Genomic DNA, 50,957 nt, shown 5'->3' with positions numbered 1-50,957 from the left:
CTGATGCAGTTAAGGCTCAGAGGTAGAGGGCTATGTGACCCCAGGTAACACCCCATTTTGGTCACACTACCACCAGCAGCTGTATGCAGGACATTCCTCCAACTGTCCTTTTCTACCTTTGTCTTGTCCTTAAGCGTGTTCTACTTCACATCAGCACCCTCTAAACCAGTTGGATCCTACCCAGTGAAGCCTTTTTTTTTTTTTTAATCATCTACATTCTAGGGCTGGGGGCATGACTCAAGTGGTAGAGGGGCCTTGGGATGGGACTCTAGTACAGCCAAAAAAAAAAAAAAACCATATAGGACAAAACTACTTTTCACAAAATAAAAGCAACCAAAAATGATTGGCTCCTTGTACCATTTTTCCATCCCAAAGCACTACACCTCCCCCTCAGTACCAGACTCAGCCTCATCCACTGCCCCCCCTTTTTAAACAGTTTTGTGGTTCAAAACCAAACACCCTACCACCTACCTACATCACCAACTCCATTATCTACTTCTCAGTTTTTCCTTGTCTCTGGGGGAATTACTAGATCTTGATACTGCTTCTAACTAATAATTATAACTTTTTTTTGTAAGTACTGGAGTTTGAACTCAGGACCTCTGCTTATTTGGCAGTTGCTTTGCCACTTGAGCCACTCCACGAGTCCTTTTTTATGTTGGGTAGTTTCAAGTAGGGTCTCTCAACCTCTTTGCCCAGGGCTGGCTTTGATCCTTCATCTTCCTGATACCTGTCCTGAGTAGCTAGTGTTACAGGTGTAAGCCACCAGCACTCAGCAATAATTGTAAAGTTTATTATACCTTTCATTGTGTATTGCAATATCTGTGGGGGTCTCTTCTCTACCTTGGTTATGAACACCTGAAGAGAAATAGTGTGTTTTGTCTTCCTTCTGCTACCTAGCACACACCTACTGTAGTGGTACTCAAATTTATGTGGAATTAATAATGATTAAATTAATATATTATTTTCATAAGGATGCTTTAATAAATCATAAAAACATATAGATATTTATTGATTGGGGTCCTCTTGGTTCACTAATGACAATCAGGAATGAGGTTATTGAGCCTTGTTGGACACAGGGGAGGAAGTATAAAAAGGCATTTATTTTTGGGACTCTGGTCAGTTTTATTAGTAAATGGAAAGAGAAGAAATTAACATAAAGTAGAAGCAAGACACTGATTTAGTGAAGAATCTCCAAGTCCTGGAATAGCTCCTCAATGGGCCAGCACATTCTTTCATCCCAACTGACAGCCTGTCATCCAGTAGGAGAGTGTCCGTCCTAAACAGTGCAACTTCCATTTTGCCCTGTGGAGAAAAAACACATGGTTCTTGCTTTCAACTCAGCAGTTTTTTCTCCAGCCACCAGACCAGTTCCTGGGAAGTCTTCTCTGTAGAACAATGCCAAGAATCCCCTTCATCACTAGCTCTCTGGCCTGTCCTCTAGGTCCCTCTGGTTCTTTGTTTAAATTTTCCTCATTGCCACATTTTAAAATCCTTATCTCCCTCTGACAGTGGACAGCACTGTTTTACAGGAGTGAAAGTAATTTTTAAAAAATCCCAGGGGCAACCACTGACTCTTCAGAAAAGATCAGCCCTGATAACCACCTTGTCACTTCCCAGATGGTGTTTTGAGTCTACAAGGCATCCAGCTCCTTCCACACTCACAGCTGCCTGTAGAGGCAGTCATATTGTTCTGATTTGAAGCACAGAAAAGGTAAGTGGCCATCCGAGCGTCCACTGGTGAGAAGCTGAAAGCTTTCACGGTGTCTGCCCAGGGAATCTGCACCACACTTGAAATTATGAGAGAGCCCCTGGGGCAGCCATGAGTTCATTGCTTCACTTCTACCACACCTACAGCTGATTGGATAGGGGAAACATGGTCCAAGCTGGACCTATCAGATTCTCTAGCTCAGGATCTTGGACTAGGACTGAGCCTCCTCATTCTCTATGGTTGCTGAGGACTTTAGCTCATAAATTTGGGGGCATGTATTCTGTTCTCTGAACTGGGGAGCAGAGGAAGCTGGTTTGCAGAGACCAGAGTGGCACGAATGCACCATGGAACCTGCCATGGAAGGCTTTTGAGAAATTCTAGCCTGATTCCATGCTTATGCTGAGGCCCAGCTGCATCCCTTCAGTGGACTGAGTGAAATGCCTCTTCCTCCACTAAAATAAATTTTCCTCAGCTAGCTCAACTTGTTTTCTGTTACTGCAATCAAGAGATTTTGTTCAATACAATTTCAGAGAAAGAACCAAAGCCAGGCCTTCTAACTCAAGCTTTTCCACTATCCCACATTTTTCTAGACTGCTACAATGATGTATCCATGAGGCCATGTCTACTGCCCCTTTCTCTGTCACAGTTTCCTTAGTCCCACTGTGTCCTCCTCACCAGTTCTTCATTCCCCCTAATCCAGTAACAATCTTCTTTGCACATTTGATGGCTGAGATAAGCCTGGGGTCCAGTATATCTGAAAGGGAGGAAGGAGAGCACCTGTGACATATAGAGGATGATGCCAAAGACAAGGAAGATCCTGCCTCTACCTGCACAAGAGCTGTGACCCAGGGCCTGAGCACTTCCACATAAACAAGGCCTCCCTCTCAGGAGACCATTTAGACACTCTGACAATGGTTCCTGGACACTGGGGGTGGCCAGGGTGGAGGCAGGACCACTGAGATTTGGGCCTGCCCACTACTATTCTTCCAGGCCAGCATAGATGGTGGTTCACCCAAAGTTTGCAGGGCTTCTAGGGAGAGGAAATGCCAAAACAGCTAGCCCAGAAACCAAGGTAGGGTCCTGCCTAATGAGGGGAGCTCTTTAGATGAGAAACCAGGTACATTAGTCAGAGTAGGAAAGAGGAGCTAAAGGGCAGAGTCACAGGTCCTGTCAAACCTCTGGATCAGCTCTGTGGTCAAGAATTCGCACTTAGCCTTAGGCCAGACCATTAGCCTGTGTACTACTGAATAGTTAGATCTGAGCTTTTAAGGCAACAAGTTACATTTGGTTCTCTCTCTCTCTCTCTCTCTTCCCTTCCCTCCACAACTATTTCTCTCTCTTTGGTACTGGGTCTTCCTGTGGTGTTTCCAGTGCTGGCCTTGAACTACTGGACTCAGGCAATCCTCCTACTTCGGCCTCAGAAGTGTATGGTACTACAGACATCAACACCATGCCTGGCTCAGTTCTCTTTGAACCTCAGTTTGCTCATCTTCTCAAAATATCTGCAGTAACTCCTGACTTGAATGGACATTAGAGCCACTAGGTCAAATGTCCGTTCAGTCAAGGGAATCCCTGACTCTTTGAACAGCTCCAGGAGGGAATGCCCAGGATGTGGGTTGGAAGTGACATCATGTGAGAAGAGCCTGGTGTCCTCTCCCACCTCTCCCACCCTAGCCAAACCTCGACAGTCCATGTGGCAGAAGTTTTCCGAGTGACTCTGGTAGTCGTTACACCAGTAATGACTGTTGATCTGGAAGATGCCATAATCAAAGCTGCCATCTGCGTTTTCATGTACCTTTGATATGTTGAAGTTGCTTTCCACGAAAGCCAGGCACAGCCCTTAGAGCAGAAGTAGAGGGTCAAGATTTAGGGAGGACCAAGTTGAGTGAGAAATGAGATGGCAGAGAAAGGGAGGGAAGGAATATGAAGGGAGGAATAGGCTCAAGAGGCTTGATAGGGCTACAGGGCTAGAAACACCCATGGGCTTCACCTGAAGCCCACTCACAACTTCCATCTGTTCATGCTTGCTTTCTGCACTTATTGAGCAGGACCTATACAAAGCCCCAATAAGTGACTTTCAACTGGGTCAAATACAGCTGTCACTTCAAAGTCTATAGGACAAGAACGAGGATATGTATGTTGAAAATTGAAAGGCAGGATAAAAGGAGAAGGTGTCATAAGACAGGTGTGCATGAATTCCAGGCCAAAGGGAGAGCTCCTTTGCATACAGGAGGATGAAGGCTGTGAATATTCTTCCTCCAGACCTTTGGGTGACCAGGTTGGTCATTTCATTCAGCACTTCTCAATGTAACTGCCTTAAGAGTTCTTCCCTGACTTCCCCATCTAGAACAGTGTCACCTGTCACTACCCCTCATTCCTTCTTCTTCATGCATTGTTCCCACCAGGAAGTACTTTATATTTTTGTGTGGTTGTGTATGTGTGTGTGTGGTGTTGTTGGTGTTGCGGCCCCCTCCCCTTGATATGAACACTATTACAAAGGAACTATATTCTCAGAGGCTAAAACAATTCTTGGTGCATAATAGTGCTCAGTTAGTGATTGTTGGATGACTACTGAGTGTTGGAAAGGTTTCTTGGGGGTAGGTATCCTTTTAAACTTGGCTTTGAAAGAGGAATGGTGAGAAAGAAGGAGGGGCCTGGGCATGAGTAGGAAAGGAGGAGAAAGGAGAGGGGCGGAGGAGATGGCACTCACAGTCATTCAGGGAGTAGCCTTCAAACCCATCCAAATCTTCCTGGTGGAGTATCTTGGCCAATTCACAGCGACTGATGGTCATGTCTCCATTAGAAACAAGGAGGCAGCTGGCCACAAAGAACAGCAACACTGTGTTCATACTCGGAGGGGAGAGGGTGCCCAGCAGGGCCTGCGGGTTCTGTCTCACAGATTTTCTGCTGGTCTTCTCTGAAAGCCTGGGGGGTCTGTAGAGAGAAGCCAAATGTCCTTTCTCACTCACCACCTGAGGAGTCCTGTGTCTTTCCTCTCATTTATTATTTTACTAATACTTCTGATCACAAAAGATTAACATTTACAAATAGAAGAAAGTACTCTCATGAACTTCCATATACCCGTTTCCCAGCTTCAACAGTTAAAAACCAAGGCTAATCTGGTTCCCTTGTGGGTTCTCTTGTAATTGGCCCAGATACAGGTAGCACTGGGGTACTCGGTTGGGGAGTAAGGTTGGCAGACAGATTAGTGACAACTGCCTCAACGACATTTGTACATATATATTTGAACAAGTGTTTTTAGATGGGCTAGACACTGGGTATTGATCACCCCCAGTCTCATCCCAGACTCATAGTTGACCTTCCCTGTGGTCACATACCCTGCCTTAGTTGGCTGGTTGTAGGTTCTCTCATTTTTTTCCATTCAAAAGGGCATATCAGAAAGCAAGTAAGAGTGACCCAGACGTAGAAATAACCTTCACTGTCACTGTCACACTGTGTGTGCATGCATGTGTATGTGAAGATCTATGGCTCCAGATTCAACTGCTTGCTGTCAAAGGCTGGACTATGATGTAACCATGGAGAGCGTACTTAAACTTTCTGGGCTTTGTCTATACAATGAAGATATGGTAATAAATTCCTAATGGTGTGATGCAAAGATTAAAAGAAATCACAAGGCACAAATCTTGGTTTCACATTCCCTCCAAAATGGAACCAGGACTCCTGGGAATATGAATGATTGCTGGGCAAGAGGAGGAAAAGGTATAAAATTATTCTGGGTTATCTTCTTGTAGCAGAAATTGAGGAAGTGCTCAAAGTATGGATCAGGCCAAGTCATATTGACATAAGAGCTGCTCAAGAGAGCATTCAACGGCTAAATGTGGAAAAACATTTTTCCTATGAGATGTATTGAGATCTAGTGCACAATATATAATTCACATTAATTAACTTATTCAAAGTGTCCAGTTCAATAGTTTTTAGTTTATTTGAAGAGTTGTGCAGCAAGTCAATTTTAGAACATTCTCTGCAACCCAAAATAAACCCCACACCCATTAACATTGTGTAAGCATCCTAAACTGGTGTGAGTGAGAATCCTCACTGGGGCAGTCGAGCTGGTGGATGAAGAACTGGATGTGTACTTGGTCTTAGAGTCTCCTACAATTGCTTAGTTATTCCCTGAGGAAAACGGTAGCTATACTGTGGAAAAAACAGACTGTGTTTTGATCTTGCAATTAGAAATAACATTGTCAGTGAGGGACAAAGGGACACTGTGTGGCTGTAGACATGATACCCTGAGAAGGGCAACAGCATTCCTTATGTGTGACATTAGCCTGTGCCTAATCCAGAAGAAACAGCCAAACAGAAGGAACATCTATAAAATAACAGTCTGTGCTCTTTAAAGTGGTCAATGGCATGAAAACAGAGACTGGGACTGTTTCTGTCACAGGGTATGTGTCTTTCCCCTTAAACCAGGTGTGTGGTACTGAGGGATAAGGCCTGGGTTTCCGTGCCAGCCCCTAGGTGTCTGTCCAGCAGCTTCTGTGGGGACAAGATGGCCTCACAGGTGGGCATGCTTACTTGTGGTCTCTTGTCTTCTCAACTGGGGAACATTCTTTTGTTGCTCTCTGCCTCCCACCTAAGATATGACAGATTTAGCAAATAAAATGATAGGATTCCCAGTTTAATTAGAATTTCAGGCAAACAGCAAATAGCTGTTTAGTGTGTAGATGCCTCTGGCAACCTCCCCATCCTCACTCTGGAGGCTCTCTGAGCCTCCGGAAGCAGGCAGTTCTGGCTCTGCCCACAGATCCCCCCCTTGGTCCTCCTCAGATAAGACAGTGACCCCAGCATGTGATCCCACCTTCTTCTGAGGCTTATCTCTTTCCTATCCCTCTCTGGGCTCAGCTGGCCCTGGCCTTCTATGAGGATCTGTAGAGCCAGGTGTCCTATTCCTCAACAGTCACACTCCAACTCTGCTTAAGTAACCCCTTTCCTTTATCTGAAGAAGGCAGAAGTGTGGGCCACCAAAGCCTTCTGGAACCTCTGTTCTGTGACATCATCACTCTCCTAGAAATACACTGGTTTGAACTACGCAAATTGGATCAAGCTTCAGGCAGAAAGGACAAATGGGCCTGGAAGGTGAGGTGACAAGTGTAGAAGAGAACACTTGGCAGAATGAGGCCTGCCAACTCCCTTCCTTCTGGAAACAAGACCAACTTAGGGAAACTCCTTCCCCCACAGGAAGGAGTGGGAGCTGTAAGTCACAGGGCCCTGCCTCAGATGACAGGGGATGTGTGTGTCCCATCCTCATGGGCAATGTACACAGGAGAGGGCTGCTCCATGAAGAGTGAACAGAATCTTGCCTGGGTTCCAGTCCCAGTCCACCCTCTCAAGGACCCCCACACCTTTCCCTTCCTGCAGACTCACTAAATGTCCCTTCTGGCATAAAATTTGAGTTCAGTTTCTGTCACATGTCACCAAACAAGACCTGCCCATTAGTCAGCACTGGGTTAACAATCTGCAGAATGATGACGTGACAACCTGTCACCTGCCCATGAAGGTGAAAATGTCTCTATGTCATTGGTCACAAAGTATGAGAAATTTCTGTAGCAAAAACGAAGTGAGAAAAAAAAAGTTTTGTCACAGAGGGTCACTCTACCTTGGAAACAGAATGGGTGACTGAGTTACAAGGGTCTCTCAGCAGCAGTGCTTGTGCCTGCCTCTCAACATCTCTTGACTTCTCTGTCCAGCAGGGCAACAGCACACAGCATCCTGGGTGGACCAAGCAGGAGCAGGGATGGAGGCAGACACTGGAAGGAAGGTATCCTTGAGGTACTCTTCTATGAGGTACCATTTCTACAGGTGCCTCAGATGACCGGAAAAACTCATCTCTATAGGGTTAGAGCCTCGTGCAGGAGGGGTGGCTTGCGTAGCTCAGGATTGCTGCTAACCTATCCACTGGAAACCCTCAAGGGAATGATGTCCGTACTAGGAGGGGAACCACAAGGCCATCCAGCTGCAGGCCCACAGTCATGACAAACCCGAGCTCTGGAAGGATTCCAATCCATTCAAAGAACTGGAAAACCCAAGCTGGGGCCCATGGATAAAGTCTGGATGTGTGACTTGGCAAACAGGGCAAACGGAGGCCCCAGGTCATCTTTCTAAATACCAAAAAGATTTAAATCAAACTAATGAGTTCTTAAATAAAATACCTTCTATTCTTAATCCCTCTAAAAGGTTAATGTGTTTAAATGTTCAACAAGCTATGTTTGTATACGACAGAATGCCAGCAAAATGTCAAAGATGACTGAATTTAATTCTTTTTTTTTTTCTGAGACAGGGTTCACTATGTAGTCCAGGCTGGCCTCGAATTCGTTATCCTCCTGTCTCAGCTCCCTGAGCTTTGGAATTACAGGCATGTACCACCAGGCCCACCTTGAATTTAATTATTATTGTTTATGTCTGAGTTATTTGTCAATGAGCTGTCCATGTTGGGAGGATTAATCAAATAAAGATATACATTCAGAGTATCCCGTGAAATTTATTTTCTCTTCTTTTCAGCAAAATCATTATGTTGTTATTATCAAGATTTTAGCACTGGGGAATTTTAACCAGTAGAGCACGTGCCTAGCATACAAGAGACCATTAGTTCCATCTCCAGCACCATCAGAAAAAGTAAAAAAAAAAAAAGACAAAAATTACATTGAAGGATTATAACAATCATATTCAGAATATTAAAAATTTAATGTATTTTCATCAAAATATGTTTATGTAAATATTTTACTAACTTTTTCAGAGATGTTTTCCCAAAAGCTCATTTTCTTTTTAAAATTTAAAAAGTATCTGTGAGTGCTGGCTCAAGTGGTGAAGCACCCAGGTGGAAGGCCCTGAGTTCAACAGCCAGTGCCATGCACCCACACAGACAGATACATAGGAAATTAATGGATATAAACTTTTAAAAAAAATTTTATTTTATTCATATGTGCATACAATGTTTGGGTCATTTCTCCCCCCTTCTCCCACTCCCTCCCTTACTCCCCTGCCCCCTCCCTATCCCCTCCACCCCCTCACTACCAGGCAGAAACTATTTTGCCCTTATCTCTAACTTTGTTGAAGAGAGAGTATAAGCAATAATAGGAAGGACCAAGGGTTTTTGCTAGTTGAGATAAGGATAGCTATACAGGGAGTTGACTCTCATTGCTTTCCTGTGCATGTGTGTTACCTTCTAAGTTAATTCTTCTTGAACTAACCTTTTCTCTAGTTCCTGGTCCCCTTCTCCTATAAGCCTCAGTTGCTTTAAACTATTTGCTTTAGTTTCTCTGTGTTGAGGGCAACAAATGTTATCTAGTTTTTTAGGTGTCTTACCTATCCTCACACCTCCCTTGTGTGCTCTCGCTCTATCATGTGATCAAAGTCCAATCCCCTTGTTGTGTTTGCCCTTGATCTAATGTCCACATATGACGGAGAACATACGATTTTTGGTCTTTTGGGCCAGGCTAACCTCACTCAGCATAATGTTTTCCAATTCCATCTATTTACCAGCAAATGATAACATTTCGTTCTTCTTCATGGCTGCATAAAATTCCATTGTGTATAAATACCATATTTTCTTAATCCATTTGTCAGTAGTGGGGCATCTTGGCTGTTTCCATAACTTGGCTATTGTGAATAGTGCTGCAATAAACATGGGTGTGCAGGTGCCTCTGGAGTAACCTGTGTCACAGTCTTTTGGGTATATCCCCAAGAGTGGTATTGCTGGATCATATGGTAGATCAATGTTTAGATTTTTAAGTAGCCTCCAAATTTTTTTCTGGAGTGGTTGTACTAGTTTACATTCCCACCAGCAGTTTAAGAGGGTTCCTTTTTCCCCGCATCCTCGCCAACACCTGTTGTTAGTGGTGTTGCTAATGATGGCTATTCTAACAGGGGTGAGGTGGCATCTTAGTGTGGTTTCAATTTGCATTTCCTTTATTGCTAGAGATGGTGAGCATTTTTTCATGTGTTTTTTGGCCATTTAAATTTCTTCTTTTGAGAAAGTTCTGTTTAGTTCACTTGCCCATTTCTTTATTGGTTCATTAATTTTGGGAGAATTTAGTTTTTTAAGTTCCCTATATATTCTGGTTATCAGTCCTTTGTCTGATGTGTAGCTGGCAAATATTTTCTCCCACTCTGTGGGTGGTCTCTTCAGTTTAGAGACCATTTCTTTTTTTGAGCAGAAGCTTTTTAGTTTTATGAAGTCCCATTTATCTATGCTATCTCTTAGTTGCTGTGCTTCTGGGGTTCCATTGAGAAAGTTCTTGCCTATACCTATTAATTCCAGAGTATTTCCTACTCTTTCCTGTACCAACTTTAGAGTTTGTGGTCTGATATTAAGATCCTTGATCCATTTTGAGTTAATATTGGTATAGGGTGATATACATGGATCTAGTTTCACTGTTTTGCAGACTGCTAACCAGTTTTCCCAGCAGTTTTTGTTGAAGAGGCTGTCTTTTCTCCATCGTATATTTTTAGTGCCTTTGTCAAAGACAAGTTGGTTATAATTGTGTGGCTTCATATCTGGGTCCTCTGTTCTGTTCCACTGGTCTTCATGTCTGTTTTTGTGCCAGTACCATGCTGTTTTTATTGTTATTGCTTTGTAATATAGTTTGAAGTCAGTATCGTGATACCTCCAGCATTGTTCTTTTGACTGAGTATTGCCTTGGCTATTCGTGGCCTCTTGTGTTTCCATATAAATTTAACAGTAGATTTTCAATCTCTTTAATGAATGTCATTGGAATTTTGATGGGAATTGCATTAAACATGTAGATTACTTTTGGGAGTATCGACATTTTTACTATGTTGATTCTACCAATCCATGAGCATGGGAGATCTCTCCACTTTCTATAGTCTTCCTCAATCTCTTTCTTCAGAAGTTTATAGTTTTCCTTGTAGAGGTCATTCACATCCTTTGTTAGGGATATAAACTTTTTATCAAAGTTATTTTAATAAATCCAAACACTTCATTTTAATTTTTTGGAAACATAACTAAAAATTGTTTGCTTTTATTTTCAAGTTAAAACTCATAATCTAACATTCAATGGCCACCTCCTTGCCAGGATGAAGAATCAGTATTGTGGTGTATCTGGTGTGCAATGTTGCAAACTTTCCCTCAGCTTCCATGTACTCCTAGGGCTAATACTGTACTAGTTTGTGATTCCCTCCAGAACCATGAGTAGATACACAAGAGCAGGAAGAAACTGCACCCTCAGTGCTATTAGAAAATAAGTCTTCATTGTGCTTGAATCTATGGCATTCATGCTGAGAGGAAAGAGCTGATGAGCAAATTAATTGGTCTTTTATCTTAAGTATTTTTCTGCTTACAGCCTCCATGTCTGTGCTCTGAATTCGTGCCTAGCAGGGCTTCCATTAAACCTTTTGGGCTGTGTGTGTGTTTTCTCATGGACATAGGATAAGATGTGTAGAAGCCTCTTGCTACAGTCTGGGTCTTAACTGTCCTCCCAAAGACCCATGTCTTATAGGCTTGGTTCCCAGCTTGGTGATGTTGGGAGGTGGTAGAAACTTTAAGGGATACAGACTAGTGGGAGGTCTTTAGGTCATTGGAGATTCTATCTTTCTTCTTTCTTTCTTTCTTTCTTTCTTTCTTTCTTTCTTTCTTTCTTTCTTTCTTTCTTTCTTTCTTTTTTGCTCCCTGGCCATGAGGTGAGCAGGTTTGCTCCACCATACTTTCCTACTGTGATGTGTTGCCTCACCACAGGCTCAAAAGCAACAGGGCCAACTAACTGACTGTGGACTGGAACCTTCAAAACTGTGAGCCAAAAGAACCTTCTGCTGGGCACAGTGGCTTATGCTTGTAATCCTGGCACTCAGCAGAGTGAAGCGAGAGGATTGTGAGTTTCAGGCCATCCTGGGCTACATAGCAAGACACTGTCTCAAAAAGAAGATATATAAATAAACCTTTTCTCTTTATAAACTAATCATTTCAGATATGTATTACAGTAATGGAAAGCTTTATGATTCAATTTATAGAAAAGTAGAAAATGCAAATAGATCTATAATGACAGAGAGCAGATTAGTAGTTCCTTGAGAATGGAGAAGTAGGAAAAGATAAAAATAGGAGGAGGGGTCCCCAAGAGGCACAAGAAAACTTGAGGGGAGGTGATAGTCATATTTACTATCTTCTTTGTACTCTATGACTGTGTGCAGTTTCTTGTGTGTCAATACCAAGAAAAGAGAGGTGCATAAATATTAATAATTACTATATTACACAAAACATATTTTGTGAAAAGGGAGGTGGGGGTCAGGCATAGTTGAGAGCCAGCAGCATCGATTTAATCTGTAGGAAAAAAGCTCCTCCCATTTCCCCATCTTCAGACCAAGAAGATACTTGCTGTGCAATTCACCCAGCAGCCACTAGAGGGAAGAAGAGGCCCATGTACAGGAAGTGGGGGTGGAGGGTGGGGTTTGCAGGACTTCAACACAGTATTCCTTCCTCTATGGTCCCTAGCCTGGGAGGTGGTCGTTAACACTCCCTTTATGACCCACAGAGCTGGGATTTGGCACATGGTGTCTTTGGGCCTTATTCCGCTGTGCTGGTCCCTCAGTACCAGGAGATCCTGTGCTTCCAGGTCTTTTAAAAGGGGGTCCTGACTCCAGCAAGGCGACAGTCACAGTCCAGATCTGTCATCCAAGGGCTGAAATAGAGTAGTTGGAGGTGGCATGAGATGGTCGTGACTCTCTAAGAAGAGAGTCTTTGGAAGACCCCCCACTGTTACGTACAGGTGTGGAGGGTCCTGGCCTGCACAGGTCAGAGGACTGACTCATGAGGCAGCTGAATGATGATTCAAAGCCGGTGTATAAAGTAGGATTTATTAGAGAGAAAGGAAAGGCTACAGCTAAGGTACTGCAGTGGAGCCCAGAAGCCGGTGGCTCGCTGCACAGGTGAAGGCTGGGGTCTTTATGGACGTTTTAACTCTGGGTTGGGGGGTTTTTCTCATTGGCCATGGATCGCGGGCTTTCTCAGTTGAACTGGTTTGGTTTGCACCTTTATTGGCGGAGGGGAGCAATCTTGAGAGCATTTTGCTCATCAGCCCTGTGGCAGATCTGTATCTCTCCTTTAGGATGCAGGAATGCAGACCCCCATCTCCTCAGGATGTAGGAATGATATTGCTATCCATGGGGGATGGGATACTCACTCATCTGCCTTAGTTCTCCAGACCCAACAAATCCCCCCTCTGAGATAAGCACCCAACTGCTTTTGGGGAGAGGGGTGATGATGACTGGTGCTGACAATGGGGTGATGGGGGGATAGGAGAGAGGGCACTTGTCTCAGGGGTTGACCTGTGTTGTTTCCAGGGGCTCCCCCCCCCCCATAGAACGGGGATGGAGGGCTCATGCCTAGGCAGAGGTGAGTATTCCTTGACTAAAAGTTGGAGTTTGATCCGTTGGACCTGTTGAGATATAAATCTGGAGAGAGCATTTATTATACAAGGCCCAAATAGGAATATTAGTAGGAGCATAAAAAGGTGTCTGCTAAGGGCTGTATATCTAGGGATCTAGATTTTACAAAATCCTGTAACTCCCAAGAAAGCTCTAAGATGCTTTATGGTATGGGGGAGAGGGAAACAGAGGATTGGGTTGATTTCCTCGTGACTCAGGGAGTGAGTCTGTCCCTTTAAGAACACACCTAGGTAGGTGACCTGTGGGAGACAAGGGGCTGTCAGGATTTAGGTTAAGTGTAACACTTTTGGATAAAAGAGAGCTTTATCTCATTATTTTATATAAATTGACACTTTTAACTTTGTAAATGTATCATATTTAGATAAAATATAGACACAACACTGTAACAAGGTGGTCATTTAAGACACATGAGCAAATATGTAAATGAACTGTGATTCAGTAATACCTAAAGCTTGACAAGATCAACAGAAAACACAATTTTGATAAAATCTTTCCCTGTAACAGTTTTTTTCTGTAGATGTTACTTAGAGCAGAACAATATTAAGATAACCTTATTATTTTATAGACATAGAGAATTTGATTTTATTTGACATGACCCTAAAAATCTTTTAGGCAACTCTTAGATTATAGTCAACTTTAACTTTATCACACACTGTAGCTTTTTAGTATACATTTTTAAGATTTACTCAGATCTTTATATAATATTTTGAACCCTTTTATGGTTTTTCAGTATCCCTCCTCTCCATATTTGAAATAATCTTTAGGACAAACCCTTCTTTACAAAATCCTTTCTCATCCAAAAAATTCCTTTTTTCCTTTAACTTCTCAAAAAATACACTCAATACCTATCTATATCCTTTCCACTTGTTTACTTTGTAACTTGTATTTTAAGATTAACTAAAAATTTTTAATTTATCATAGGGGCTGGAGCAACTAATTAGTAGCCCTTGTTTTTTTAAGGAATTTATGATAGGCATAAAGCCTCGTTGTCCCTCAACTTGAGGGGATGTTTTTGGGTGTGGAAACAGAGGGATCTTTGAGTTTTATTTGAATAGGGAGGGCCATCCAGGCTCGCCCTACAGTCATCCAATTGGTCCACACTGTGGGATCTATTTGTTCCTGAAGGAGGGGGCAGTAGAGATAGCTGCCTGGGGGAAGGAGAATTTGAGCTTTTAGTTGAGATAGTAAATCCTGTCCCAGCAGGAACACTGGAGTTTTAGGTACTATGAGGAAAGAGTGACAGAAGAGGAGGTCTCCCCAAGAGCAGGCCACAGGCCAGGTAAAAATAGTGCTCTAGGGGCTGGCCAGATTTGCCCCCAATGATAACCTTGTCATTGGACCGGGGACCAGGGGAGAAAGGTAAAACAGAGAAACAAGCTCCACTGTCTAGCCAGAAAATGATCTTTTGCTTTTCTGCCATTATGGCTCCTCAACATGGATGCCAAGAAGTGGAGCATGGACAGGAGGCCAGGACCCACCAATCCATAGGAGGTGGCACCTCACCTTCCATCTGGAGACAGGGGCACTTAGACCTCCAGTGGTTACCTTTGCAGAGAGGGCTGGGTCCTGGTTGGGGGCGGGGCTGTCTCCTGGGTTGTTGCCCTTGAGCATTCTCTGTGGAAGTGACCCTCCTGTCCACCATGGTAGCAAGTTCAAGATGCAGGCCCCAGTCAGGTGGGGCCTTTTTTGAGAGCTGCAATGAGGTCATGGTGTTTTTTGTCTTTTTCTCTCCTTTTAGTAATATCCCGGTTATAATATACAGACATGGCTAGCTGTATTAATTGGTCCAATGACTTTTCTCCTTCAGCCACAGACTTTTGGAGTTTTCTATGGATATCTGGGGGCTGAAATTTATCTTTGAGGAGAACCTCTTCCGGCTGTGACTCTGGATCCCCTATGGTAAGCTTTCTGATAGCATCCTTAAGATGCTGCTGAAAGGTAAGGGGGGTTTTCTTAAGAACCTTGCTGTACTACACTCACCTGGGAATAATTTAGAGGTTTGACTTTGGCCCTTTTTAGCCCTTCCACTATGAGATGGATTAAGTGACATTAATGCCATTTATCCTCCTCACCATTATTTTTTGATTTAGCAATGCTGGGGAATTGAACCCAGGACCTTGCATATGCTGGGCAGACATTCTCCCACTAAGCTACTTCCTCAGCCCCAAATATCTTTTTTGTCTTTGACTGTATTGAGATTTGAACTCAGTACTTTGTGCCTGCAAAGCAGCACTTTACTGCTTGAGCCATCACCAGCCCCTTTACCATTCTGATTTTCAGTGTGGATCTGTCAAGGGGATTGCCTGTGCCCCTGAGTACAGGTTCCCAGGCTACAGGTGGGAGGACAAAGTAAAAGGAAGCCAGAGTTAAACAGGCCCTCACAGGCCCTGTGGCCTCAGCTTTACTTCATAGACAGAAAGCTAAGTATTATCCTCTTAGGGTGCGAAGAGGGAACTGGCTGAGGTGCTCTCCACTCAGCCCATACAATGATGCCCATCCCGCCCCAGAAACTGGCAAATTTTTGTTTTCTCATACGGCACTGCTTGTCAAATACTATTGTCATTAAAATGTATAATGAAAGTCCCTACTTTTCCTTATTCTCATGTTAGCTAGGAATCTTAAATCACCCCTCAGTCATTCACCCTGCATCTTTATTGAAAATCTCATCATCATCAGAAGAGTCCTTGTCATGTAGCTTCTGGGCCATATATTTCAAGCATGTGGCATTGAGAGATCTGTACATATCCCTAAACCAAAGTGGCTGCCTTAACTGGAAAAAGCCCTCCTAGAAAAGAGAAGGGGAGATATTAATTCTGCTTTCCCCTCCCTTTTCTGGCCATAGAACCAAGTCTTCTTCAAACTTGCCTGACTCTCACTTTCTGTTGGGTATCTCCTGCGCAGAAATGCGAAAAAGCCCCTTGGATGAAAACGCATGCACAAGACAGTTAGTGATTCATGCTGTTTTACAAGTCTCTTATGATGTACATCTCAGGTCTTACTAAGACAAAAACTTGTGCTTTGGTCCATAATCATAATGAGCAAAGTCACCCCAGACCTGGAGACTTGAAAACAATTTCATTCATGCAGGGCTTCCAGCAGCTGTCCATGCCTGTCCGAAAGAGCCCCACAGTGTCTGGGGAGACCTTGTGTGTGGCTTGCATGCAGCATAGGCAGGATCGTCAGCCCCACTTATCCCCTCTGCTAAGTAACCTTGTGCAGTGTACAGACTGCACAACCATACTGGGAAGAAGCATTTCACCCTCTCCCGAGTCTTTCATATCAGTCCCCTGCAAACTTGGTCTCTCATACATCATTCACTCACTGGGGGTGGGGGGATGTGTGAGGGAGAAGATGCTTGTTTTCCTAGTTGCTTTACCCATAAGTTGAATCACACCGAGCCCAAGCAAATGTCTGAATCCAACTAATGAAGTTGTCTGTATCATAGATTTTTCTACTGCAGGCTGTCACTAATAAATGTAGCATGAAATCAGTTTAAAGGCTTTGACTAGCCCTAACACACGACGTATCTTTTCTGAATACAAACAGAATAGGAAAAGTCAGATGTATCATTCCAGAGACTATGGTTGTCTTCATGGCATGTGAGTACTGTTTCATGATGTAAAATGTAATCACAGCCCAACCACAGTGTAATCAATGGCAAAGTGTCAGGCTTGAAAGGAGCCACCTTCCTGATACTAGCAGTGTGACCTCAGGGCAAGATCTTGCCCGTCTCCTTCTCCATGTCCTTATTATAAAAGGAAGAGACAAACTATTGTCTAAGGTCTCTCCCAGCTAATACTCTATGAGGTTTGGATAAAAGAGAGAGTAGAGATGAGAAGGTAACCTGGAGGACTGATAAGGTAAGTTTTCCCACCCCTTTACAGGAAGGACTCAGACACTCCATCTTTCACCAGCCCTGTAGTCTAACATCCTGGGGCTTCCCGACCCAGTCCCCAAAGCCTCCAAGAAGGCCTCTGCCTGGACCTGATGCCCACCACCAGCAGGAGCAGGCACAGCCAAAACCTCTTACTCTTCACCCTCTTTGCTTGAGGGACTGGTGATGGCAAAGTCCTGGCTACCTCCACCTTGACTAGGGAACTATTTTTGCTGGAGCCAGTCAAAACCCTATGGGAAATGAGTATACTTCACACCTCTGACAGTTTCCTCACTGTTAAACCAGTGAGTTCTAAGTTCTCCCCTAGAGTTGAGAGATGAGTTCTAAGTTCTGCCCTAGTTCTCAGATCCTCATTAAAAGACTGCCAGACCTATATTTACCTTGAGGAGCCTTCTCTATCATCCTTTTTTGGTGTTCTCTGGTAATAAATCTGTTTTGGAAGAAAGCACAATCATGATTATCCACCACAATGACTATCTTCAGATCTTTATCCGTTCCTTCTATTTATTTTAAGTCTTATCTACCCAGTGAGATACGTTTTCTGAACACAGGAATTCTACTCTGTTACTAGTTCTTTTTCTCTTCCATAGTACCTAACTTAGGATCTTGCATGCAGCTGGTAGCCCACACACCTCAATAGCTTTGCTATGTACCACCAATAGAAAACTGGAAGAAAGATCCCATTTACACTAGCAATAAAGATGAACAAAGTCCCTCAGAATAAATTTAACCAAAGATGTATAAGATTTATGTGACAAAAACTCTGAAACTCAGGGCAGCACATGGTGATTCATGCCTGTAATCCCAGAGGGATTGGAGGACCATGGTCCCAGGCTGGCCTGGGCAAAAACTTGAGACCCTATCTCAAAAATTGGGCATTTGCCTAGCAAGTGTGAGACTCTGAATTCAAACCCCAGTACAAAAACAAATGAATAAATAACAACAAAACAAAAACAAAAACAACCCAAAAAACCCTCCCCTGGAGAATGAATTCACAGTAATAAGCAGTACAGGCTTTATGGTCAGGGAAATTGGAGTGGTTTTTTTGTGGTTATTGTTGTTTGTTTTGCCTTTGGGTTTTCCACTGAGGCTTTAAATGATCTCCTTCATTTGTAAAACAGGATTGATGAGATCTTCCTCACAGGAATTTTGTGAGGATTAGATCAGATGATCTGTGGAAAACTCTTTGTCCTATGCCTAGCATCCATAAATGCTAAGATGGCTAGGCATCAGAGACAACGTGCTCAAATCTACCCAAGGTTCCTAGCCATGGCATCAGGCTTAGAAAGCTCTTTCCACCACAAAACTATAAAAGGATTGCCTGTTTTCTCCTAACACTTTGGTAGTTAGTTTCTCTCCCTTTCTTTCTCAGAGCTTGCACTCATGTTCTCTCTCTCTCTCTCTCTCTATCTCTCTCTCACTCTCTCTCCACCTTCTTCCCTCCCTTCCTCCTTCCTTTTCTCTCTCTGTCTTTACATTTACCAAACTACTTTTGTTTAAGGTGAAATGTAGGAATGTTTTGTTACTTGATCCCAAATTATTAGGAAGCTGTTCTATTATCATTGTTTATTTTTCCCACTGACTAGGATATTAGAAGGTGACATTTCAAGTGTTAGGCTAGGAGTGTAGCTCAGTGGTGGAGCATATCCTTATAATGTGAAATTAATTCACACACACACACACACCCCTTGGGAACACCTATTCTGTCTGTTTTTGGACGCTGTATGCCACTTGAAATAAATATTGCATTGTGTTATTCCTCATTGTGGAGTTGACATAATGTTTATCTCTCTTCCTTTGACTGCCATTACTTTCTACGGCAGGTAAAACACTGCAGGCTTCCTGTCCTTTCAGAGCTTACCATTTAAGCAAGCAAAGGAAATAATGAAAACACAAATAAATACAAATACAAGTTGAACTATACATACAAATTAAAAGCAGTATAGGAGTTTATAGAAATTTCAAGAAAGGCGAGTTTCTTCTTAGGGTCAAGTCCCTGAGTTCTTTCTGTAAGCTAAAGAATAACTTAATTAGATGATAAAGAGATGAGAAGGATGAAAACTATGTAAACTCATTCCCCCCGGTGAGGAGCTTGTGGGTTCTTAAAGAACACACCAAATATAGTGTGCTACATGCCTTATTAATTTGCACTTTTTTCTATTAAATTCTATCTGGTTTAGGTCCCACTTCACTCTCCAAAAGAGCAAAGTGGGGGACACTGTCTCGGCCTCATAACTGCACTGGACTAGAGCCCCTGGTCTTCCTGCTTCAGTGACATATCCTAAACGATGGGAAAATTGGGGTCTTATGTTTTATAGATTTGCTCACCTCACTTGATTCCTGCCCCTTCTGTTTACTCTGAACGTCTGTGTTGTCACTGATGTAGTCCTCTGTTTTCCACTGGTCTGTATCCCTGTCAGTTCTGGATGTACTGGCTTCTTGCTGTGTACTGAGAACTTTCATCAGGTAGCCTGTTCTGAGGATGAACTTAGAACAGACTGCCTGCACATCAGGATCAGAGCAGTCAATTTCCAAGTTGTGGATGATATCAGACATAGGAGATCTCATGTCACTGTTGGGGATGAGGGACGGAAGCTGCTGGATTAGCTTCGATATAAGATGATCAGCCAGGGGTACCAATGTGCTAAGGACATCTTTGGGCTTGGTGGGTGAGTCAGTGCCCATGCTGGGGTATTCCCAGTGTATCTCACTGGTTTGTTGTCCCGTCCTGCAGGACACATCAGCGTGGGTAGCGAACCTAGAAGGGGAAGAATGAAGGGACAAGAGACACGAAGGAGACAGCAAGACAAGGGTTCTGATCAAGCTGCAAAATTTTATTGTTCACACAGGGGTATTTATGTGCTGAGGGAGTGAGGGGTACGACGAGGTGCAGGCTGGTTGGCTGGTTCTGCTATAGGACTTCTGATAGGGTGCACGTTCGCGCCGGCGGCAAGGTAAACTCCCGGAAGAGAAGCAGGGACGGCGCCATCTCGTGCTGGAGGTGGAGAAGTTGGGACAAACAACCGTGGGCAAGGTCAAGACAGAATGGCTCACAAAGGGAGCCTTGTCTCTGACATTTCCCCCTTATTCTTATACAAACATGACCAGAATATGTCGGCTTATTGAGAGGGGATGACAGAGGCCCAGTTCCTCAGGGTGGAGATCATTTTGCTTTGTAAGCAAGCGTCCTTGCTAAGTTCTCAAGAGAATCTCCTCGGCATGTTTTTTGAGGAGGCGGATTTTTTAGGAGCATGCCAACCGCCATGCACCAGGGCATGTCATACAGAGGTCTTGGGTCTGGGGATCCTAGGATCCACCCTCCTGCAGTCTTACCTGCACCCTCGTTTAGAAAAGCCTTTATGATCACTCTCCCTGGGTGCTGCCTCCCCCAAGCAGAGGGGCCCAGTGGAGGAGGGCCCAATGGGCGATGAGTGGTCAAGAATGTTATATAAGAAGAGGGGGTGGCAGAGAGAAAATTTGGAAACCCAGATGGAGCATTTAGCGAGTTCTTATTGAAAGGAGGGTCTCAGGAGCACGGTCTTCCATATCCAGACGATGATAATGGACCTGTATAGGCTTAGAGGCTAAGGTGTTAATTTGTTCTTTAATGAATTGTATCAGCCTGTTTATAATGCAGGGCCCTATGATCACAATTAAAAGTAGACCTAGCAAGGGGCCTAATAGTGGAAGAAGGTAGGGTAGAATTCCATTAAGTCCAGTCCAGAGGGGGTTTTCAAATAGCTCCCTTCGTCTCTTTTCTAAATCTTCTTGAAGCTGTTTAATTTTGGTGCGTACTATGCCTGATTTATTGGCATAAAAGCAGCATCTTTCCCCTAAGGCCAAGCAGATACCTCCCTGGTTGGCTGTTAGCAGGTCTAAGCCTCGCCTGTTCTGAAGGACTACTTCTGCCAGGGAGTCTATTTGGTCCTGTAAATCCTTAATGGTTCCAGATAGAGTTTGTACATCATTTATAAGTTGTTGAGATAGGCGACGGTAAGAGTGTATAGCCGTGCCTAAGCCAGCTGTACCTGTGCCTATAGCTGCTGTTATTCCAAGGCTGGCAAGGAGCGGTAAGGCTTGTATTGCCCGTTTATGTCTTTTAATTAAGGTGTCTAAGCTAGGAATGGGCAGAGGTTCATCTCCTGAGACAACAGTAATATCTGGGAGTAATAAGGCAACAACACAGCCACCAGTCCAATTTGCTGGAAGCCTGGGGAAGGCTGTGTTTCCTCCACACAAAAAAACTGTACCGTTGGGGGGACAAAGAGCTGGGGTGGGTGAGGAATAATTTAGAACTGATAAGCAATTTCCAAAAGAACTAACCCCAACGTCAATATCATAAGAATTATTTTGCATCCTGCCTTGAAGGCATACTGTAGGTGCATCCATAGGCTGTACTTTAAAGGAAAGTCCAGATTGACAGGTATCCTGATTATTTATGGTGGAGTTGACAGGTATTGCCATGGGCATTACTGCTCCTATGGTCATGCAAAGCCAGCAATCCTTAGCAAGGGTGGGGTTGGAAGTGTTAAGCAAGGAGAAGGTACTTCCCAAAATATCTAATGTATTGGGATCTAAATCTGGAATCTGAGATTTAGGCAACATTAAGGGGTGATATGTGAGTTCGGGGATTTGGGGTTTTAAAAGCTCAATCACTTGAAGATGTTTGACAGCATCCGTGGGTCCTCCACCGTCAGAGACCCCTGTAGGGGCCTTAAGGGGCCAGCAGGAGGGTTTGCCAGCGCTGCCCTCACATCCAGCCAATTTGCCGGAGAGGTGAACGGTATATTGGGTTTGGCCGAGAAAGCCGGGTATCTGCACGACAGAGTCGGCGCTACCTCCCCCTATGACCCCTTGTTCAGAGCCAGCAATAAGAATGGCCTCAAAAAACTGTTGTCCGTTTTTGCCGCGGCAGAGAGAGGCTTGGGCATAGCAAGAGCTATGCACTGCCGAAGTGTGGTGACAGGTAGCTGAACAATTTTTAATTTCTTTTGAAGCGGTGGAGACTTTTGGTTTATTAACACATACCCAAGAAGGCTGCCAAAATCCCCCAATGTATGAGTTTTGCTCTATACGCTGATAAGCCACCTTAGTTATGCAATCCACGGTCAGGGCATAGTTGGTGGGGGCTATGGACAAGTGTCCTCCCCTGCATTCACAGGGGGCACCAAAAAGCTCTTGAGCGGCTAAGCCAGGGTCCCGAAATCCTCCATCAGCAAACCTGTTTAGCAGGAGTGTCGCAAGCAGGATCTTCATCCAGCGTGTGAACAGCATCTGTAAGAGAAGATAATGCGTCCTCAGGGAGAGGGTCTTTCTCCCTGGGTTTTGTTAAGTCATTAACCTGTTTTATTAGGCGTTCTGGTAACCATCTAGGGGCAGCCTGTTCTTGATCCAAAACACAAGCTGAGCCTCGGCCCCAAATGAGGACAGGATCTGGGCCTTTCCATTTATACGTAAGAGGATCGCGCCACATGACGGGTGAGCGGACAGTGTTAGACGAGGGGTGCCAGTGTCTGTCCGCGGCCAAGTGGCCGTCGCTGTCTAGGGTGAGAAAGTTGAGGGTAAATAATGTATGGTTTAGGCGATCTCTGGGAGTGGTAAAGGTAAGGGTAGAGGCTTTAAGACGGGTCAGCCAAGTTTTTAGAGTGAGGTGGGCACGTTCTACGATGCCCTGACCCTGGGGATTATAAGGAATCCCAGTAGTATGGGAAATTTGTAGAGTAGAACAGAACTGTTTAAACTTAGAACTGGTATATGCAGGGCCATTATCTGTCTTAATGTGTGTAGGTTTACCCATAACGGTGAAGGCTGAAACAAGATGAGAAAGGGCATCTTTGGTAGCTTCCCCAGAGTGTGGAGATGCAAAAATAAAGCCACTGAAGGTATCTATAGTAACATGTATATATTTGGTTTTTCCGAATTCGGGAAAATGAGTAACATCCATTTGCCACACCTGGTTGGGTAGTAATCCTCGGGGATTGACTCCCAAATGTTGAATGGGAAGGGAGATAGTGCAGGCAGGGCATGCCTTAACTATCTCTCGTGCCTGTTGTCTGGTAATTTTACAAAACAATCGAAGGCTTTGGGAATTTAGATGGTGAAGAGTGTGTAACTCGGTGGCTCTTTGGATGGAGCCGGCAAAGATTGGAAAGATAGAGCGCGTAGCTGCATCAGCTTGGGCGTTTCCCTGTGTAAGGGGACCGGGAAGGTCAGAGTGTGCTCTGATATGGCCTAAGAAAAATGGGTGGCGTCTGGTCTGGATTAGCTGTTGAAGCTGATGAAACAGAAAGGCCGCATTGGAAGAGGCCTTAATGGCGGGTGAAATCTCCAGCAGGGGCACAGAATGAGCAATGTAGGCACTGTCTGTATAAATATTAACAGGTTTATCGAGAAAGGTTATAAAAACTTGTGCTATGGCAAACAGTTCCACAAGCTGTGCTGACTGATAGGCAGTCTTGAAGGTAGTAGGTTGATTACCGACAACAAAGACCGCACAGCCATTACTGGAGCCATCTGTGAAAACAGTGAGGGCTTGAGGAATGGGAGCCTTTTGAGTAATTTTGGGAAAAATAAAGGGATGTAATTGGGCAAAATGTAAAAGGGGGTCACTTGGGAGGTGATTATCAATTGTTCCTAAAAACCCTGATAGAGCAATGCTCCATTCGTCTTCTGTCTGTAATAAAAATTGGGTTTGGTCTTTAGTGTACGGGATTAAGATTTTATCAGGGTCCTTGCCAAAGTGTTGTCGAGAGAGTAAACGACCTTTGACAATAACAGAAGCTACCTGAGCAGGATAAACAGTAATAACCTTGGAGGATGTGGTGGGTAAATGGACCCAGAACAAGGGGCAACCTTTATTTTTAAAATGTGGATCCCTTTGCCAAAAAATTCCTGTAGGTGTGTGGGGAGTATGTAGAATGACCAGGATCAGGGGGAGGCTATAAGAAATTTGTGTAACAAACTGTTGGGTAATGGCTTTTGTGACTTGGTTTAATGCCTGTTGAGCCTCGGGGGTGAGTTTTCGAGGGGAGGTGGGGTGGGAGTCACCTTTGGGTAAACACAACAAGGGGATTGGACTTTGAGCACATGATAAAAGTGAGAGCATACAAGGAAGGGTGAGGATAGGTAAGACACCTAAAAAATTAGCTAGCATTTGTTGCCCTTAACGCAGAGAAACTAAAGCAGATACCTTAAAAGCAACTGAGGCCAATAGGAAAAGGGGACCAGGAACTAGAGAAAAGGTTAGATTAAAAAGAATTAACCTAGAAGGTAACACCCACGCACAGGAAATCAATGTGAGTCAATGCCCTGTATAGCTATCCTTATCTCAACCAGCAAAACCCCTTGTTCCTTCCTATTATTGCTTATACTCTCTCTACAACAAAATTAGAGATAAGGGCAAAATAGTTTCTGCTGGGTATTGAGGGGGGGAGCGGGAGGGGGTGGAGTGGGTGGTAAGGGAGGGGGTGGGGTCAGGGGGGAGAAATAAACCAAGCCTTGTATGCACATATGAATAATAAAAGAAAAATGAAAAAAAAAATAAAATAAAATATCATTAAGGGGTAAGAGTACACAAGTGGGTAATTTTAAATACAGTCTTAGCCACTGAATGTCTCCCATTAATTTTTGAAAATCATTAAGGGTGTGAAGATGATCTACACGTAATTGTATCTTGGGAGTTTGGATTTGGTTGCCTTGGAGTTGAAGGCCCAAATAGGTATAAGGGTCTTGTGTTTGAACCTTATCAGGTGCTATTTGTAATCCCAAGGTAGTGAGGGCTTTATAGAGATCCAGGTAGCAACCATTAAGATTATGAGTATCAGGTGTGGCAATCAACAAATCATCCATGTAATGTAAGATGTAAATTTGTGGCCATCGTTTTCTCACAGGGTCAACTGCCTGTGCGACATATTTTTGACAAAGACTAGGGCTGTTGGCCATACCTTGGGGAAGTACCTTCCATTGAAATCTCTGCATAGGACCCTGAAAATTGATGCGAGGGAGACTAAAGGCAAAATAGGGTCTATCCTCAGGATGTAAAGGGATGGTGAAAAAGCAATCTTTTAAGTCAATAACCATTTTATAATAGTCTTTGGGGATAGCTACTGGTGTAGGAATACCTGGCTGTAGTGCTCCCATGGGGGCGCATGACTCTATTGATGGCGCGCAAATCTTGTAAAAGGCGCCATTTGCCTGATTTTTTTTTGATAACAAAAATAGGAGTATTCCATGGTGAGGTTGAGGGCTCTACATGGTCGGCTGCTAGCTGTTCCTGTACTAACATGGAAGCAGCCTTTAATTTTTCTTGGGTAAGGGGCCACTGATCCACCCACACAGGAATTTGAGTTTCCCAAATAATTTTATCTGCATGGGGTACAGGAGGGTCAGGGGCCGACACTAAAAATCCAAATACCCAAGCCCCTGTGTATTGGTTTTTTGTGTGGCTAGTATGGGTTTAGTTATTCCTTGTCTCTGTTTACCAAGGCCCGTGCCTGGGACAAAGTCCATACAGAGCATTTGATGGGTAACTATGGAGTTAGGGCTGGCCAAAATAACTTCCATCTGGCTTAGGATATCTCGGCCCCATAAGTTAACTGGGAGACCAGGGATAACAAAGGGAGTGACAGTTCTTTTGTTGCCTTCCCTATCAGACCAGTGAAGAACCTTAGAACTGACTAGGGGATTTTTTGATTGTCCTATTCCTTTGAGGTCAGTTAAGGATGGGGTGAGGGGCCAGCCCGGGGGCCAATATTGTTGGGATATAATGGTGGCGTCGGCCCCGGTATCTAAAACTCCTTGAAACTCTTTTCCTTCAATAACTAGGGTAAGTGAGGGCCTTTCCTGAGAGATGGGTTGTACCCAGTAGATATCAGAGGACCCCAAGGAGGCAGTCCCCCGTGGTAGGCTCTGGGCAGTGGAGGTGCCTCCTGAGTGTAGGGGGAGGAGAAGTAATTGTGCGAGCCTTGTTCCTGCTGGAATGGCTGCAACCCCATTAATAGCTGTGGCTAATATTTGTATCTCTCCAGTAAAATCATTATCAACAATGCCAGGGAAGACTTGTACACCCTGTAAGGTGGTGGAGGCTCTTCCAAGAATAAGAGCACACATGTGAGATGGAGGGGGACCCACAACTCCAGTGGGTATTATCTGGGGTCCCTGCATTGAATCTAATATTGTATCGGTGGTGGCACAGAGGTCCAATCCTGCACTGCCTGGGGTGGCTCTTTGGAGGGAAGAGATAGTGGAGAAGGGTTTTGAGGAAGGTTGGGGGCTTGGGAAGGGACAAACCTTATTGCCCCTGGGTTTGTCCTGGGGGATATCGGGGCCAGGGGCTGGCCCCGCGAGGAGTTTTCCGACAAGCGGGGAAAAATAGGTTGTCCAAGAGCATTAGTCTTAGACCTGCATTCATTAGCCCAGTGACGGCCCTTGCCGCAACGAGGGCAGAGAGTGGTGGGTGGTTTAGCCTCGGTTTGAGCCCCGATCTGGGGGGTTATTGCCTTTGGGCATTTACGTGCAAAATGGCCAGGCTGATTACAATTAAAGCAAGTCTGTGAGCCAGGGTTATGGAGAGCCTTGGTAAAGGCAGCACCTATGGCTAGGCCCATGGCATGGGCCGTACCTACCCCAGCACAAAGTCTAATAAAGTCAGAAAGTTCTCCTTTAGTCTTATGTGGTCGAAGAACATCCTGACAAGCTGGGTTGGCGTTTTCAAAGGCAAGATGTTTAACAAAGGCACTTTCGCTTTCGCTTGGACCAAGTAAGCGCTCTGCAGCTAAATTGAGCCGGGCAACAAAGTCACTATAAGACTCATTGGGCCCTTGTCGAATTTTTGCCAAGGAGGTGGTAGCCGAGCCCTTTTGAGGGAGGCGTCTCCAAGCATGTAAGCCAGCTGTTTGAATTTGCGCCAAAAGCCCCACAGGGAGACATGCTTGTCTAGAGTTGGTGTCATATGGCGCGTTACCCACTAATTTGGCATAGGTCCAGGATTTAGAAGAGGTTTTAGTCAGATTTTTTTGAGCAGTTTCCCGACAGTGCTCTTTAAAATCTGCATTCCATAGCAGGAAATCTCCAGCACTGAGAGTAGCTCGGGCTAGAAATTTCCAATCATTTGGAGTAAGCCATTGTGTGCTTTGATTTTCTAATAAAGCCAACGTATAAGGCGCAGTGGGACCATATTGAGCACAAGCCTTTTTAAGTTTTTCGAGAAAGCGTAGACTTAATTTTTTATAGGCATTTTGGGTTTCATCCTGCCTAGAGGTGGGCTCCTCATCCTTTGAACCTTGTTTTTGTCCTGTTTCCTCTTGTTCCTCTCCTGCATTGTAGTGTTCCTCCTCATCTGAGTCTGAGTCCCTATCATCATTTTCCCTATTCTCCGTATGGGAAAGCTCTGTCTCTGTTTGGCTGCGAGTGACCGGAAAGGCGAGAACAGCCCGATGGTGTGGCTTAGCTTTTATTTTAGACTGTTTTGGGCTGGGACATATAGATTCTGTGTCTAGAGCTAATGAGCGAAGCTCAAGGTCAAGAGACCTTAATTCTTTTAAAAGTTTAATTTGCTCTCGTCTGTGTTGGAGGGACTCGCGTAAGGGGGCTAAGTTAGGTAAGGGAAGCGGAGAGAAAATGTCTGGAGGGGCAGTAGGCCCTTGCAGGGCTGGAGCACAAAAGGCAGGAGGAGTGTATAAAGGGGGGTCCGTCAAGGACGGGTCTTGCTCTGAACGGTAACGGGCAGCTGTTTCCTCAAGGGTAGCCTGTTCTTCAGCAGTTAAGGCATCGTCAGGGTTTAGGACTGGGTAGAGGTGGGTAATTTTCTTTATCCTTTGGGTCCTGGGGTGGGGCAGGGTTATCAGATTTTGAGTTAGATTGTGAAGAATCTATATCAATAGAAACGGAAGGACACCTGGAAGGAGGGCGGGAAGCCGTCTGCATAGCATTTTGCCCGATTTTAACAAGTCTTAAGGTACCATTATCAAAGGGAGCACTTTTGAGTATTTCATTAATCAAATTCCGATAAGAAAAGGCAGTCACAGGGACTTTTTCGGGGCCAAAAGATTCATAATAGTCTTTTAAACAGTCTCCGACCCGGAGCCATCTCTTACCATCAATGGTTCCTTCGAGAGGAAACCAAGGACATAAATCTCCTATGTAACAAAAAAATGACCTCAAATCTTTTTTCCTAACACGCTCCCCTCGTGTCTTGAGGGCCTCCTTGAGGCCTGAAAGAAACAAATCATGTGACGACACTGCTTGTCCCATGGTGGGTCACTCACCGTTTGCCGTCCTCACTCTCCTCCTGGATCTGTCTCTCGGTTGCGTTAGCCGAGGCGATCGCGAACTCTGCTTGGCGCCAAGCCTTTCCAGAGGACGGTGTTCTCCCCGCAATCACAGGAATAGCTACAGCCACGTTGGGCGCCAGATGTCCCGTCCTGCAGGACACATCAGCGTGGGTAGCGAACCTAGAAGGGGAAGAATGAAGGGACAAGAGACACAAAGGAGACAGCAAGACAAGGGTTCTGATCAAGCTGCAAAATTTTATTGTTCACACAGGGGTATTTATGTGCTGAGGGAGTGAGGGGTACGACGAGGTGCAGGCTGGTTGGCTGGTTCTGCTATAGGACTTCTGATAGGGTGCACGTTCGCGCCGGCGGCAAGGTAAACTCCCGGAAGAGAAGCAGGGACGGCGCCATCTTGTGCTGGAGGTGGAGAAGTTGGGACAAACAACCGTGGGCAAGGTCAAGACAGAATGGCTCACAAAGGGAGCCTTGTCTCCGACAGTTTGTTTCACAGTTGGTATTTCATCAAATGCACCCACACTGGAATCTGCATCAGCAGCATCTTCCTGGTTTGTGGCTTCAGAGAGAGTATCTTGTGGCTCATCCGTGTTTGCCATAAGAGCACTTCCTTCAGTCTGCTTTTGTATAGGTATGTCCTCTGTAACAGGTTCTAAAAAAGCATTTAATTCTGAAAAAGGGTTGTTCTGAGAACTCAGGCCTCGCAACGATGAAAAGGACCTTCGTGAAGGGGAACTTATGAGGCTTCTCATGGCAGAGAATGGAAAGTTCCTCAACATTATAAAAGCTATATATGACAAACCTACAGCCAGCATTATACTTAACGGAGAAAAATTAAAACCATTCCCTCTAAAATCAGGAACCAGACAAGGATGCCCACTATCTCCACTCCTATTCAACATAGTACTGGAATTCCTAGCCAGAGCAACTAGGCAAGAAGAAGGAATAAAAGGAATACAAATAGGTAAAGAAACTGTCAAAATATCCCTATTTGCAGACGACATGATCCTATACCTTAAAGACCCAAAAAACTCTACTCAGAAGCTTCTAGACATCAATAGCTATAGCAAGGTAGCAGGATATAAAATCAACATAGAAAAATCATTAGCATTTCTATACACTAACAATGAGCAAACGGAAAAAGAATGTATGAAAACAATTCCATTTACAATAGCCTCAAAAAAAATCAAATACCTAGGTGTAAACCTAACAAAAGATGTGAAAGACCTCTACAAGGAAAACTATACACTTCTGAAGAAAGAGATTGAGGAAGACTATAGAAAGTGGAGAGATCTCCCATGCTCATGGATTGGTAGAATCAACATAGTAAAAATGTCTATACTCCCAAAAGTAATCTACATGTTTAATGCAATTCCCATCAAAATTCCAATGACATTCATCAAAGAGATTGAAAAATCTACTGTTAAATTTATATGGAAACACAAGAGGCCACGAATAGCCAAGGCAATACTCAGTCAAAAGAACAATGCAGGAGGTATCACAATACCTGACTTCAAACTATATTACAAAGCAATAACAATAAAAACAGCATGGTACTGGCACAAAAACAGACATGAAGACCAGTGGAACAGAATAGAGGATCCAGATATAAAGCCACACAACTATAAGCAACTTATCTTTGACAAAGGAGCTAAAAATATACGATGGAGAAATAGCAGCCTCTTTAACAAAAACTGCTGGGAAAACTGGTTAGCAGTCTGCAAAAAACTGAAACTAGATCCATGTATATCACCCTATACCAAAATTAACTCAAAATGGATCAAGGATCTTAATATCAGACCCCAAACTCTTAAGTTGATACAAGAAAGAGTAGGAAATACTCTGGAGTTAGTAGGTATAGGTAAGAACTTTCTCAATGAAACCCCAGCAGCACAGCAACTAAGAGACAGCATAGATAAATGGGACCTCATAAAACTAAAAAGCTTCTGTTCATCAAAAGAAATGGTCTCTAAACTGAAGAGAACACCCACAGAGTGGGAGAAAATATTTGCCAACTATACATCAGACAAAGGACTGATAACCAGAATATACAGGGAACTTAAAAAACTAAATTCTCCCAAAACTAATGAACCAATAAAGAAATGGGCAGGTGAACTAAACAGAACTTTCTCAAAAGAAGAAATTCAAATGGCCAGAAAACACATGAAAAAATGCTCACCATCTCTAGCAATAAAGGAAATGCAAATTAAAACCACACTAAGATTCCACCTCACCCCTGTTAGAATAGCCATCATCAGCAACACCACCAACAACAGGTGTTGGCGAGGATGCGGGGAAAAAGGAACCCTCTTACACTGTTGGTGGGAATGTAGACTAGTACAACCACTCTGGAAAAAAATCTGGAGGCTACTTAAAAAGCTGGACATCGATCTACCATTTGATCCAGCAATACCACTCTTGGGGATATACCCAAAAGACTGTTACTCCAGAGGCACCTGCACATCCATGTTTATTGCGGCACTATTCACAATAGCCAAGTTATGGAAACAGCCAAGATGCCCCAGCACTGACGAATGGATTAAGAAAATGTGGTATCTATACACAATGGAATTTTATGCAGCCATGAAGAAGAACGAAATGTTATCATTCGCTGGTAAATGGATGGAATTGGAGAACATCATTCTGAGTGAGGTTAGCCTGGCTCAAAAGACCAAAAATCGTATGTTCTCCCTCATATGTGGACATTAGATCAAGGGCAAACACAACAAGGGGATTGGACTATGAGCACATGATAAAAGCGAGAGCACACAAGGGAGGGGTGAGGATAGGTAAGACACCTAAAAAACTAGCTAGCATTTGTTGCCCTTAATGCAGAGAAACTAAAGCAGATACCTTAAAGCAACTGAGGCCAATAGGAAAAGGGGACCAGGAACTAGAGAAAAGGTTAGATTAAAAAGAATTAACCTAGAAGGTAACACCCACGCACAGGAAATCAATGTGAGTCAATGCCCTGTATAGCTATCCTTATCTCAACCAGCAAAACCCCTTGTTCCTTCCTATTATTGCTTATACTCTCTCTACAACAAAATTAGAGATAAGGGCAAAATAGTTTCTGCTGGGTATTGAGGGGGGGAGCGGGAGGGGGTGGAGTGGGTGGTAAGGGAGGGGGTGGGGGCAGGGGGGAGAAATAAACCAAGCCTTGTATGCACATATGAATAATGAAAGAAAAATGAAAAAAAAAAAAAAAGAAACTCTTGAAGTGACCACACTGGTAGGGAGCCCTGCCCTATAGGAAACAGTATATTTAGGTCCTCCATAATTCACGAGGTTGCTTGTCTTTCAATTTAGAGTGTAAAACAATTCATGATCTAATTCACTCAGTTAAGGAAGAACTAGGACCAATTCCTTGATTTGAACTGGTTAAAGCCATGCTCCCATCCCATACTCTCACTTGTATTCTTCAGTCACATCACAGCCTTTGTTACACTGCAGGTAATCAATCATTTGTCTACTTGTCAGTCACCCAAACTATCAGCAGGTTAAGTCAGGGACCACACCTTATTGTTATTATCATCCCTGTGCCTGGCATAGAGCCTGAAATTTACTAGGTATTTAACAAGTGTTTATTGCATAAATAAGTAACATTCTGTTTGCATATCAATGAGATGAATAAACTTATTCTCTCTCTTTCCCTTCCTCCCCCTCTCCCTGCCTCTCTCCTTTGATACAGGGCCTTGCTATGTAGCCTAGGCTGGCCTTGAACTCCTGGGCTCTAACAGTCCTCTTACATCAGCCTCTCATTAACTGATTATAGGCACATGTTACTGTGCATGGCATAAATTCATTTTTGATATAAATTTTTACTTCAAAAGGCTGGCTAGGTTTTCTTTTCAATTCTTTAAGTCAAGCAAACAAAAACAGAAAGTAAAGAAAGAAATAGGAAGAAAAGAAAACCTGCCTTTAGATTAACTCTAACCAAGAATCATTAGTGTAACTTCTGTGGAGCACACAAATGACTATTACAGCTAGTTTCCATTGGGCTGCCAGGCATCTGTTATCATCATTTCACACTTAATCATCACAATAATCTTGTGAGGTAGATGTTATCATTACCCCATTTACAAAAGGAAACTGAGGCACAGAGAGGTTATATGACTTGTCTTAGGTCACCAAGCAGGTAATAGGCAAAGCTGGAATTTGAACTCAGTTCTGACTCCAAAGCCTGTGCTTAACCTATATGAAGAAAAGGGGCTCAAGATAGCTGTACCTTAAACTTAATTTTGAGAGGACTTAATATAGAAATAACTTTTTTTTATCAATCTTTCCTTTATTAGAGTATATTACTTACACGAAAATTGGTTACAAGTAACTTCATAAACCTCATATGCTCATCTGGGAAAGCCTCTATGAGAATTATAATTCCCTTTTTTATTCCCTTTTTCATGTGGTCATGAGAATTTAGAGATTTAAAATCATGGCACATGGTGACATCAGTGAAATGATGAAGAAAGAACATAACAAAACCTCATCAATGTAGGTATAAAAGAAATGTTATAAGCAGAGGAAGAATCACTAAGCTTCTAAAAGAATAGAAGATGGATTGCTGCACAGGTGTGAAGAATAAGATGCAGCTGGAAGAAGGAAGAGAGGTCAAAATTGTTCAAAACTTTTGAAATTTTACAAATTAAGCAGCCAACCTAAATCATCCTTAAGGACATATTTGACTGTTATTTTCATCTTTAATGATTTGGCCTCTCTCAACCTGAGAAGCTGCCAGGATTCCAGTACAAATCAAAAGTGAAGACCACACCCTGAAGTGTGCCAATTTTTAGGCAAATACAGCTATCTATAGGAACCAATGCTAGCGGTCTGGGAGGAAGCAACAGGGTGTTTCTGAGACTGCAGCTCAGTTTGTCTTCATAGAGTGGCCGCTCCTGCTTCATGGATATTCTCAATAGTAGAACAAGCAATTTAATAGGGACAAAGCCTGGATTTTCCTCTTTGTCTCTCTTAGTGCTTTGTGTTCTTGGCACAATCCTGAAGAGGCAGACAAGCCCTGTGAAAATGCTCTATCCAAATAAGGTATATCCTTTCTACCTGATAGAATCCTTCAGTTTCTAAAATCGTGTAGTTTGTGTTGTTAGAACCAATGAAGCAACTAAAAGAACTTTAAAAACTAACACATCATGCTGAGCAAGGTTAGCCAGGCTCAGAATACCAAAAATTGTATGTTCTCCCTCATATGCAGACTTTAGATCTAAGGCAAATGCAGCAATGTTGTTGGACTTGGGTCACACTCTAAGGGGAAAGCACATACAGGAGGTATGGGGATAGGTAGGAAACCCAAAACTTGAAAGTGTCTGATGTCCCCACTGCAGAGGAACTAATACAGTAACATTAAAGCAACAGAGGTCAATATGGGAAGGTGATCGGGAACTAGTGAAAGGATTAGGTAGAGATTTATTAAATCTAATCTAAAGGATTAGGTAAAATTCAGGTTTTAATACACTTGTGCATGGAAGCAATGTTAGGAATCTCTCTGTATAGCTATCCTTATCTCAACTAGCAAAAACGTTTTGTCTTTCTTATTATTGCTTATATCTTCTCGTCAACAAAATTGGAGAAAAGGCCAGAACCGGTTCTGCCTGGAAGCAAGGGGAGGGCAGGAGAGAGAAAAGGCTCAAACAATGTATGCACATATGAATAAATGAATAAAAACAAAACAAACAAACAAAAACTAAGACATCAGTCTGGACCTGTGTAGGAGAATGAAGGAGAAACACTTTAAAGTTGAGGGAAAGTACACTTAACATTTAGGATTATCAAGCACTACTGGTTTTCCATAATGTGTTTCTTTCTTGATTTCATCTGAAACAGAGATATGATTACTATGACTATTCAAAGTGTGGTGCTTTGCTAATGAGCTTTTGGCAAAATCCCCTTTGTGGTGGATTTGGGCCTTAACATGCTGCTAACTTGTTGGGTCAGTGTTTTTCAATAATAGAGAGTCCTTACTCAAGAGATTTACTGGAACTCAGGGGTGAATCTAGTAACAGGCAGTACTGGGATTTGAACTCAGGGTCTTGTGCTTGCTAGATAGGTGCTGTACTATCTGAGGTATGCCACATTTCTTCTGATTTTCTCATCAAGAAGCAAATGCCTTTTCCTCTGAAGATTAACACAGAAACTAGAGATAACAAGTTGGTGCATGAAGGAGGATGTACTACCCCATCCATACTCTGAATGGACAGCAAAGACCCCTAGGGTTCTTTCTCCAAGTTAGGCATCAGCAAATTGGTGAAGGGATAAAGGAGGCTGCTACACAGAAGCATCTGCAAGAACAGTTAATCCACCTCCAGGCACATCTCAACCCTCCCTCCAACCAGAAGGGAACTTGGGAACCTGGATTTCTGATGCACAAGGCAGGTGGATGACCTTTCCCAAAGTCAGGTTTGGAGACTCAAGGTGAAATTTGTCCTTCTCGAGTCTCAGATGACCTTCAGGCTCTTCAACGTCATAGATTTTTTTTTTTTTGAGACAGGGTCTTCCTGTAGTCCAGGTTAGCCTTGAACTTAAGATCCTTCTGTTTCTGCCTCCTAAGAGCTGGGATTATAGATGTGTACCACAATGCCTGGTGAATAGCATAGAATTTTTAAACTTTTACTGTTATTATTTTTTTGGTAGTGGGGATTGAACTCAGGGCCTTGTGCTTGCTAGGCAGGTGCTCTATGACTTGAGCTACATCCTCAACCCTTTTTACGTTAGATATTTTTCCATTAAGATCTCATGTTTATGTCCAAGTATAAACTGTACTGTGATCATCCCATTTATGCTTGTGAGTATCTAGGATTACAGGCATGAGTTATGGCACCCAGCACATTACAGAATTTTTAGCTGAAAAGGTATTAATCCCCACACTTCTTGTTGAAGATAGTAAGGAAAAAAAAGTATATGGAGACAGGCTAGAGCAATGTGTTTCCTTTATGAATATTTTTCACCACATAGCTTAAGATAAACAGCATCTTTTTCTTTCTTTTTTGGTGGGACTGGGGTTTGAACTCAGGGCCTCACACTTGCTAAGAAGGTGTTCATACCGTATGAGCCACTCTGCCAGCACAATCTTTTTCTTCAAAAATAATATTCTGAGGGGAGAGGTGTCTTGTGGCAGGTTTTTAGGAATTCTTTTGATTTGTCATTTGGAAGAAACTGACATTGAGAAAGCACCACCCATTTGCTTCCTGGAGAGTTCTGTATTAAACTTGGCTCTTTGTAAGCAGGTATATATTGCAAACATTTAAGCAGTTAGGAACTCTGCATGTGAGAAGGAATCAGTGTTCAGCTTGTGAGTGGAACTTCAAGGACCATTCACATATCAGAGCGGCACCATTGGGGGACCATGACTGTGCCAATTTGAGTGTTACTTGCATGATGTCTCCAGTGCCCCTACCAAAGATCAGTACTAGGGAAAGCAGAGAATGTCATATATAAATCACACAAGGCTCTTGACCTCTTGTACCTTAGTTTCCTTATTTGAAGAAACAAAATGGATCAAGACATACTATTCACAGAAATCATACAGGGCTTATATGCAGCTAACAGTAATGTTATGAGGTTTTCTTTTTAAAGACATAAATAAGTTTTGAAACATGTTTCTCTTCTATTCCACTTATACTTGGTATAAAAACTGCATTCCATGCCATGCCTGGAATGTTCCAAAGTTCAATTCTGTGATTAAATTGCAACCAAGGTTTCTACAAAAAAAAAAAAAAAAAAAAAAAAAAAGCCAAAGAAGGAGAGGAAAAAGACATTCTTTTAGAACACTCATCATTTGGCAGTGATTCTAACTTACAATGAATTGTAACATCAACACTTTCTCCATACGTTAAAGAAATCTTGCTGTGGATGATAATGGCTTATGATTTAAACTTTCATATTTACAAATCCAATGCATTAGATACAAAACAGTGAATGCTTGGTGATTCCCTGGGTCAAGTGATCTTTATTTCTCTACAACAGGGTTTCACAACTTCAGTGCTATTGACATTTTGGACATTTCTTTGACATTTGTCATTTATGGACAATTCTGTGTCCATTGCAGGATATTCAGTAGCATCCCTATTGTCTGCCCACTAGGTGCCAATAGCATATCCACAGCTGCCAGGTGTCACCTGGGGGTAAAGTCACACTGATGGAGAAGCACTGCTCTGGACTGTTTCACTCTGACCTGCAATGATTCTCACTGTCATCTTTGGTGCAGACTAAAGAACCTGCTAATTAATTTTAGTAACTTTCTACTAGCAAAATTTTAATTATCTTTCAAAATGAATAGCAAGAGTTCAGGCATAATGAAGTAACTTACACAAACTTCAAAAAAGGTAGTGACTCAAATGTCGCTCTTTCAAAATACTGTATTTTATTGCAGGATAAATCTCTAGGAAAAATAAAGGAAAAATTGCAATGATTAGCTATTAGATATCTAATTACCATAAACAGATTGAATTCTGGTGCATGGGTTTGGATTTATGGCAGGCCTGTCCCCCTGGGCCTCATAGCGTCCCATGCCAAAGCAAACTGTGGCCCTGAACCATTGCCTGGCCTCTCTTTCCATAGGCTGCTGGCACTGAAGTGGGTTGTACAGTGGAAAAATAAATAAATAAAAAATAAAAAAGATTGAATTCTGACTCTATAATACTGAAAATATAATTTTTTCTAAACTCTAAACCTTTGGATTTGGATTTGAATTTTCTAGAGCCCCAATCCTGCTCCCACCTAAGAATCCCATCTTCATGATTTTCATAAATAAAACACACAACTATAGATCTTGAGAGATTTCAGAGATAATCTTTCCTGATAGCAGGAGGATTATGTGACCTTTTATATTCTCATCAAGTTCCTTATTTTGAGTGAAAGGTTTTAAATTGTATGTAATGGTAATATTAAAAGAAGTATTTTCATTCTTTCTTTCTCTGTCTCACACACACACACACACACACACACACACACACACATACACACAAACACACACACACATACATGTATATATACTTTACTGATTTAATTGTTATTGTTAATCAGTTCAATACCAGAAAAAAGATACCCTTTCATATCATTTGAAAGGCAGTTACTCCTTTAATGCATGACTTTGAACTGATTCAAAATTATCCTATAATGTTAATACAAATTCATTTTTTGTTTCATATTGACTTAATATTCCAATAGGGACAACAAAAAAGCAACATGAACCTGGATACTTATTTGAAAACACCCAGCTTTACTACAGCTAATTCTCCTTCTTCCTCCATTCTAGCTTGTCCCTCACTGTTCTTCTGTTCCCCTGGATGGGTTTAATTGTCCTCACTGGTATCTCTACCTGTACTCTCTCCCTTTCTAATCAATTCTGAATAGTTATCAGATAGACTCTCCAGAAGTGGTTCTCAAAGACCAGCATTACTGGGAAATTTTTGTTTTGTTTTTTAGAGAGAGTCTCAGTATGTAGTCCAGGCTGACTTGAACTCTTGATCCTCCTGCCCCAGCCTCCCCAGTGTTGGGATCACAGGGATATACTACCATGCCTGACTTATTTATGTTTTTTGTGACAAGGTTTCACTATATAGCTCAGTGGTCTGGAACTTTCTCCTTAGCCTAGGTTGGGCTTGAACTTGAGATCCTCCTGCCTCAGAATCCTGTGTGCTGGGATCACAGGCATTTACCACCACACCCGCCATCTGGGAACTTTCAAGGATGCAAATTCTCAGGCTCCTCACAGTTGAATTAGCAACTGTGAGGGTGGTGTCCAGAATCAAGTTGTAACAAGCCCTCAGGAAATTCTGAAGCAGGCTCAAGGTTGTCTTATAGCATGGCTCTGATAATGTGGTTCCCCATCTCCACTCCTTTGCTTGGCATTCACAGTCCTAGATGGTCTGCATGCAATCTCCTACTCTCCCTCTCTTCTACTCGGCAGGTGCTCATGGCATTCCTCAAGCACTTTCTTACCTTTTGCCTTTCTCCCACTCTCCTTTTTGCAAACTCTGCGTATTCTCCCCAAGCTGCCTTTCTGATGAGTCCCAGTGGCCCTTTAAGGTCCTGTTCAAGCAGCATTGCTCTGGTAACAACTTTCCTGACCCAGTTTGAGGGATTTTTCTTCTCTTTTGTGCTCTAGACACAATTTTTACCTCTTAATGTTTCTGTGGTTTATGGTTTAATGGTTATTTTTGCATCCCATTTCTCCTTGAAAGCATGAACTAGGTCTTGTTTGTTCTTCCTTGCCCAGCATGTTTGAGAATGACACAAATATTTGAGTAAAGCCAAATGTTTGTAAAGTCAATGATTAGCTGGGGAGTGAGTAGGAGAAGAAAAATGACTACTTAGAAGGAATGCAGTTTATTTCTTCCTGACCAACCTCTTCTGCACCTCTGCTGTATTATGGTTTGAGGTTATGTATTTGTTTCCCCTGGGAGCCCATGAGTTCTTAAAGGGGAGGAATCCTGTCTTACTCATCTTTGTGCCTCCCATACCAGGCACCACAGTGCATGGCATGTTCTATTTTAGCTCTTTTTTATTGGTACAATTTAAAAAGATGAAGCAGAATACACATGATAATGTGATATAATTAGCTTACAAGGTACTTCAAAGCAGAACTAGCAAAGGCCAACTCCATTGAGCAGTGATTTCATTTGGTTTTCTCCAAATTGTGTTAGCAAGATTTGGGAGTCCAGATGGCAGGGGAGCCCCGATAGACCAATACAAAAGTGGAGCCTAGAAGGGTTAATAATTCAAAGGACTACATTTTGTACCATGTAAGGCTCCTTACGCCTGCTTCCAAAAGTCATCTTTTGAAAGGAGAATTCTTTGAAAAAAGCTCCTTAGATTAGTAAGCTAATTAATATAAGCATTTATAAGCTTAATGAAGTACACATGACTGCACCCCATGGACAAAGGACAAAAATCAAGCTTTCAAGGCAGAGAACATAGTACCTTGTTATCTCTGAAGATAGAAATACTAAAAGCTGGTGAGATTTTTATTTTGTAATTAGTGAAGAGTTAGGGGAAGCCAGGGGTGGTAGTAATGCTATATTTCCAGATACTCAGGGTTTAGAGGCAAGAGGATCTCAAGTTTGAGGCCATCCCAGGCAAAGGTAGTAAGACAAGTACCACAAAAAAGAAAAGAAAAAGTTAAGGACGGTTCTGGTAGGCTTACTTAAGTGTAAATGTTTCTAGGTAACCACTTAAGCATCATTTTAAATGTTACTTTGTTTTTAAGACAGGTCTTGCTGTGTGGCACAGGCTGGCCTCTAAATCGAGATTCTTCTGCTTCCACCTGCCAAGTGCAGGGATTACCAGAGTGCACCACCACACCCAGCTTCAATTATCTATTTTTATCATGGGTATAACAAGGACTAGAGGCATGCTCAAGTGGTAGGCACCTAGGCCCTTAGTAAAAACCCTAGTACTGCAAAAGCAAAACAAAACAAAACAAAATCAACCAATGGGGATAACAATTTTTGGATTGTAATCATTAATACTAGTCTGTTCTCCTGGTAGCCTAATCATTTTGTTAATATAAGGTTAGCAGTCTTGTCCATGATGTACAGCCTCACGGAGGCCCAGAAACAATGGAGACTGCAGGTACGGAGCTAAATCTCTGAACTGAGCCAAAATATATCTTTTCTCCTTAAAGTTTTTCCCAGGCATTTTGTTGCAGTGACAAAAAAGTAAGTGACATAAGCTCTTTAAAAATGTAAAAAAAAAAAAAATTCTTAACTTATAAGCTATACAAAAACATGTGGATTAGATTTGACCCATGGGTTATAGACTAAATATAAAAACAAGAAGTATATGAACACTTACAAAACAAGGTTCATATGAGTACCATAATCACTTGGGCCTTAATACCAGTTTTCTGCTGTAAATGCAGTTTCTTTCTTTCTTTTTTTTTTTTTTTACATTTGTATCTTGTCTATATAATTTTTAGCAATCTGAAAATGCATAAGAAGTATTTAGTGCCAGGGATGGACTGAGACCCACTCAGACTTACATAAGTGTAGAATTTTTTTGCTGGAGGAGATTTCAGAAATTATCTCATTTGAACCCTTTATACATTTCATAGATAGTAACTCACAAATAAATGTGATCAACTGACTAATTTACAAATACTCGAGGGACAGCAGGCCTTCAAATGAATCCTTAAGTAATTCAGTCAGGCAATTTTCACTGAGAATTCTGGAAGAAGGAAGGTTACATCTGGATCAGAATTCATCAAAAAGATGGACAGTATCAAGTGGTGAAATGGGGAAATGAGTACTGTCATATTCTGTTACCTGGAATGTAAGTTGGCACCACTTTTTGAAGGGCAATTAAAATTCCCTATCTATAATAGTCTTCACCTTAACCATCCCATTCCAAAACCCCTATTGTACAGGAATACTTGTCCATGCTCACAAGTGCAACAAGAAAACTTGACATGCTCTAAAAAGAATAAGGAATTATGAAATCAACCATGACGTGTCCATACTATGGAATATTAAGCAGGAGTTTAATTGAATAGGGAAAGTTCTATGCACAGGGAAGGAAAGAAACATGACATAGTGAAGAGAAAGACTCAAGAGGCAGGATGTTACCATTTATGTAAAAAAAAGATATGAAAATCATTCAATAAAACTATTTACTGTATATAAATGTGCATGTAGGCAAATACACAGGAAAAGATCTGGAAGGATAGATACCAGACTCAGAATACTGGTTACCTCAATAGTGGGGAATTATGACAAGGAGAGTGTTCACTGTACCTGTTATTTCACTTGAAAACAGAAAATCAATCTAAGTTGCCTCTTATTATTTCAAAGAGGAACCATGAAAGTTTATTTTTCATTTTGGCTACAGGGCGTCATGCATGCAAGACCTCTATCACTGAGCTATAACCCCCAGTCCCTATGAAATTTAATGTTCAAAATAACCACAGAATTTCAATCGATAGAGGTCAATCCAGGATGTGGAGAGGAAATACTTTTTCTCAGAGATACTGACCTCAAAATTCTGGACCAAGGAGGCTCTTACAATGAAGTTTTTGTATTCATATTTGGAAAGAAAATACAATTTCTCAGTCCAACGATATGCTTTCCATGCATTGTTATCAATGTAATCAATATCATTTCCATAGAAATTTCTGTGAAGAAATAGTTTATATCCTTGAATAAGTAGGAAAATAATGAGCAGAATAAGTGAAAGAATCTCTGCAACCTGGGGGATGGGATATTCAAATACAGGAAAAGCCACCAGTTTTCTAACTTTCAGAACTCCCAGTTTTTCAGTTTGCACAATTAATAAAGAAATAATGTGGGACCAGTGACACAAATGGTGAAACATCTCATCAGAAGCTTAACTCCCACCTGTCCAATCTCTTGGATATATAATGCCAGTCAATTACTTTGAATGCAAGTATTTTTCCCGAAATCATTTGTGTTTAAACTGACTCCTACAAATCAATGAGAAAAAGATAAAAAATTCACAGGAAAATTGGGAAATTTTTATCATTATTAGCAAATAAGAATAAAGAAACTCTGAAAGTTAACACCAGAGCTTTACCTAAGTGATCTTAGGAAGGATGAGCACGTAGAAAGAAGGAAGTGCATCCCTGAAGGGTGAGGACAGTTAGAAATGAGGGGAACTCATGTGATGATGTGGAAAGGTCTCTGTTGCAGAGGGGAAAGCACAAATCTGAGAAGGAGTGAAGTATTACCTCATCAGGGAGAAACTGCAAAGGAGAGAAAGTGGAAGGAAGGACACACGGGGTATGTAACAGGGGTTATCTTATGGGTGGTAGGCATGGAAGAGTGGGTGATAAAGGATATGAGGGGGACTGCATACTTTCACATTTTTCCTATATACTTCTGTGATCTTTTGAGGTTCTGGGGATTGAACCCAGGCAACATGAAAATGCTAGACAAATGCCCTATCACAGAGCTACATCCCCAACCATTTGTTTTTTGAGATAGAGTCTTGCTATGTATTGAAGACTGGCCTTGAAGTTCAGGCTTTCCTGTTTCAGCCTCTGGAGTGGCAGGATTAAACATGTGAGCCACCACACTCAGCTTTTGAGACTCTTAAAAAGTGGGAATGTATCCTTGGGTAACACATGATTAAAAGAAACTGTTAAACCAGGTTCCAGTGGCTCATGCCTTTAATCCTAGCTACTTGGGAAACTGAAATCAGAAGGATCATGGTTTCAAAGCCAACCCAGGCAAATAGTTCATGAGACCCTATCACCAAAAAAACAAAGCACAATGGACTGGAGTTTTGGCTCAAGCAGTAGAGCGCCTGCTTTGCACACATGAAGCCCTGAGTTCAAAGCCCAGCTCCTGCCAAAAAGAAGCTATTAAATACCTTATGTTCAGTTTTACTCTGGATACCTCTGAACATTTATCTTTAATTCTGTCCTTACCCCTCAGCAACACTCTCCTGTTCAGTTTACATACACTTTTTCTGGAGGTGGAATTCACCTGCCTAGTGGACATTTCCACTCAACCACAACCTTTCTAATTTCTTACCAATAAAAGGGCCTAAAACTGAACTCAATTCCCTCCAACTGGCTCTTCTTCCTGACCGCTGTTTTTCCACATGGTACCCATATCCTAACAGGACAGAAACTATGGAGTCATGTTTGATTTTTCTCAGCTCTTTAGTCTTAGTCCCAACTCTTTCATCAGTCACTAAATCCTCTGTGTACTTTCTATGTAGGGAATTCCAGGATTTTCTGTCTATTCTCATCACAAACTCTGACTCACTCCTTCTTACTTAACCTCTACACTCTGCTAGAGCTTTGTAGGTGGTCTCTTTGAATTAAACTTTCCCCTCTAGATCATGCTACATAGGGATTCTAAAATAATTCTCCAGAATTATGGTTGGTTCCCTATGCTTGGGAGGCTGAGGAAGGAGGAGAGTGAGTTCAAGGCCAGCCTTGGCTATATATAGCAAGACCTTGTCTCCAAAATCAAACCAAACAACAACAAATCCTCCTGCTTTAATCATTTGTCTCCTTCCTTGGAAATGGTTAGTGACTCTCCACATCTCACTGTAACTTTCAAACTCCTTTACTTCATATTCAAGGTCTTTCATAATAATATCGATCATTGCTTACTAACCCAATTCTTTGCAGGCAGCCTTGTCTACTAAAGCCTGACTATTGCTGCAGCCACCCCTTTGCCTAGTCTGTTTTAACAATTACAGTCACTCTCTAAGCTCCAGTAAAGTTTCAGCTTATCCTACAGTTTTCCATAACCTCCACAATTCAGTGATTACAGATTCTGAAGAATTACAGCTCCCAGAGTCTGATTCTCTTTTAGCATTTCATTATATATCATCTCCCCTTTTTATGCCTTTTTCTTTTCTTTGCATCTATCATTTTCATGTTCTGGAGGCAATGCCATAATTCTGTGGCTCCCACAGAACTTAGCCCTGGATTGGTCACAAAATTGATGGAATATATAGAAAATCAAAGGACAAAGATGAATTCTGGACATAACTGAGGGACTGAATAATATTATTAATAGTTAACATTCATGTATATGCTAAGTATTCAGATAACTATTACATATATTCATTCATCTAAATCATACAACAATCCTATGAAATGGAAACTATCATAATTCCCATTTCACAGATGAGGAAATGGAGATACAGGGTTAAATAATTTGCTCAGGTGTACAAAGTTAATAAATGAAAGACCTAGATTCAAACCTAGGAAGTCAGGTTCCAGAATCAACTCTTCACAACTCCTTACTCCTCACTAATGAAATGAGTTGTAAAGAGGGTGGACCAAAACCGGGAGAGCAAAGGTTCAGCAGTGATATGAAGCAGCTGAATAAAAGTGGATAAGGAAAAAGAGAAAGGGCAATTGCGAGTTAAAGAACAGGGAAGGGAACCACGGTAGAAGGAGAACGCCGACAAGGAAAAGTTGATAAGCAAAAGGTAAAAGCAGACAGTCCGTGTGGGTTGGGGAGATGAGGAAGGCCCAGAAGACCTTGAGGAAAAGGCTGCCATGCAGGCAGAGTGCAGAGCACAAGGGAGGAAAGGTGGATCTTACAGGGTGGTGAGGACCTTCTTGTAGGTGTTGGGCTTCGGCACAGGCACTCGGCGGAGCTTCTGCGTTGGGCTGAGACCAACACACAACAGTGACTCATCTCGACAAGTACAGAGCTCACATATGTTGGTGTACGGGGTGGCATTCGGTTCCGTTTGCACAGTTAGCGCACTTTCTGTGGTGGGATTTACAGAATGTGCAATAGTGGTACGTTCCAGACCAGACTGAAGCTGTTCTGAATGTGGAGGTGTCACCTCAGGGTGCTGTGGAGGAGCAGTTGTGGTGTTATTTGCCTCTGTAACTGCCAACGTTGGACGCTGAGCCTGATCTTGACCTGATGTTGAAGGCTGAATTTTAGTCTCTGCAGCTGGCTTTGGAGGCTGAGTTGAGGTTTCCTGCATAGATGAACGTTTAACCTCTGTGGTAGGTTGTGAAGATTTGGTAAGCTCCAGCTTTAAAGTCTTAACTGTGACTTGTGGAAGTGTCACCTCCACCTTTGGGGGAGGAGCTGTTGTCTTCTTCAGAGTAGTAGACTGTTTGGACTCTGAAGTTAAGGGAACTCCTAGAGCTAAAGGTTGAACTGTGACTTCATTCAGGTTGGGATGCTGAGCCTGATTCTGGACTGGATGTGGAAGTGTCACCTCAGGGTGCTTTGGAGGAGGAGCTGTTGTCGTCTTCACAATGGTAGAATATTCAGCCTCTGTACTGGGTTCTGGAGTTGGGGTAAGTTCTACATCAAAAGGTCGAACTGTGACTTGGGACAGATTTGGATGCTGAGCCTGATTCTGGTCAGGATGCTTTAGGGTTGCTGTAGGCTTTGCTGGGGCTGTAGTAAGGTTAGCCCCTGTAGTGGGTTCTGGATTTATGGTAAGTTCCAGGCCCAAAGTTTCAAATGAGGTACTGTGTGGTATTGGATGCTGAACTTGATCCTGATCTGGGGTTGGAGCTGTTACCTCCTGATATACTGGGGGTTGAACTTCAACATCTTCTCTAGGTGGCTCTGGAGGCTGAGTTGGGGTCTCCTGCACGATGGGAGAAAGGTCAGGTCCTGTAGTGGTTTCTGTAGTTATGGTTAATTCCAAGTCCAAAGGTTGAAATGTGACACTGGGTGATGTTGGGTACTGAACTTCATCCTGACCTGGTACTGGAATTGTCATCTCCTGTTGTACTGGGGATTGAGGTACAACCTCCATAGGGGGCTTTGTAAGCTGAACTGGGGTCTCTTGCATGGCTGGAGAAAGCTCATCTTCAGTAATAGGTTGTACAGTTATGCTAAATTGGAGATCCACAGGTTGAATTGTGCCTTCAGTCAGACTTGGATGCTGATCCTGAATCTGGACTGGATGTGGAAGTGTCACTTGAGGGGGCTTTGGAGGAGGAGTTCTAGTCTTCTTCACAGGTGGAGAATTTTTAACCTTTGTAGTGGGTTTGGAGGTTATGGGGAGCTCCAGATCCAAAGGTTGAATTGTGACACTGGACATTGAATACTGAGCTTCATCCTGACCTAGTATTGGAACTGTCATCTCATAATGCACTGGAGCTTGAGCCGTGGGCTCTGGCTGGGCTGGAAAAGGCTGAGCCGTGGACAACAGCTGGGCTGGAGAAGGCAGAGCTATGGACTCTGGCTGGGCTGGAGAAAGCTGAGTTGTGGATTCTGGCAGGGATGGAGAAGGCAGAGCCATGGGCTGTGGCTGGGCTGGAGAAGGCTGAGCTGTGGGCTGTGGCTGGGCTGGAGAAGGCAGAATAATGGGCTCTGGCTGGGCTGGAAAAGGTTGAGCTATGGGCTCTGATTGAGCTGGAGAAGGCTGAGCTGTGGGCTCTGGCTGGACTGGTGAAGAGTCAACATTTTCAGGGAATTGTGGAGTCTGGGAAGGGGAACCAGACTGGGTCAGAAAAAGTTCAAGTTGCTCAGTGGCATCTGTAGAGTTTTGAGTGTCCTGCTGGACTGGAATGGGTTCAAACTCCACAGTGGTCTGTGGAGTCATGGTAATCTCCATATCCACATGTTTATCTGTGGTTTCTTGCAAATTTGGATGCTGCTTTCTAAATATTATTTCTAGATCTTGAGGTGAAAATGATATGCTATCTCCCAATGGAGGAAGATCACTAACCTCCTCAGAGGATTCTGGAGACTGAGTTGGGAGTTGTGGCTGAATTGGTGAAAGTTCAGTATTCACAGGGGGCATTACAGGAGGAACTGAGCTCTCCTGCTGGCTTGGAGAAGGTTCCTCAGGAAGCTCTTCTGGCTGAGCTGTAGCCCCTTGATTGATTGGAGAAAGTTCATCCTTCTCCCAGGGTTCTGGCTTCTGAGTTGTAGTCTCATGCTGGGTTTTCAAAGCTTCAGACTGTTCGGAGGACACTGAGGACTGAGCCGGTTGTTCCTGCTGGGGTGGAGGAGGTTCAGACTCCTCAGCATGCTCTGAGGCCTGGGCTGGAGCAGTCATGTGAATTCCAGAAGGCTGAGCCTCCCCAGGAGACACAGATGGCTCAACTGCTTGTTCCTTCTCACTGGGAGAAGGTTCTGCCCCTTCAGCAAACTCTGAAGGCTGAGTTGGAGAAGATGCAGCCTCCTGGGTAGGCTCTGGAATTTCCACATCACAGGCTTACCCGTAACACTGGGCGAGGTATCCTGTTGACCTTGATCCTGAGCTGGAGGTGGAACTGGAGCCTCTTGCTCAACTGAAGGCTTAACTTCCTCAGATGGCTTTGCAGGCTGAACTGGAGCTTCTGTCTGGCTTCCAGAAGGTTCTGATTCCTCAGGAGGCTCAGAAGGTTGAGCTGCCTGTTCTTGCTCACTGAGAGAAGTTTCAGTCTCTGAAAGAGGGCCTGAAGGCTGAGGTGGGATCACTTGCTGGGTTGGAGAAGGTTGAAGCTCCTCACCACACTGTGGAGGCTGAATTGGGGACTGCACCTTGGTTTCAGAAGTTTCAGCCTCCCCAGGGGATTCAGAAGGCTGAGCTGGGGCCTCTGCCTGGGCTAGAGAAGATGTAGCCTCCTTGGCAGGCTCTGAAGTTGTGGTGATTTCCACATCCACAGGCTTACCCGTAACACTGGGCAAGATACTCTCTTCAGCTTGATTCTGAGCTGGAGGTGGAACTGGAGCCTCTTGCTCAACTGAAGGTTTAATTTCCTCAGATGGCTTTGCAGGCTGAACTGGAGCTTCTGTCTGGCTTCCAGAAGGTTCTGATTCCTCAGGAGGCTCAGAAGGTTGAGCTGCCTGTTCTTGCTCACTGGGAGAAGTTTCAGTCTCTGAAAGAGGGCCTGAAGGCTGAGGTGGGACCACTTGCTGGGTTGGAGAAGGTTGAAGCTCCTCACCATACTCTGGAGGCTGAACTGGGGACTGCAGATGGGTTCCTGAAGTTTCAGCCTCCCCAAGTGATTCAGAAGGCTGATCTGGGGCCTCTGCTTGGGCTAGAGAAGATGTAGCCTCCTGGGTAGGCTCTGAAGTTGTGGTGATTTCCACATCCACGGGCTTACCCATAATGCTGGGCAAGATATTCTCTTCAGGTTGATCCTGAGCTGGAGGTTGAACTGTCACCTCCTGACTTGGACCTATACTCTCCATAGGGGACTCTGGAGCTTCAGTGGTAGCCTCTTGATCAACAGGAGGTTTGACTTCTTCAGGAGGCTCTGTAGGCTGAACTGGGGCTTCCATCTGGCTTCCAGAAGGTTTGGTGTCTTCAGGGAGCTCTGAAGTCTGAGCTGGAGCCACTTGTTGGGTGGATAAGGGTGTTATGTCCTCAGTACTCTCTGAGGCCTGCTGGTGGCTTGGAGAAGGCCCTGTAGTTAGTGTAACCTCCAGATCAACATGTTTCGTGGTGACTTTCGGCACGTTTGAAGGCTGAGCTTCATTCACATTTGGAGATGGAGCATTTACCTCGTGGTGTACGGATTGCTCTACCTCCTCACTACTAAATTGTTGAACTGGGGCTTCTTGCTGGACTGCAGAAGGTTCAACTTGCTCAAGGGGTTCTGGAGGCTCATCTGTGCTCTCCTGGAGTTTTAGAGGAGGGCTGTCAGAATCAGCTGTGCTCATTCCTGGATCTATGTAGTCATCCTGCAAGGGTTGTGTCTGAAGCTGAAGGTTTGCAAATTGGTGTGGAGTTCCAGCCACAGTCTCATCAAGTCCCTGATGTTGAGCAGCATCCTTCTTCAGTTTCCAGCGTGAAACAATAAACTTTGCTACTTTTGAAATCTGACGATCAAGAGGTGGAACAAGAATATCAAATGCTTGGCCATCCGAAGCCTGATCAACACTGACAGTCTGAGTCTTACTTTTGAGTAGAGGAGGCAGAGCTGGGGCCTGATTCTGGTCTCCATTGGGCATCGGCACCGCTTCTGGGGGTCTCTCAGGCAGATTTAGCTTGTCATTCAGCTCCTGCTGTGCAACAGCAAATGGATCTGGCTCTGGAGATGGCTGCCTAGTAGAATCCCGATCCAGAAACGGAAGCAAACTGTCAGTCAATAAATGAGGTGGGGCGAGCACCTGCGGGGCAGCAGATGCCCCCAGATAATCAAAGTCCCCCCGGTCTGCCCGGGGTGTGAGCATCTGGGGCGAGTCGGGAAGGAGGTCCAAGGAGTGTGAGGACCAGGGCTCCATTGGCCCCAGCACTTTGGAGGTCAGCTGGACCGAGTCCTGGGCCCTCCTCGGAATGGGAAAACCCTGGACCAAAAGCCACAATTCTAAAGACATAAAAAGGAGCCTTGGGGCCCAAATCGTTAGAGGGGACATGACACGCAACACGGACATGTCATAGACTAAGCGAGAGTCAAGGGAGTAAAGCCTCCGGCAGCTTCTTCCCTAGCTCACCTTGGCACAGCGCCTGCCCCGCCCCACCTTTTCTTTATGACACCATTGTTTAGGGAACAGAAACTTTTTTAAGGCTCAGCCCAGTTGGGCTCCACGCCCTGCAGTAAGGACCCAAACTCCTTTCCCCTAGAGGAGGTGCAAAGCCTTGTACAGGGCCCCTCCCCGACAGCGAGGCGGGGATGGAACTCAGACCTGGGCACAGCAGCCCACTGTGGGGGGTTTGGCAGGGCGGGGCTCCGGGGATGTTCCCAGGGCTCATCTGGTTCTGGCAGCCTGAGCTCCTCCTCTTCCGAGCTGACACCCAGAGATACTCTTCCACCCCTTGGCTGAACCTAAGAGAAGCAACTCACCTGCGAAACCAGGGCCAGTTAGGGTGCAGGCAAGAGAATGCACATTAAGGTTATTTATTCCACAACGCTGCCATTTCCTCTAAACTCCCAGTGCCGTGGTTCATGATCCACCACTCCCTTAGTTGGGGCTACCAGAGAATCAGGGATGACTCCAAAAGCTCTGCAGGAGGGGTCTTGGGCCGTGGGCAATTCAGCCTGACACAGAGGGTTAGAATCTGAGATGGCCCTTACATCAGCTTGGGGAAGCATACCCCACTCTGCCTTGGCTCAACGCAGTGAGAATCTAGCTGTGACACCACCACATTTCAGAGGTCTACCCCATGTGCATATGTGGACAAGACATTGGCTTCGTTCAGAACCCTTCTTACAATGATCTATTTTACTGTATGTTTATTGTCCACCACCACCTAGCATGTAAAGTCCCAGAACAGGCTTCATCCTGTTTATTCCTCTTGACTTGCACAGGGCTGGATACATGCTGATGGTTTTAAAATGAAACAGATTCCAAAAGTCACCTCATTTACGGACGGATCTGTTATAATCAGATTTCTACAATCAATGCTGACTTCTTTCTCATTTCACAGAAATCCTCCTAAAGTGTGAAGTGTCTTTAACTGGTTTCATTTAAACTGAACTAAACTAATTATTTTAAATTGAAAAAGCTTCAAATGCTTTTTCAGCTTTCTCTCTACCGTTTGAAAACAAAACATTTCACAGCTTCAGGGTAAGATAAATGATCAAAAATCCCCAAATTAAGTTCCCACTGACATGAAACACACCTTTTGCTCCTCCCCTTTGAACACATCTTATACATAGTAAGTAATGTCTATTTCTTTCTAGAAATTACCTTGGCAACTTAAGGACTTTCATACAATTGATTTATAGAAAGGTTCTTTGGAAGGCAAAATATTCTCCTTGAGACATGGGGAGATGCTGAGATTTAGGCAGTACTACATCCCTGAAGAGATTGACCCAGGCTAGACCAGGGACAATATGCCTATTGTAAGGAATACGGACACTGGAAAAAGGAATGTCCCAGGGTCGCCCGGGACCAAATAGCAGCCCTAATAATGACGCCCGAGTCCTGTTAGCTGGAATGGACAGTGACCAGAGGGCACGGGACTCGGACCCCCTCCCCGAGTCTCAGGTAACCATATATGTGGAGGGGAAGCCCGTGAGATGCATGGTGGACACAGGCCCAATATTCAGTCCTTAATAAACCTACTGAGCCACTGTCCCAGAGAATTAGCCTTGTGCAGGGAGCCACTGGATCCAAGGCATATCAATGGACTAGCAAACGTCAGGTGGATTTGGGCCGACATCAGGTGACCCACTCCTTTCTGGTCATTCCTGAGTGCCCTGCCCCGCTTCTGGGACGTGATCTGCTAACTAAGGTGAGGGCTCACATTCACTTTGAGCCGGACAGTATCAAAGTGACAGATGGACAAGGGCAGC

The 50,957-nt window shown here is 43.5% G+C and overlaps 2 protein-coding genes and 1 non-coding gene across 3 annotated transcripts; 1 reads left to right on the top strand and 2 right to left on the bottom strand.

Annotated features, from left to right (window-relative positions):
• Window positions 1-1,069: 1,069 nt before the first annotated feature.
• On the bottom strand, window positions 1,070-4,789 carry LOC109680817 (lysozyme-like protein 6). The gene is made up of 4 exons (XM_020155497.2): window positions 4,422-4,789; window positions 3,392-3,550; window positions 2,387-2,465; window positions 1,070-1,305 (listed from the first exon to the last, which is right to left on the bottom strand). The coding sequence occupies exons 1-4, from the start codon at window positions 4,558-4,560 to the stop codon at window positions 1,236-1,238; spliced, it is 447 nt and encodes a 148-aa protein (XP_020011086.1). The 5' UTR covers window positions 4,561-4,789; the 3' UTR covers window positions 1,070-1,235.
• Window positions 4,790-10,429: 5,640 nt separating this feature from the next.
• Window positions 10,430-49,092, bottom strand: LOC109690645 (uncharacterized). The gene is made up of 9 exons (XM_074044743.1): window positions 46,980-49,092; window positions 44,346-46,923; window positions 41,358-41,429; window positions 40,415-40,486; window positions 36,627-36,698; window positions 35,940-36,018; window positions 26,645-27,889; window positions 19,350-19,832; window positions 10,430-11,345 (listed from the first exon to the last, which is right to left on the bottom strand). Exons 1-9 carry the CDS (start codon window positions 49,090-49,092, stop codon window positions 11,244-11,246), a joined length of 6,816 nt encoding a protein of 2,271 aa, XP_073900844.1. The 3' UTR covers window positions 10,430-11,243.
• On the top strand, window positions 36,774-36,907 carry LOC141414448 (small nucleolar RNA SNORA42/SNORA80 family). Its single transcript, XR_012439477.1, has one exon. It is a non-coding gene; the product is annotated as a small nucleolar RNA SNORA42/SNORA80 family (small nucleolar RNA).
• Window positions 49,093-50,957: the final 1,865 nt, after the last annotated feature.

Source organism: Castor canadensis, chromosome 11 (genome assembly GCF_047511655.1).
Source record: "Castor canadensis chromosome 11, mCasCan1.hap1v2, whole genome shotgun sequence".
In the NCBI taxonomy this organism is placed as follows: domain Eukaryota; kingdom Metazoa; phylum Chordata; class Mammalia; order Rodentia; family Castoridae; genus Castor; species Castor canadensis.
Note: the sequence above shows the minus strand (reverse complement) of the source record. Positions and strands in the feature narration are given on the sequence as shown.

Coding starts and splice junctions, on each gene's coding strand:
- LOC109680817 (XM_020155497.2), bottom strand. CDS start 4,560: ATGAACACAGTGTTGCTGTTCTTTGTGGCCAGCTGCCTCCTTGTTTCT. Junction 2,466..3,391: donor CTGCCACATGGACTGTCGAG/GTTTGGCTAGGG, acceptor CCTCCCTTTCAG/ATATACTGGACCCCAGGCTT. Junction 1,306..2,386: donor TTAGGGGGAATGAAGAACTG/GTGAGGAGGACA, acceptor TTTTCTCCACAG/GGCAAAATGGAAGTTGCACT.
- LOC109690645 (XM_074044743.1), bottom strand. CDS start 49,092: ATGTCCGTGTTGCGTGTCATGTCCCCTCTAACGATTTGGGCCCCAAGG. Junction 46,924..46,979: donor ACCTCCAGCTCAGGATCAAG/GTCAACAGGATA, acceptor TGGAAATTCCAG/AGCCTACCCAGGAGGCTGCA. Junction 41,430..44,345: donor AAGAAGGTCCTCACCACCCT/GTAAGATCCACC, acceptor ATTTCTTCACAG/AAATTTCTATGGAAATGATA.